The 72,089-nt window shown below is 41.7% G+C and overlaps 1 protein-coding gene across 1 annotated transcript; it reads right to left on the bottom strand.

Moving 5' to 3' along the window:
- Window positions 1–41,680: 41,680 nt before the first annotated feature.
- On the bottom strand, window positions 41,681–69,487 carry LOC126184663 (adrenodoxin-like protein 2, mitochondrial). Its single transcript, XM_049927145.1, has 4 exons — window positions 69,132–69,487; window positions 68,940–69,052; window positions 68,472–68,604; window positions 41,681–41,928 (listed from the first exon to the last, which is right to left on the bottom strand). The coding sequence occupies exons 1-4, from the start codon at window positions 69,272–69,274 to the stop codon at window positions 41,838–41,840; spliced, it is 480 nt and encodes a 159-aa protein (XP_049783102.1). The 5' UTR covers window positions 69,275–69,487; the 3' UTR covers window positions 41,681–41,837.
- Window positions 69,488–72,089: the final 2,602 nt, after the last annotated feature.

Genomic DNA, 72,089 nt, shown 5'->3' with positions numbered 1-72,089 from the left:
TGGAAAGCTGTTGCCAGATCATCCATAATGCATCAAACTCATCCAGTTTCCATATGTTGTGATGTATTCCACATTTTTGTCAATAAGGAATACCACATCTGTCTTTTATATCAAGCATCCTCTGTGTTGTTCAAATGGTTCAAATGGCTCTGAGCACTATGGGACATAACATCTTAGGTCATCAGTCCCCTAGAACTTAGACCTACTTAAACCTAACTAACCTAAGGACATCACACACATTCGTGCCCGAAGCAGGATTCGAATCTGCGACTGTAGTGGTCTCGCGGTTCCAGACTGAAGCGCCTAGAACCGCTCGGCCACTCCAGCCGGATCTCTGTGTTGTGAGAGCAGCTCAACTTACACCATGCAACGTCCAGCTTTCTGTAACAGCCAATGGCAGTTTAGCACTTGACACAGACTTCAAAGTCATGGTGGAAAATCAGAATGTATGGCGGTGTACAAGGCTGCTTGAATGTGTTACAGCAGAAAAACACTGTATCAAACTGCTTGTGAAAGAAGAATACAGGAACCCTCTCTTGTGATTGATAGTCTGTGGGATATAGTCCTCCCACAGTACAAGTGACAAAACTTTACATAGGTCTGTGCAAGTGACTTTGATCCTTAGCCACCTACTCCAGCAGACCACTATGTGTGTATTTAATAGGAACACCACATATGGTCCAAGTCAACACACAGACAGTATTTGAATCATGAATTTGCAAAATGACTTAAGTCCACACTTCATGGTTTTGAGTTATGGGCACAGCAGTGTTCTAATACCCAGCTCACATCCCTTAATGCCAAAATGACTTTAGTCTGTAACTTCTGTACATTATTTCCAGTCACTCAACAACTGTATTTACTGGCAAAACAGCTTTAGTGCAGGACTTAAGTTGGTTTGCTTGTCAGGTAGCAATAATTATTAACAGATTCATGTATGGCTTTAAGTTGGTAAAATGTCTATATTACTTTTGTTTGTGTGGTAGACCTGTGATACATAAGTTGTAAACGAAAATGGTGTCTAATAGCAGTGCTTTATGTCTTGGCGTTGTTGAAAATGAAGAAAATAATGAGCAAATAAGAGTAGTAGGACAAAGAGAGCACAGCCCCCCCTCTGCACTGTTGCTAAATTTATTCAAGATGGCGGATCCAAGATGGCGGCCATAGATGTGATGTCCTCTCCCCCTCCCCACCCCTCCCCCAATTGGAAATTGGCTGGAAAAGAACTTAGTCTGTGCTGGACTGCCAGATAAGATGGACATATGTCTTTCTTTTGTATGCACTGTTTATTTAAAACAATTTGAGTTGTCATAGGCAGTAGCTCCATGCATTGTGTTCACCATGAGGTCCAGAATCCAGCTGACCTAATTCACAACACAAATACCAGAGCGTGTGGTCATCCCTCCCCCTCTTCCCTCCCATGACAAAATCCAAGACAGCAGTCTGGGACATAATTGCTTACTGTGTTCAGTGGATGAGAAGGAGCAATATATTAGCTGTAACCATACATCTGAGGACTGTGTTGATAGCAATGAAATTAGAAGATGAATACGTTTCACGAAATAAAGCAGCTGCAGCAGGACGGGGCTAAGTTACACTTTGCTATTCTATTCATAATGATAAATGCGTGTGTTGTAGCCTTAGATCATCTGATAAAAGTTCAGGCAGTCAGTCTTCCAAAGTGCAAGAGTCAAGGCGTTCATCCACTACAGCGCAAGCATCCATGTGTACAACTGAAGAAACGCTGGTGATGGGCATGGATGAATTTAATACATATACTACATGCAAGCACACAGATGAGGACTGTATCCATACCCTCCTACACAATGGGTGGAAAGAAAAGATAATGGACAAGCGTGTGGTGGAAACTTTTTGGCAAATAACGACAATGCAGTGGGATGGGGTGAACATTCATTTCAGTACTCACACAGATAGTTGCCTGTGCTGGAACTGCCTACCTGTTTTGAAATTGCCTAAAACCCCACATCAACTTTACTCTATTTCACAATGAACCATAGCTATTCAGCTCTGCAGTTTGGACCAACTAGCCTAGTTCACAACACCACCACCATAGTGCGGTGTCGGCCCTCCACCATTCCCCTCCTGTGATGTAGTCCAAAATGGCAGTCCAGAAAGAAAGGGCAGGTACCAATAGGAATCCAGAATCAGGTCACTTGATAGGCTTCAGTCAATATGATGGCAGTATCTGGTGACATTATTGGAGGGGATATAGGGCAGGCTCAGTAGCTCGGCGGCCTCAGTCTCACTCAGTCAGCTAGCAGCAGCAGCACCACCACCAGCAGCAGTGGCAGCAGCAGCAGAAAAAGAAGAAGAAGAAGAAGAAGAAGTGGAACAATGAAGTGTCAACAGCAGTCACGATCCAGCACAGCTCTGCAGAACAGGAAGAAAAGAAAAAATAACTATCCCGTAACACATCTTTGTCTGTAGGTGAGCACCAACATGTCGACCTCTGCCACTTCTGGACCTGCAGCAACCTCAGCTGCTGTCTTGTCGAGACCTGCACTGACCTCTGGACCTGTGGCACCAGTAACCTCCAGCATGTCTGAACATGTAGCGACCACGTGGGATCCTGTAATGAACATAGCCCACTTGCTGGAGCAGGACCCAGAGCTCTTATGTTCTCTCCCACTCCTCAGTTTGTGTGATGAGGACGTGCAGTCTGCTCCCAGCACACCGAGTACTGCTGGCAGTCCTAAAAACAGGAAGTTGGAGGACAGTATTAGACACGGACATATGATCCATCCCAGTAGAACAGCCCTGTGCTAATGTAGGCAAGAGTGCAGATGCTGTGGATAAGAAGTTATCAAGTGTACCCATGCTTTTCAGTTCTATGTACAGTTTAACTCCTAGTGGAACAAAATGTGTAAATGTGGGCATAGAGCATATCGTGAATGGGGCTTGCAAGTTAGAATAGAAATTGAAAATGCATCAAAGGGTGTTAAAGTGACTAGTACTGAGTTCGACTGGGACGAAATATGTCATGCAGAGCGCTACATCAATCAGCAATGACCACAGAGTATTAGCCAACTCGTACCCCCCCCCCCCCCTGGACATTCGCCTTACTGGTGTTACACTACATAGTACAACATACAACAGTGTATGACAACTCTGCACTATGTGTGACATTAGGTGACAAGAGTGTTTGCTGGCCGTGGTGGTCTAGCGGTTCTAGGCGCTCAGTCCGGAACCGCGCAACTGCTATGGTCGCAGGTTCAAATCCTGCCTCGGGCATGGATGTGTGTGATGTCCTTAGGTTAGTTAGGTTTAAGTAGTTCTAAGTTCTAGGGGACTGATGACCACAGATGTTAAGTCCCATAGTGCTCAGAGCCATTTGAACCATTTTTTTTTGACAAGAGTGTTTATCTACGGCACACCTCAGTTATGAGCTTATATGATGAGGATGCTGCTCAACACCTTGAATCGCCAAGGCTGAGTTTTTGGTTGCTGAGCATGGAGTCCACATACAATGATATTGTAAACTTCCCACATGTGCGTAGTGTACATTTTGACGATTTGGAGCAGTACCTTTGTTTGCACATGAATGCAGAACCAAAAGAGAAACAGGTTAAATACACATGTGAAAAACGTGAGTATTGTGATGCACCCATCAGTTGAAGGAAATACATGCAGAATTTATTGCATATCAAGAAGCTTTTTTTGAGGAAATATCGTACAGACACAAAGAAGAAGATAAAGAAACAGTCTGATGATTTTTTTTAAATACTGCATCGTGTGTGTGTATATAATCTTAAACTGTGTATGTCTTCTATTTCATAATTTTCTCATGACAGTGGAAGTATTACACTTATTAATATCATTATTTTCAGTGCTGCACCTATAATCATCCAGCAGCAGGCAGTTGCCTCAAACACCTCCTCACGAGTCACTGGCAAAATTAATGATGAAAATACTCTTCATGGGCAAAATATGGCCTGAATTCTCTGTATGTTCAATATAGGTCAGTTGGTTAAGTGATGGACCTACAGTGGCTACACACACTATTACCATCCTTACAAGTGTATCTTTCTATATACGCCAACTACTTGTCAGTACCTGACAATGTTGGTATCATGGTAGGGTGAGTGAAACATCCTCATCACAATGACTTTGTTCTCAGTGACTGGTGCTGTGAAGGTGCAAAAGAAGACCTGAAGAAGAAGAAGAATGGAATATTCCATCCTGATAATATACAAGCAATTATTATAGGTCCATCCAATTGTGGCAAGACTAATGTTCTCATGACGCTGCTAACACATGTGGATGGAATGCGATTTGAACATTTTGTGTATTCCCAAAAACACTGTTTCAGCCCAAGTATCAGGTGTTACAGGAGATATTGCGTGGTGTAAAATGTGTTGTATACATGACATTCAGTGAACGTGGTGACATCCCCCAGCTGAAAAAGCAAAGACAAACACTGTCTTCAAACTTGACAATGTTTCTGTGGGAAACCAAGATCAAATTCGAAAATATTTCTGTTTCGGTCGTCATATGGGTGCTGATGTATTTTATCTAAGCTAAATGTATTGCAGAATCCCAAATTATTTCGTTAGGGATAATACAAGGGTCCATATAGCCTTCAAAGAAGACAATCTGAATTTACGAGGGTTTCCCAGAAAGTAATGCACTGCATTTATTTCTTCAAGAACCCTTTATTGAATATAATGAGAACTGCACACACAAAAGAATGGTGTTTTGTCTACACACCCTATTTTTCCACTTAATTCCATCGCGGTCTATGGCTTTCCTCCAGTCTGAAACAAGGGCATGTATTCCCTGTTAGTACCAACTCGTGTCCTGGTGGTGGAGCCAGTGCTTCACTGTGTGAATCACCTACTCGTCGCCCTCAAAATGCCTTTCAAAAATGGCATCCTATTAATACACTCCTGGAAATTGAAATAAGAACACCGTGAATTCATTGTCCCAGGAAGGGGAAACTTTATTGACACATTCCTGGGGTCAGACACATCACATGATCACACTGACAGAACCACAGGCACATAGACACAGGAAACAGAGCATGCACAATGTCGGCACTAGTACAGTGTATATCCACCTTTCGCAGCAATGCAGGCTGCTATTCTCCCATGGAGACGATCGTAGAGATGCTGGATGTAGTCCTGTGGAACGGCTTGCCATGCCATTTCCACCTGGCACCTCAGTTGGACCAGCGTTCGTGCTGGACGTGCAGACCGCGTGAGACGACGCTTCATCCAGTCCCAAACATGCTCAATGGGGGACAGATCCGGAGATCTTGCTGGCCAGGGTAGTTGACTTACACCTTCTAGAGCACGTTGGGTGGCACGGGATACATGCGGACGTGCATTGTCCTGTTGGAACAGCAAGTTCCCTTGCCGGTCTAGGAATGGTAGAACGATGGGTTCGATGACGGTTTGGATGTACCGTGCACTATTCAGTGTCCCCTCGACGATCACCAGTGGTGTACGGCCAGTGTAGGAGATCGCTCCCCACACCATGATGCCGGGTGTTGGCCCTGTGTGCCTCGGTCGTATGCAGTCCTGATTGTGGCGCTCACCTGCACGGCGCCAAACACGCATACGACCATCATTGGCACCAAGGCAGAAGCGACTCTCATCGCTGAAGACGACACGTCTCCATTCGTCCCTCCATTCACGCCTGTCGCGACACCACTGGAGGCGGGCTGCACGATGTTGGGGCGTGAGTGGGAGACGGCCTAACGGTGTGCGGGACCGTAGCCCAGCTTCATGGAGACGGTTGCGAATGGTCCTCGCCGATACCCCAGGAGCAACAGTGTCCCTAATTTGCTGGGAAGTGGCGGTGCGGTCCCCTACGGCACTGCGTAGGATCCTACGGTCTTGGCGTGCATCCGTGCGTCGCTGCGGTCCGGTCCCAGGTCGACGGGCACGTGCACCTTCCGCCGACCACTGGCGACAACATCGATGTACTGTGGAGACCTCACGCCCCACGTGTTGAGCAATTCGGCGGTACGTCCACCCGGCCTCCCGCATGCCCACTATACGCCCTCGCTCAAAGTCCGTCAACTGCACATACGGTTCACGTCCACGCTGTCGCGGCATGCTACCAGTGTTAAAGACTGCGATGGAGCTCCGTATGCCACGGCAAACTGGTTGACACTGACAGCGGCGGTGTACAAATGCTGCGCAGCTAGCGCCATTCGACGGCCAACACCGCGGTTCCTGGTGTGTCCGCTGTGCCGTGCGTGTGATCATTGCTTGTACAGCCCTCTCGCAGTGTCCGGAGCAAGTATGGTGGGTCTGACACACTGGTGTCAATGTGTTCTTTTTTCCATTTCCAGGAGTGTAGTTCAAACAAGTGGAAGTCCGAGGGGGCTACGTCAGGGCTTTAGAGTGGATGGTGCAACACTGTCCAAGTCTGTTTTGCGATATGTTCAGCACTCGTCAGACTTGTGTGGGGTCGAGCTTTATCATGTTGCAGCAAAACATCTCCCGGGTTGCTGTGGCGCCAAAGTTACCAGAAGTGTGTCTTGCATTTTGTTAATGTGTTGACATATGCTTCTGAATTAATGATACCACCTCTTGGCATCACATCAATGAGAATCGCACCTTCACAGTCCCAGAACACAGTGATCATGATCTTACCAGTGGAAGCAGTTGCTCTGAATTTTTTCTTTTGTGTGGATTGGGAATGATGCCATTCCATCGACTGTCGTTTTATTTCAGGCTCAAAGTGGTGAACTCAGAATTCATCACCTGTCACAATCCAGGATAAGAAAGCCTTCCACTCAGCTTCAAAATGTTGCAACAAATCAAGACAAATGTTTTTCTGTGCGATTTGTGACCCACTGTTTGATGCTGTGAGACCCATCTAGCACACACTTTTGAATATCCAAGATGCGGATAATTGCGTGCACAGAATGAGATTTTCACTCTGCAGCGGAGTGTGCGCTGATATGAAACTTCCTGGCAGATTAAAACTGTGTGCCCGACCGAGACTCGAACTCGGGACCTTTGCCTTTCGCGGGCAAGTGCTCTACCATCTGAGCTACCGAAGCACGACTCACGCCCGGTCATCACAGCTTTACTTCTGCCAGTATCTCGTCTCCTACCTTCCAAACTTTACAGAAACTCTCCTGCGAACCTTGCAGAACTAGCACTCCTGAAAGAAAGGATATTGCGGAGACATGGCTTAGCCACAGCCTGGGGGATGTTTCCAGAATGAGATTTTCACTCTGCAGCGGAGTGTGCGCTGATATGAAACTTCCTGGCAGATTAAAACTGTGTGCCTGACCGAGAATCGAACACGGGACCTTTGCCTTTCGCGGGCAAGTGCTCTACCATCTGAGCTACCGAAGCACGACTCACGACCGGTTATCACAGCTTTACTTCTGCCAGTATCTCGTCTCCTACCTTCCAAACTTTACAGAAGCTCTCCTGCGAACCTTGCAGAACTAGCACTCCTGAAAGAAAGAATATTGCGGAGACATGGCTTAGCCACAGCCTGGGGGATGTTTCCAGAATGAGATTTTCACTCTGCAGCGGAGTGTGCGCTGATATGAAACTTCCTGGCAGATTAAAACTGTGTGCCCGACCGAGACTCGAACTCGCGACCTTTGCCTTTCGCGGGCAAGTGCTCTACCATCTGAGCTACCGAAGCACGACTCACGCCCGGTCATCACAGCTTTACTTCTGCCAGTATCTCGTCTCCTACCTTCCAAACTTTACAGAAGCTCTCCTGCGAACCTGGTTCGTTTCTCGTTATTGATAAAACAAGAACGAAACTTCCAAGAGTTTCTGTATATATAGCCCAGTAAGAGAGAGAGAGTGAAGCGGGGACATGTTGTATCTCCGCTTCCAGTCTCTCATGTGCAGTGAACCGGCTTTATCGCCGCGCCCACGCACTATGCTCAAGGTAGAGGCTTTCTAGCAGTAAACGACTAAAGCGGTTTCTGGACAGGACACATTTATCTTTCCTACCGTTACAAAATGACAAATAATATACTTCACTAATGTCCGTCTATACAGGCGCGTTGCACTGGCGGCACGGCTCGGTCACCGATCCCGGAGGGTGTACACTCCAGTGACGAACCGTGGCGCGACCGCGTGGACCGAGCGAGACAAAAGGCCGCGTCACAGAATGTTCTGCTCTTGGCGCGACCGGAGGCGCCGTAACGTCCGCGAAGAAGCGAAAGACAATTTAACGGCGACTGCGTTTACGACCGCGCATACGCATTTACGGCGGAGTCGCGTTGACTCGACGCACGTGGTCCGCGGCGGAAGAACTGGGGAGACGTGTGTCGCGTCGCGTCGACTAGCTCGCTCTGGCCGCCTGCTTTGTTCCCGTGCGGTCCGGTGTGCGACGCACCATTGCCGAAATTCTGCGTAACGGTACAGCTGCCCCTACTTGTGTCGGCAGTGCCGTAGTTCAGCCCTTCGTGCGTTGGACGGTGCTGCCGCCACAAGAGTACATCTGCATACGCTGCACCATGGACAAATTCTCTCGCATGTCTATCTCTCAACCCAAGAGAATCGGTGTACATAGACATGACATTCGGTTGCGAAAATTCAGGGAAAGTCAAAGGTATGCTTAGGGAGCTAGAGATGTATTACCAGACGCTTCTGAGAATGAACAACGCATTAAATGAGTTAGTTAATGAAATCGGTGAGGGAGTAACCGACTTAACTGAAAAGGTTGAGGCTATTGAGGGGAAAATAGATGAAGAGGCCCCTCTTGTCGAGAAGGGGGAGCAGGCACATAATAAGAGGAAGAAGAGTGGATATATAAGGCCTCAAGACGTCTGATTAGTATACACCGAGATGTCAACGGAGGAGAAAGTTATTTAGGCGCGCAAAGACGTTCGAGAGAAATTATGGTTGCTAAGATTACGGCATATGGATCAACAGCAAACACAAAGAGAGACCTATAAGCCGGTTACTAAATCTCTCAGGCAGCTCTCAACAAAACCAAAACCCCACGTTAACGACTGTGTTGCCATTGACGAATTCATAACCTGTTATGCCCCTGGTAGGATATACAGGACATTCGACGTTATCAGGGGAAGACCGTACATGTTGGGTATGCAGCCTATAAATGTAACTGATGACACAATATATATTGGTGAGAGGCGGTTTGAGAGAACACCTGGCTTAATGAATCTTATTTTCCTAAGACCCACGAAAAAATCCGTAAGTATTCAGTTAATGATAGGGGAAGTACCGCAAAATACTGCGTTTGACTGATGTACGTAAGATCGCAACAAGCAATATAAAACCAATACTTTATGGTGAAAACAGCAGTGGCAATGGTACTGACATTGAGCATGAAGCAGTGAACAATCGAATCCAGCAGTGTATTTATTATGACGACCCCAACGAGCTAATAGATCGACTATGGCTGCTCATGGTATTAGCTGTTGCATGTAACAGCTCATTCGAATGAGGCTGTTTCAATAATCTCTTAGTTTAGAGATAGGTATTACCGAATAAGTATGGAGACGGTAGTTGGAGAACTGCACAAACGCGAAACATACCCTCGTAGGGATGTTATGATTCATGGTTTAGATAACTTACGGCAGGCTGATCTTCTAGATATGAGGGAATATTCACATGAGAATAATGGATTCAAATATAATTTGATGGTTGCTGATACATAGTCCAATTTAGGCTGGTCATTAACTGTTAAAACAAAAACCGGTAGAAATGTTGCAGATGTGTTTGAGCGTTTGCTACAGACAGGTGCGAATCGATGGCCAGGCAACCTTCAAACCCATCATGATGGGGAGTTTTACAATAGATATTTCAAGACCGTAATCAACGGTATGGAATAAATCACTACTCAACATTCATTCACCTGAAGGTAAGCATCGTGGAGTGTCTGAACAGAACAATAAGAGGTCAAAAGTGGATGCATTTTAATCTTCATGGCTCATACAGATAGACAGATATCTTTGCAGATATCATGATGTGGTGCGTGGTTGAAATGATCTCAGCGACAAATCTAAAGTGTACAGTGAGAACTATTTACGTGTGCAACAACGAGGATGCAGTGGGAATGCATTTACATCGGTTGGACGAATGTTATGAAAACAAACACTCGAAACCGACGTTTCACGACAATTAATCTATAAAAACACACCAAATATCATAAAGAAAGCGTGTAAACCGTCTGATGATGAATCACAATGATTCGAAAACGGTAACGGTTTCCTTTGAATAAAGGAACTCAAAGTAAATTTGTGAATGGTTGCTGTCCTAACACCATCAACATTTGGCTTCAGAAACGTTTTGCATGATCTGATAAGGGGGTTGGTTAATCTACTCGACGAAACGTGTATGGAACACGGCATTGCATATGCCGCAAATAAAGATCTCTCAAGTCGTCACATTGCAGACAGGATTTTAGCTGATAAGGCTAAGACGATACGAAGAAGAAAGGATATTAGTATACGTCAACGCATTGCACCATTTGCAGTTGATGAAGCCACGCGTGGAAAAATTAAGTTGGGTTTAGGAGTTATGAATTTAAAGCGAGTTATGAGTGCTGCACGTTGTGCACTAAACAAGAAGAAGAAGAAGGGTGGTAAGCAGAGCTGTTTGAAGAACTGTATCCTGACAGCCAGCTAAAAACGCTCTGAAGCAGAAGGTACAGGAAGAAAAATAAGAGGATTAGTAAACCTCAAGTTCTACCAATACCCAAGACGTCTGATGGTTTTCTTCCATTCCTCATCCCAGCCCTCTCCTCTCTCTCGGCGGTAGGGTTCTTCACTGGTGGTGCTGCAACTATAGTTCAAACAGTCAAGGATGCCCAAAACTCCAAAGCGCAGTGAAAAGAAACAAGAAGACAGCCGCATGATGGAAGCCGCAGCCATCGGAAAGGACTATACTTGAAACCATACAGGAAAGTGATTGGTCTATTCATAAATAATAAAAGCCCATTAGCAGTAAGTTCGTTAGACAAAAATTCAAGATTCCATGGTGTGTTTATGTGGGATACATTACCGAAGACTGTGTGGATAACTAGTGAATGTGGTATTGCGAATTTAGATGTTTCTGAAGGTCCCGGCAAACCACTGGGTGTAATGTGTTATGAAAAAAGCAGATACCGTCTACTATTTCCACTCATTTGGTGACCTGAAACGGCCAGAAGAATTACAACGGTACATTATTCGCAGAAGACCTGTGCTATACAGTTGTTGGCGCTATCAGATCTTTAATCACACCTCTGCCAACATCTATGCATCGTGTTTCTCTTGAGATTTACAAAGAAGAAAAAGCAGAATACATAAGGAAGAGCTTTAAACATTCCTTCAGCAGTTGAGGTTGAGATGCAATGTCGTACACTTTGACCTTAAAAGAACAATCTGTATTACATGCAATTACTTTCCGCAAATTTATTTGAGCATTGGTGAATGGAGTATTGCCTTGATTGGACTGGAGACGTACAATAGCATCCCAATTATCACTGAAACTAACAACAAACTGCATCTGAATATTAATGGTGAAAAAGACATTGTGGAAATAGAACATGGTGTGTACGATATTGATGATTTAAACGAAGTCTTACAACAGTCTGGAAAAGGTACTGACAATGAGCTACGTGCGAATGTCAATTCACTTAAATCTGAAATAAAGACTGTGAATGCAACAATTGACTTTAACCACAAAGATTCAATAGGGCGCCAACTGGGTTTCACGAAATGACAGGTTTTGAAGAAGGTTCCTAGTAAATTTTCCAAGTCAGATCAGACACAATCCGAGTCGAGTGTAACACTGCAGCGAACTTCTATGTCAACGACAGTCTGATTCATTTTACAGATTCTTCCCCTCAGTTGCAACAGGATACAAGAATCTATAATTTTCAATGCGGCAGGGTCCGCAGCTGGAATGAAATTTTTGAATTAGTTACTGCAAGTACCGTGCTCCTAAACTAGCGTGAATACCTCGAACTAATTTATGAGCATATCATGATGTCATAGGAGCCACGACGTATATGACATGATCTGTTACCAAAAAATCATCCATAAAATACTTGAAAATGGCCTAAGGCCGAAATTGTATAATCGTACAGGAAATAAAGAAAATGGCAGCTGAAGGCTTCAAGAAACCATTTAAAAAAAGGATATAAGACTGTTGAGACTCCCACCAATGCTATATACCTTCTGATGACTGTTCAGACATTGGATTCTTTCGAGTTGCGTATTGTGGACCAGAATAATCAACTTGTTGGCTTTTGTGGCGAGGAAATCATTGTACAATTACATCCAAGGCAAACCACAGCACGTCACTTTGCTGCCGAATTGCAAAGTGATAACACGTGCGAGCTAAGAGTTTCTTAAATCAGTTAGCTTGTAAGCTCACAATGACGCCCTCACTCAGTATAACCAGTCCAGTAGAGTATGGTGAGCGAATTATACGTCAGGAATACTTCTCGCATAAACCAAACCTTACGCTTCAACCACATTTAACAAGAATGGTAAAATTAGGATTTTCATCCACCACCAAGACGCATTGACGCTTCCATCCATGAGTTTCATATATTTAGGGTGATCATTCAAGAAAATCGATGGTAGCGCTACAGTGGGATCCAAGCTTACACGTAACGCTTTAGCATTCCTGTTTCAAGACATACGTTATGAGCTCCATGGGCCTGAGATCGACTGTACACGCAGTTTTGGCATACCATCAACCCTTGAAACATACATCTCTGCATCATCCATGAATATGAACGGTTTAGAAAATGTGAGGTGGTTCGTAGACGATCTGGCGGATAGAGCAGTTGCAGAGTACAAGCGATTTACTGCATGCATACCTCTAAAAATACTTATGGGCTACTTTGAGGACATGTGGCAGATTATTATGAATGTTAAACAGAACTCATTCTGGTATGGAGTGCGACAGATAATTACTCATACATTCAAGGGGCTCAAGAGAAAATATGGTCATAATCAGCAAGATGATATGGAAAATGCCTCACATCAGTGTATCAGACAAGAAGCGTTTGAAGCTTTTAAAGGTCCTGAATTCGATACATTTCTGTCAGTAACATTTCGCTCTTGGGAGGTTTTTGAGTACCCAGTGCTACCGACTGCAATCAGACAAACATGGGCAATTACAACCTCTTCACAACTAAAGACAGCTAGATTCGTCATACTTGCATTTCAGACTGATAGAAGAGGGAATATAGCAAATGATTCCATTGTATTCGACAGCTGCAAGTTAACTGATGTCAGAATCTACCTCAATTCAGAATTCTACCAATATGACAACTTACACCTGCAGTGCAATGAAGATGTAGACAGTCTAGCATATGACATGTATGTGAGGTTTTGTGCTTCTTACTATGAAGTTCTGAAGAAGATGGAAGAGGTTGTCTACTCAGTCCACGGAGATTCAAAGAGCTATCAGCGATTATCGTAATAGACTACTCGAAACAGAATGAGATAATTAAGCCTGGACCTATAGGCGTACCAATCTGAATTTGAATCTTCAGCAAATTTCCCAGAACTCACTGCTGTGTATGCTCTAGTTCGACATGACAGTGTGATCAACTGCTGTCCGCTTAACTATGTTGTGAAGCGAGTTGTATAAATGAACAGGCACTATGCCATACCTAGAGCGTTCCACAAAGCCGTCTCAATGTGCGAACATCATTACAGACACTCAGGGTTTCTATGGTGGTGAGTGTAGATAGCTGATATTTAAAGATGCATTCCTAGTGTACACAGAAGATTCAGGAATAATAAAGACGTTCTTAGCAAACATTGCATCACCAAGGCCTTTCAAGAATGTGAGGTGCGCTAAAACACAGAAGAGTCCAAAGTGGTTTACACATTTCTATCATGGAAATCACTGTGATGATCGTAGCATACCCTACAAAGATTTAGGGACGTCGCTCCGATTATTCGACCACACGAATCTGCATGAAGGGGAATGAGAAGGTCTCATGGATGCGTCGAATCTTCAAGTTTGCTGCTGTTTGAGACCTGGAATTCTATGGATGTCCTGCTCCCCATCGACTCAATAAGAAGGTGTGTGGAAATGTGTTGGTGTATCTACCTATGAAAATGCAAAATTACTTTTAAGTTCGATGGGAAGTAAATGAACTTTTACGTCATGTTATGTGTATGATTTCTCATCACCCTGTTCCCACTTTGACACAGTACGTTTTTACCCAGATACTATGTCTGTGGCTTTCTTCAAGCACATGAGATATAATTTTAGACATGTTTGCTGTATGTTCTTGGAAGCGGATGTGGTCATGTGCTTCCTGCGCCCATAACGCAATTCATACTGCACATAGACGTAATTGCATGCAAGCACTCTGTATATTTTGTTATTCTCGGTCTTAAACTTCACCTCCTTAATAGCACTCATCTTCAGAAAAACTAACGTATTTTATATAATGTCCTTTATATATACACATACATAATGCATTAGGGGACAGTTTTTTTTGTAAATAACAACAAAGACTCATGGTAACGAATTTGTTTCATTTATTCAGTTCACACAAATACAATTCAGTTGTTGACTTTACAATTCAGTTTTTGAGATTACAATATAGTTCTTGAAGTACAGTTTGACTCTGCTATTCCAATGCAGAGACGCTTTTACTATAACTAAATTCCATAGTTCCAATAGCATAGCTTTTACAATAATTCTGATACAGTGTACACACTTAGAATCTAATTTGAGATATACATATATACCACAAAGCGAAAAAAGTGGTCCAAACAAAACATTCAAATTTCTTTACATACAATATATATATATATATATATATATATATATATATATATATATATATATATATATATATATATATATATAGGGTTATTACAAATGATTGAAGCGATTTCACAGCTCTACAATAACTTTATTATTTGAGATATTTTCACAATGCTTTGCACACATATACAAAAACTCGAAAAGTTCTTTTAGGCATTCACAAATGTTCGATATGTGCACCTTTAGTGATTCGGCAGACATCAAGCCGATAATCAAGTTCTTCCCACACTCGGCGCAGCATGTCCCCATCAATGAGTTCGAAAGCATCGTTGATGCGAGCTCGCAGTTCTGGCACGTTTCTTGGTAGAGTAGGTTTAAACACTGAATATTTCACATAACCCCACAGAAAGAAATCGCATGGGGTTAAGTCGGGAGAGTGTGGAGGCCATGACATGAATTGCTGATCATGATCTCCACCACGACCGATCCATCGGTTTTCCAATCTCCTGTTTAAGAAATGCCGAACATCATGATGGAAGTGCGGTGGAGCACCATCCTGTTGAAAGATGAAGTCGGTGCTGTCGGTCTCCAGTTGTGGCATGAGCCAATTTTCCAGCATGTCCAGATACACGTGTCCTGTAACGATTTTTTTTGCAGAAGAAAAAGGGGCCGTAAACTTTAAACTGTGAGATTGCACAAAACACGTTAACTTTTGGTGAATTGCGAATTTGCTGCACGAATGCGTGAGGATTCTCTACCGCCCAGATTCGCACATTGTGTCTGTTCACTTCACCATTAAGAAAAAATGTTGCTTCATCACTGAAAACAAGTTTCGCACTGAACGCATCCTCTTCCATGAGCTGTTGCAACCGCGCCGAAAATTCAAAGCGTTTGACTTTGTCATGGGGTGTCAGGGCTTGTAGCAATTATAAACGGTAAGGCTTCTGCTTTAGCCTTTTCCGCAAGATTTTGCAAACCGTCGGCTGTGGTACGTTTAGCTCCCTGCTTGCTTTATTCGTCGACTTCCGCGGGCTACACGTGAAACTTGCCCGCACGCGTTCAACCGTTTCTTCGCTCACTGCAGGCCGACCCGTTGATTTCCCCTTACAGAGGCATCCAGAAATTTTAAACTGCGCATACCATCGCCGAATGGAGTTAGCAGTTGGTGGATCTTTGTTGAACTTCGTCCTGAAGTGTCGTTGCACTGTTACGACTGACTGATGTGAGTGCATTTCAAGCACGACATACACTTTCTCGGCTCCTGTCGCCATTTTGTCTCACTGCGCTCTCGAGCGCTCTGGCGGCAGAAACCTGAAGTGCGGCTTCAGAAAAACACAACTTTATGAGTTTTTCTACGTATCTGTAGTGCGTCGTGACCATATGTCAATGAATGGAGCTACAGTGAATTTATGAAATCGCTTCAATCATTTGTAATAGCCCTATATATATATATATATATATGGCTATTATATATATATATATATATATATATATATATATATATATATATATATATATATATATATATATGGTGGTCCATTGATCGTGACTGGGCCAAATATCTCACGAAATAAGCGTCAAACGAAAAAACTACAAAGAACGAAACTTGTCTAGCTTGAAGGGGGAAACCAGAAGGCGCTATGGTTGGCCTGCTAGATGGCGCTGCCATAGGGCAAACGGATATCAACTACGCTTTTTTTAAAAATACGAACCCCCATTTTTATTACACATTCGTGTAGTACGTAAAGAACTTTGAATGTTGTGGTTGAACCAGTTTTTTCGCTTTGAGATAGATGGCGCTGTAATAATCACAAACACATAAGTACATGGTATCACCGAACATTCCACCATTGTGGACAGTGTTTGCTTCGTGATACATTACCTTTGTTAAAATAGACCATTTACCAATTGCGGGCCAACCATAGCGCTATCTGGTTTTGCTCTTCAAGGTATATGAGTTTCATTCTTTGTAGTTTTTTCGTTTGATGCTTACTTCGTGAGATATTTGGCCCGGTCACTATCAATGGACCACCCTGTATATACTAATCTGACTTGGATGGCTAGTGGTGCTAGTGGCAGGTGCAAAGCATAAAAACTACTCTATTTACAAGAGGCACATGGTGCATAGGTGTATATTTACAGGCTGCACATATGCTACGGATGAATAAGTAAATATACAAATGTCTTCTTTCTGTTCATTCTTTTTTAATATCTTTTCTTTATACTTTTTAACATTTTTAAACTTTTTTCTTTCACATTGTGTGTGTTTGTGTATACTTTTTATCTTTTTTCCAAACACTATATATATATATATATATATATATATATATATATATGCACTATGACAAAAGGGTCATACTACTACTACTGCACTCTCCCTTTCTCTCTCTCTCTCTCTCTCTCTCTCTCTCTCTCTCTCTCTCTGTCACTCAATCAGAGTCCCTTTCCCCTTCTCTTGCTACAAGTGAGTAGTGCAAGTACAGGAGAATTTCAATTCTGTCATCACAAATGACCCTTTTATTGTCGTGATTTCAGACTGCAGCACAGTGTACACCTCGTGTCCTTTCAACCAAATACTGATCTGCTGTACTGTATGCAGCGGCTGCGGTGTAGCACCATGAACACCGTTACACAGGCACCACAAATAGTTTTCAATAGAGAGGGCTGTCAGTGCCATACAACACCCACCCTTTGCCTGCCTCTGGGTGGCACCTTCCAATGTGCAATACACATACATCTTTGATCAGAGACATACACACTCCACATTTGGCAATCCATTTGCCTCGTCCTTCATAAGGTTGATAACCTTCTACTTCTGTGGAACAATACCAAAAGGATAATCGGCCGTGTATGAGCACATGTCGAACTCATTAGTGGCACCTCATTACTTCATACAGATCGCAGTTCTTCACCCAACAGATGAAGCTATCTGCATCCATATGAAGTAATATAGGTTCTGCAAAATGAGTTTTCGCCAAGTCATAATGAAAGTGATACATCAGGAGTTTGGATAGGTCTAGTACCCACACCCCGACATAAATAAGTTCATTAACTCTTCTGCAGTCTTCACCATCTCCATAGCAACAAAGTTCTTATTGACTATGGTAACTTGCTTAAAATTTGGTCTATTAATGCATTTTCTTACGCCATAACGCCGATCCCATTCGGTTCTATTCAAAATTTCACTTCGTTTCCTCAGATTCTCAATTGTTTTACTGAAAATTGAATATTCACTAGTTTTTAAAAATCTTTCAAGTTATGTATGTGACAACATTCCTGAAGCAGTTCATGTTCAATAAGAAAGGGTATCCATGCGCCGGAGATGTGAAGGAGGAGAAGGGCTGTGGGTATTTCCAACACGACAGGAAGTGCCTAGTGCGCAGCCCTGAGATACTGCATGGCTGTGCCGTGAACTGACGCTCTCCCTTCCTTAGTCTCTGAACCCATTGGAAGAGGCCATGTGCCTATCTGGCAGCCCAACACAGACTGAGTCCTTTTCCCGCCAATTTCCTGATGGAGGAGAATGGGGGAGGGGAGCAATGCATGCAACATAAAGACTTACGTCCATCCTATCTGGCAGACCAGCACGGACTGAGTCATTTTCCCTCCAATTTCCAGATGTGGGAGGGGAGGGGAGGGGATGGGGGAACTTCCCACCATGATGTCACTGCAACATTGCCACATATATGGCCGCCATCTTGGGTCTGCCATCTTGAATAAATTTAGCAACATGCAGAATTAGGCCATTCTCTCTTTACCCTACTACCAACAATGAGGAAAGGAATTAAAAGTGGTTCACAATACATGAGAGCTACAATAAAACGTGCTAAGGTTAAAGGAGGCATGTTAATCATGTAGGGAAGTTAGTTTCACCTACACAAACAGGACCTGCTTGTCGGTAAGCAATATCTTATTGACTTTGATTTGAACTTTGTGGCTTGAGATCCTTCCACTCCTGCACAGAGTGAGTCTTTTTCCCGCCAGTTTTTTCTGGGGGAGGCGGGGAGGGAAAGGACGAAGAGTGGGGTGGGTGGGATGTCCTCTGGTGATCGCACTGTGCAATAGCTCAGTCGATCTCTGCACATCAAGGTAAGCACACACACGAAAATTTTTTCCAACAAGATGGCAGCTCTGAGCTTCATCAGTGCAACTACGTAATTAGAACATGTAATTTCTGGATGTGAGCTTTTCTGAGCAAATCAGAGAGAAATGCAATCCTTCTGAACTGAATTTTATAAATAAACACTATATCCACTGCTACGTAATTGACATTGATTTCAATTTCATATCATGAGATGGTTCCTCTCCAGCACAGATTGAGGGGATTACTGCGGGCTTTCCAAGAGGCTGAGGGGATAATTAATTTATCGAGTTAATTAATTATTCCAGGAATACTCGGTAGTCAGTGTGTAACCCCTCTATAAGATTGTTTAAATAAATAAATAAACAGTGTGAAATAGTTCCTAATTGTTTAAATAAATAAACAAAAGGGCTAAAATCGTTTAAATAAATACTGTATTGATCCCCAGCTCAACAGAGACTGCGCGTGTTTCTCACCATTTTTTTTCTGGGTGGTGGAGTGGGGGGAGGAGGAAGAGAGAAGGGATGGGCAAGGGGTTGGTATTTCCTTAAGAGGGGAAGGGACAAAAGTGCCCACTGGGGAAAACCCACGATGTCAGCAAGGGGGTGGGGGTAATTAATTGATCAGTTTAATTAATTTACACAATTAATTTGATGTCAATTTGATATCCAAGGTGCATTTACACTGGCGAGGAAGTATGGTGATTAGGAGTTTCCCAGAGAGGTGGGGCAGGAGGACGGGCAGGGGGAGGGTTCACTCAGGAGGACAGATTATCCCCAGGCGGTCATAAATCAACCCTCAGGGAGTCATAAATTAATTGTCATAACAATAGATTAAGGGGAGCAGTCATAAATCCATCAAGTTTGCCGCTGAATGTATGTAACAGGCACAAACGAAATGTACTTGTACTTTCTTTGCACCAGTACTCTTGCATCATTTATTTTGTGACTCTCTTTAAATTGTTCAAGAAGGAAAGTCCGCAAGTCGAATATTGCAGGTGTTGCTTGTGTGGGTTCATGACAGGCATCAGTCTGTGCTTCTCTTTCATGTCCCGTAATTTTTTAAGTTTTCCATTGCAGGTGAATTTTCATGCTCCTCTAATTTCTACCTCTGATGTTTCGCCACTGCCTTGTCCCAGATCTCCTTCGTTAATCATACTGGTTTCTTCATGAGACGCTTCTTCATACAGTATTCTGTTACCTATTCCATGTATGTTTCACTAAGGCAAATCCATATCTGAATTTCCATTAAACATTTTTAAATTATAAATTGCCCTCTCTATCTCACTCGTTCATGTTAAACTTCTCGCCCTCACTCTCATAAACCTTGGCAATCCTAAAAAACAAATATTAAAATCTGAACGCGCCTGACATCCAAAACAAATCTGCCCAACTTAATATTGAATTTCTCAGTCTTCATGCACACACTAACATTCATTCCCCTCCTAACATATAACACACATACATAAAATAAGTAAACTCCTTTCTGAAGTTTCTACAGTTCTTCAGCTCGGCAATAACAGATAAATACTAACTAACCTCACTGAAAAAAAATTACATAAATAGTTGTGTGCCACTGCTTAAACCTATTTTTTATTTTGCGAATTTAATTATTTTGAAGTTAGTAACGTACATCCTTACGTTAAATAGTGTCATGAGACCACAACTCAGTGAATTCTAGGCAGGCATCACCAAAAATGCAAGACGACCCTGGTGCAAATGAACCGTAAGCCTGGCAGGCGTCGCAAAAATTAGGGCACACTCTGAAATTATGAATGAGGAAACATATGACTACCAAATAAGATACAGTTCACTATTACTTTGATTTCTTCTGATAAAATTATAGAAAAAATGAGAAACAATGGCAATATTAATATAATATGGCCTTGGCAGTTATGATCTAGTGGACAGGGGAGGGGGGAATGCTAATAATCGCTAATCGCACATCTGGGTTAATTGCACTAGCCAAGTCCTCAGTGATTGTAATGATGTTAATTGGAAACAGATGGTACTACACATCTGTGGTTGGAGCTGAAAGAAGACTGTTCATTAATTCGAAATTCAAGTCTTCAAAGTGAAGCATGAAGTGATCGAAATACTACAAAATGTAATTTCCCTGCATCTCGTCTCACGGTTGTGACTCGATCTGATAACAGTACTGTAGGTAGAGATTGAAGTGGTTGCAAAATCAGTCGTTGGCGGCACCAACGACCCTCGTCGACACCAAAGAGTAAATCAATCCGTAATTTTTCTAAGTCCCTCGACACATCAGCTCTGGTGGCAGCAGGCCAGCGGCTCTCAGTGACCCAGCAATGGAGCTGAAGGTGATGAAGTTCAAGATGAAGTTGACAATGAAAGAGAACATGAGGAATTGATTTCTGCTCGAATACAAGGAGATCTTGCGTTGGCATGTTTCGCGTTTCTTTCTGGACCTTTCAAACATTGACCGATCGATAAAAATTCTTCTTTGAACATGCTAGCACCTTTCCCTGAGCTATATTCTACTTCGTTAACCAATAACGTTCGTCCCAGCATTTTGCACAGAAAAAAGTCGCTTCACTTTTTCTCGATGACCTTCTGTGACCAATGAAAGGGTCTTCGTCACCACAACCAAACTTCTGAGTCTAGCCTGTAGTTTTTTTTTAAGGAAGCTAATCCCTGCAATTATTATTTCATGTAAACATTTGTTTTTACTTTAGTCAACAAGTCTAGCATTGCATCACGTTTTCAAACGCCCGACACTGAGGGACCTCATGCCATTTTAGATATTTTTATTTGTGGCGTCCAGTGCCGTCAAGAGAAAAATCAGATTTCTGCATTTGAGCACAATAGTTCCTTCTGCTAAAAAGAGATACGTCTTGCTCCACCCCCACGTTGTAAAATATCTTCACCAGAGGCTTGCGCCACTGGAGATCGTATATGTGTTTGTTCATGAAGCTAGACGTCCTGTGGTGGCACTACAAAGGGATGGCCTTGGGCTATTGACCCTTATCTCTCCCTTGGGAGCCTTCTGCGAATTGGCTCTTAGAATGGCAACTGACTCATACTGTCACCGCATCTTCCAAAATGCTTTAAGTGTTCTGCCACTTCTACAAGGCATGTAAATCTCAATCAAAAATAAATGAAGAGTAAGGTTACATTTCTCAGTTACCTACAATCACTAGTATTGCTGCTGATGATATATCTTGTTGTCAATTAAAAATTCTGATAAAATGGTTCTTTCATTACGAATCTGTATACTTTATACGACTGTTTCCAGAAAAACGGTCGAGAATCAATGGAGTTCCACCACAATGGATCATCAACGCCAGAAAAGTTCAAGACCATGCCATCAGCAGGCAAAGTTGTGCTCACAGTGTTCTAAGATGTTCAAGGTATGGTGCATTGAAATTCTTGGGTAAAGGCACCAGCATAAACTATGCAAGGTACTGTGAGACCCTGAGAAAACTGAAGGCATGAGTCTGAAGAGTTTATCCACACTTGGAGCACCCTCTCCTTCAGCATGACAATGCCGGACCACACATGAGCACCGTGACATCTCTAACAAATCAATGCCTTGAATTCATTGTGTCGATCACCCTCCATACAGTCCCGACTTGGCCCCATCTGATATTCACCTGTTTCCAAAACTTTAAGAACACATTCAACGACTTCACATTGATAGTGACGAAGCTGTGCAAACAGATGTGAGGTTGTGGCTCCATCAACAAAGTCAAACATTCTATGGAGGTGGTATCAATAAACTGATCCTTTGTTGGGAGAAATCAAAAAAGTCAAACGTTCTAAAGTGGTGCTATCAATAAACTGGTTTTTAGTTGGGGGAAATGTGTTTGTTGCTAGGGTGAATATAGTGAGAAATAAATATGTAGACATGAACGTCCTTGTAAATTTATTTCCACTACACGTTTCAAAGGTTTAAACCTCCATCATTAGGAGGATTTATTTGTATTAATATGACGTGTGTGTTGTGTTTTGAACTTAGAGTAACCTATGACACTGTCTCCAGTAGTCAGAGACTCCTTTCTCTGTCGTAAATCGTTACATACAGAGAGTCGACAAAAGTCATGGGATAGCGATATGTACACTTACAGATGGTGTTAGTATCGTGTATACAATGTATAAAAAGGCAGGGCATTGGTGCAGCTGTCATTTGTACTTATGTGATTCATGTGAAAATGTTTCCTCCATGCCTATGGCCGCACAATGGGAATCATCAGAATTTGAATGCAAAATGGTAGTTGGAGCTAGATGCTGGGGGTCGAACCACACAATAACCCTGGATTCAGTGTGGGGCGGCGGAGGGGTGAGTGGACTGCTGTAGCCTGTTGTGCGGTTTGTGTACCAGTGAGGGCTCCGACAGGGACAAAGCCTCTCCGTCGTTTTTAAGTCCCCAGTTCAATACAATACAATAAAAGCCTGAAATTGAGCTATCTAGTCCATAGCATACGACACAGCTGCTAAATTTGACTTCAATTACAGAACCAGTGTAATGAAATGGAAATTAAAATTATAGTAAAGGTGTAATTCTTGAACGGGAAGATGATTCCAACACTCATTTATAGCCCTTTTCCATGTACTTCAAATTAAGAATTTATGCACTAATAATAATTTATGAGGAGCAAATTAGATCTCATTTACTGTACATCACACTGAAATCAGTGTGCGGTTGCTAACTTAAAAAATAAAACTTTCAGTTTTTAAGGATGTTTATACAATGTGTAATTAATACACAGCAGTGATACATTTAAGTACATACGGGCAATATTTTCCATCTGTTGTTGTGGTTTTCAGTCCAAAGTCTGATGTGATGCTGTTCTCAGTGCTAGTCTATGCTGTGCAAAGCCTCTTCATCTCACATGCACTTGATTCCAGTACAAAACTGACGATTCATTGATGTCTCAGGATGTGTCCTACCAACCGACTCCTACTTTTAGTCAAGTTGTGCCTATATTTAATTTGTCCCTATTGATACACTAACTCATTTGGTATTGGATACACCCATCTAATATTTTTCATTGTACTACAGCACCACATTTGAAATGCTTCTTTCTTCTTGTTGTCTGAATTGCCTATCGTGCACGTTTCACTTCCATAAAAGGCAATACTCCAGACAAATACCCCAGGAAAAATTTTCTAACATTCGTGTTTAAATTAGATGTTAATGAATTTAAGTTTTTCAGAAACGTTATTGCTAGTCTGCATTTTGTTTCTTTCGTACTGCGGCCACCATCTGTTACTTTGTCGCTCAAATAACAAAACTCACCTACTTCTATTACTGTCTCGTTCCCTAATCTCATTTCATCAGCAACGTCTGATTTCTTCGATTACATTTCATGTCTACTGTTTTACTTAGAGTATGTTCATCTTACAATCTCTTTTGTGGCCCTATTTAATCGTTCAAATGCACTTCCAAGTTCCTAGCTGTCTCTGACAGTTCCAATGTCATCAGCTAACCACAAAGTTCCTATTAATTTTTACTAAACCTTGATTTTCTTTTCAATTTCTCCTTGGTTATCTTCGCAGCTTGCTCAATGTTCAGACTGAATAACACCGAGGAGAGGATACAACCCTGACTCATTCCTTTCTCAGCTACGCCTCCCTTGTCATTTAGGTTCTTATAACTGCAGGCTGGTTTCTGTACAAGTTGCAAATAACCTTTCGGACCATGTATTTTACCCCTATTACCTTTAAAAATTTAAACGAATGTAGTCCAGTTAAAATTGTCAAAAGCCGGCCGTGTGGCCGGGCGGTTCTAGGCGCTTCAGTCTGAAACCGCGCGACCGCTACGGTCGCAGGTTCGAACCCTGCCTCGGGCATGGATGTGTGTGATGTCCTTAGGTTAGTTAGGTTTAAGTTCTAAGGGACTGATGAGCTCAGATGTTAAGTCCCATAGTGCTCAGAGCCATTCGAACCATTTTTGAACATTGTCAAAACCTTTATCTAAACCTACAAATCTTATAAACGTAGGTTTGCATTTCTTCAGTCTTTCTTCTAGTATAAATCTTAGGGCCAGTATTGCCCTGCGGATGTCTACATTTCTCTGGGACCCAAATTGATCTTCCCGAAGGTCAGTCTCTACCAACTTTTCCATTCTTTTGTAAAAAATTCGTATGAATATTTAGCAACCAACCAAGAGGAACGATTGTTGGTAAGCATCTGTGTGAGCTCGAATCTCTCTAATCTACTTTCATGGTATCCTCGTAAGATGAACACGGGGGAAATCAATATATTGCTTGACCCTTCTAGGAACACACACTCTCGCAAGTTTAACAGTAAGTGACGCCATGAAGCAGAACACCTATGTTGCAGCATCTGCCAGTTGAAATGGTTGATCATCTCTGTGACGCTTTCGTGATTACTAAATAAACCTGTAAGGAAACACGTTGCTCTTTTTTAGATCTTCCCTATTTCTTCTATCAGTAGAACTTTGTAAGGATATCAAACTGGCGAGCAATGTCCAAGTATCGACGGAATGAGCGTTTTGTAAGCTACCTCCTCCGTGAGTGAACTGCACCTCCAGACCACTCTTCTAATGCGTGTCATCTGCCTTATCTGCTATTAGTCTTGTCTCGTCGTTGCCCCTTAAATCGCTCCGTACCAATAATCCTGAATATCTTATGGATGTGATTGCTTCCACTGATTGTTCAACAGCAGTGTAATCATACTGTAATGATCCTTTCTATCCATTTCGTGCAAAACACTACATTTATTTGTGTTGAGGGTCAACTGCCAATCCTAAAACCAACGGTCAATCCTCTGCAGGTCTTCCTGCATTTGGCTACAGTTTTCTAGGGTTCCTTCTTGTCTGTATAGAACAACAGTATTCGCAAAAAACCTTTGGATGTTACCTGGTAGGTCATTTATCTACACCGAAAAAAAATCACAACACCAAAAAATAATCGATGTAGGGTTATGAAATTTCAGGAATACATATATCAAAATTACATATTTAAGTGATTTACATTGCAAGATCACAGGTTAATGTGAGTGCAAGATAAGCCATTGTAAATGTGAGATGCTGGTACATTAATAACCGGTGTAGCCGCCAGAATGTTGAATGCAAGCATGCAAACGTGTATGCATTGTGTTGAATAAGTGTCAGCTGTCAATTTGTGGGATGGAGCTCCATGCCTGTTGTTCTTGGGCGGTAAGTACAGGGAGGGTTAACGCTGTCTTCGGATGACGTAGGAGTTGTCGCCTGATGGCGTCCCATATTCGCTTGATTGGAGATAGATCCGGTTATGGAGCAGACCAAGACAATGTGTCACCATGTTCGGTTACAAAAGCAGTATATGGCGATCTGTTATCCTTTTGGGAAACACCCCTTGGAATGCTGTTCATGAATGGCAGCACGATAGGTCAAATCACCAAATTGATATGCAAGGATGCGTGGGATAACCGCGAGAGTGCTCCTGCTGCCATACAAAATCCCACCCCAGATGACATCTCCAGGTGAAGGTCTAGTGTGTCTAGCATGCACACAGGTTGGTTGTAGGCCCTCAGCTAGTCTCCATCTAACCAACACACAGCCATCACTGGCACCAAGTCAGAACCGACTTTCATCAGAAAACACAACAGATATCCACTCTATCCTGCAATGAGCTCTCGCTTGACACCAGTAAGTCTTAAATGTTGGTGGTTTGGGGTCAATGGAACGCACGCTACAGGGCTTCTAGCACGGAGTTTATTGCGTCACTGGTGCCAACTGCTGCTTAAACTGCTGCTCCAAATGCATTATGATGCGCAATAGCCATATGCCAAACATGATGGTCATCTCGGTAGTACCATGTGACTGTCCAGAGTCCGGTATCCGTGCAACTGTACATTTTCGTGACCACTGCTGCCAGTCTTTGTTGCCTTAAAGGCATTCTTGACTAACATAAACTCATCACGTCCAATCTCAAAGGTAACTAACGTTCACGACCGTTACAGCGTGATTTCGAAGCAAACCTGATTTGCGTTCTCGTCGTGGCGCTACTAGCGCCCCTCGTATGCGAAATTTGAATAGAAGTCATCTTTTAGGTCTAGAAACACACCTGCTAACTTTCATTTATGTCTACAACCCCTTGGTTTGCGATTTTTCGCCGTCGGCATATAATATGAAGTGTAATAATTCTGCAACTCGTATCAAATATAGTGGCCACAGCATGATCTACAGTTTGCAACTTCGAATGTCTTTCACGCTGAGGAATCCCAGCGGATTAGTGTGCTACTTTCCTTGGGCACCTGTGACGGTCCCTGGAACTGGGCCCATGTGGAGTAGCGATTGGAGCTGTGTAAAACTCAGTCCTTCACACATCCCAGAACAACGAGTCTGCTGGTGCCATGTCTGGTGACCCTGTTGTCCGTGCAACAGGACTGCCATGAGCAATTCGTTATTTTCGCAATGAAACGCAATAACTATAACAAGCTGCCAAACACCATGAGTCCTCTAAACCAAAATACTCAGAAAGCATCCCTGAACAGGCTCTGTAATTATGTCGGCGGAGTTCTCATTCATCCTGTACACCTTCTGAAAGTCGAAAAACGTTTGTGCTACAGTTATAGCAAATTTTGGTAATGAAAATATCTAGAAGTTAATTGATTTTCTTTGTTGTCATTCATCAAAGTGTAACATGAACGGTTAGCTACCAGACGAGTTGTAGACAATTACAGGGTGTCATATGACGAATGATCAATATTTGGGGATATGACAGGAGTGACCATTCGAAGCAAAAATGTATTGTAAACGTGGGCTCTAAAATGCTTACCTTAAGAGCTATGAGCACTAGTTCATCCTCACTACCATGAACTCGCCATATGAAAGTATGTCCAGCATAGTCAAACATGACCATTTCGGTGGTTCATGTGCTGTAGTGTATGGTGACATGGGAATACTGACCTCCAAATCTTTGAACACGCTACTCTCACTGGTCAACGTTACTGTGACATTGTACTGCACTCCTTCCCCATGGACGTCTTTTCAGGGATGCATTCAGCTGTGATTTTTTTTTTATGACAATGCATGACTGTATTGAACTGCGGAAGTAGATTATCCATTGGAAGGAGAGGATATGCGGCGAATGGACTGGCCTGCCCATTTCCACCACTTAAAATCTCATTCAGTGCGTAAGCAATGCGTTGGGATAGGGATGGGGGGACGACAAATATAGGAGCATGGAGAAGGAGTTGGTGAGCTTATCTCAGGAGGTCTTGCGTTGTCATGGAGTATATTTAGTTGTAAAAGCTGTATATGTAGTTTCGAAGTTGTTGTCAATGCGTACACAGGATATCCCAGGAGGGATGATCATCATTCAGGGATATGCCAGGATCATTCAAAGAAACAAAAAAGTCTAGTAAACATTGTCTTTGAAATGCTTATCTTAAGACCTATAAGCAGTTCTTCAACCTCAATACTGTGAAACAAATATCTTCTACTGTAGGCTCTTTGCTTTTCATATCTTCAGAGGAAGGACCTGGATAATTAGTCTAAACTAGGTAGCTGAAAATAAAGCTCCTTACTGTGAAGGCCTGTATGTCCGCATTGTACCATTCTACTGGTTGACGTTTGAGCCAATGTCTTGCTACATCAATAACCTCCCCATCATCCATGTAGTGCTTCCCACAGAGTGTCTCCTTCATTGGGCCAAACAGATAGAAGTCGGAAGGTGCGAGATCTGGGTGGTAGGGTGAATAAGGAAGAACTGTCCAGGGAAGTTTTGTGAGCTCTTCTCGGGAGCTTAGACAGAAGAAGAAGTGGCATTTTTATGGCGACGAACGATCAAAAGTCGTTTCTTCAACTTCAGAGTTGATTGTTGCACCATGGGGGAGGACGAGTGTGTCAGCATTGTCAACAGAGACACCTAGTTGAGCAGTGCGGTGTTTTACTGTGGTCCGTCGATCACCTCAAAAGAATGTGTCCGCAAGTTCCAACATTGCAGGGCTCACAGCTGTGTGCATCCAGCTGGCACATGGGAGATCAGATAGGTTTGCGTGACCTTGTTGCGATGTTGGCATATGCCTCTTCCTACGACTCACCATGCTTTTGTTCACTGCCAGGTCTCCATAGACTTTCTAAAAGTGTATATGAATATCTGCAATGCTCTGGTTTTCCGCCAAAACATACTCAATGATTCTCTCTGCTTGGAACGCACCTCCATTGCAGACGCCATTTTGAACGCTACAGATAGCGCCGCCACCTATTGGAACTTCTTGAAACTATAGAGGATGAAGTGGGAGTATTCTATGATATCTCACTACAAATTTCGGATCTTTTCAACCGAAACTGGCTGAGAACAAAAAGGTATTGCCTTGTTTATTGAATGCCCCTTGCACTATACTGATCACATGCTCAGCAAAAAGCGATGGGAGGTGGGTAGGCTCACAGAAAAAAATCATGATGTCTTTATGTTATACATCATTTTAATATGCGTTGTGGCATTTGTTAAATATTTACAGCAATGGAAGGTAGTCATACTGTAGTTTCCTTACAAAGAATGTCTTGCATTAGGTTTTAAGCGTTAGGCACAGTCATTATGCATTCGGTATTAACCGTTACGCGTATTTGATGCCTCAGTGAGACTGCAAGGTGTGCAAAATCTTCCATATAATACAACATAATTTTTGTTGCAAGCACAATAAGGCATCAAGTAATGTGCCAGCTAATGCCGAATGCCTAATAGCTAGCGCCCAACGTCTGACGCTTAACACCTAATGGGTACACATAATGCACAACATCTAATGCAAAACATTCTCTGTAAGCACAGCACTGTATGACCACTTCCCACTGCTATAAAAGTAAACAAATTCCATAACTTGTATTGAAGTCATATATGGCGTAAGGACGTCGTGATTTTTTCTGTGATCTTTATCTGTACATATGAAAACTCACAAAAGACTGTTTCTCTCATATTCACTTAAATGTGGGATCAACGGCATTGTGCTTTGGATCCTTATGGATATCAGCGCCTCATTTATATTCTAATCAAGTGACCACGTTGGTAGACAGTTTAATCATTTCCACAAGCGGCAGCTTGTGTTTGGATTTGGCTGTTTACTGTGCGGAAATCAGCTTTTGTGTGCAATGTAAACACGAGCTATGTTGAATCTATTTTTAAATGCTAACAGAAAAGTAAAGCTGTGAGGACGGTTCTCGAGTAGTGCGCTTGGGTAACTCAGTCGGTAGAGCATTTCTCCGTGAAAGGCAGAGGTCCCGAATTCGAATCTCGGTCCGCACACTCCGCTGCACAGCGAAAATCTCATTCCGGGAACAGAAAAGTAAATTACCAGGAAAAGTTAGCCGCAAAGGACCTAGGGCCTGGAGAACAGATTCTTTGGTTGAGAAAGTGACGAAATCAAACAAACGTGACTACAAGCGAACATTTAACAAGCAAAGTGTACAGTTAGCAGGTGCAGCGTTAGAATATCTGATTTTCAACCCGGAAGTAAATTCGTGAACTTATACGTCTGTTACCGATCTTGTACATTTTCTCGAAAAAAAAAATGGAAAACCACGGAAAGTCCCACTTACACAGAAGTGGGAATTCGAGAGTTGCGAAAGCTTACACATTATTTCGTTATTGCCCTAAACTGTAATTAATTATGTACAAAAGAAGAGAATTCCACAAAAATAATTCTTTCTTCTGTCAGACAAGTTACGCATATTATTATTATTACAGTAGTTGTATAAACTTGTTAATGATTGGTTGGTTGGTTGTTTTGGGGAAGGAGACCAGACAGCGTGGTCATCGGTCTCATCGGATTAGGGAAGGATGGGGAAGGAAGTCGGCCGTGCCCTTTCAGAGGAACCATCCCGGCATTTGCCTGGAGTGATTTAGGGAAATCACGGAAAACCTAAATCAGGATGGCCGGACCCGGGATTGAACCGTCGTCCTCCCGAATGCGAGTCCTTGTTAATGAGCATAACTGTTATACAGTAGATGCTATTAATTTCACACTCTCAAATTTGTCTGAATCTAAAATTTGTGAACACGAGTCGCCACTGCTTACAGTTCAGAATCTGGTTTCTGAATCTCTGTCTTACCGTTACATAATTGATTTGAAAACTTCCAGTGGCCCCACGTCTCTTCCACATACACGACCTTCTTTCTTGATTCTTAAACCACGATAAGCAATGATTAAGTTATGCTTTGAGCAAAATAATTCTGGGCAGCTTCCTCTTTCATTCCTTTGCCCATTCTATGTTCTCCTACTACACTCCTGGAAATTGAAATAAGAACACCGTGAATTCATTGTCCCAGGAAGGGGAAACTTTATTGACACATTCCTGGGGTCAGATACATCACATGATCACACTGACAGAACCACAGGCACATAGACACAGGCAACAGAGCATGCACAATGTCGGCTCTAGTACAGTGTATATCCACCTTTCGCAGCAATGCAGGCTGCTATTCTCCCATGGAGACGATCGTAGAGATGCTGGATGTAGTCCTGTGGAACGGCTTGCCATGCCATTTCCACCTGGCGCCTCAGTTGGACCAGCGTTCGTGCTGGACGTGCAGACCGCGTGAGACGACGCTTCATCCAGTCCCAAACATGCTCAATGGGGGACAGATCCGGAGATCTTGCTGGCCAGGGTAGTTGACTTACACCTTCTAGAGCACGTTGGGTGGCACAGGATACATGCGGACGTGCATTGTCCTGTTGGAACAGCAAGTTCCCTTGCCGGTCTAGGAATGGTAGAACGATGGGTTCGATTACGGTTTGGATGTACCGTGCACTATTCAGTGTCCCCTCGACGATCACCAGTGGTGTACGGCCAGTGTAGGAGATCGCTCCCCACACTATGATGCCGGGTGTTGGCCCTGTGTGCCTCGGTCGTATGCAGTCCTGATTGTGGCGCTCACCTGCACGGCGCCAAACACGCATACGACCATCATTGGCACCAAGGCAGAAGCGACTCTCATCGCTGAAGACGACACGTCTCCATTCGTCCCTCCGTTCACGCCTGTCGCGACACCACTGGAGGCGGGCTGCACGATGTTGGGGCGTGAGCGGAAGACGTTCTAACGGTGTGCGGGACCGTAGCCCAGCTTCATGGAGACGGTTGCGAATGGTCCTCGCCGATACCCCAGGAGCAACAGTGTCCCTAATTTGCTGGGAAGTGGCGGTGCGGTCCCCTACGGCACTGCGTAGGATCCTACGGTCTTGGCGTGCATCCGTGCGTCGCTGCGGTCCGGTCCCAGGTCGACGGGCACGTGCACCTTCCGCCGACCACTGGCGACAACATCGATGTACTGTGGAGACCTCACGCCCCACGTGTTGAGCAATTCGGCGGTACGTCCACCCGGCCTCCCGCATGCCCACTATACGCCCTCGCTCAAAGTCCGTCAACTGCACATACGGTTCACGTCCACGCTGTCGCGGCATGCTACCAGTGTTAAAGACTGCGATGGAGCTCCGTATGCCACGGCAAACTGGCTGACACTGACGGCGGCGGTGCACAAATGCTGCGCAGCTAGCGCCATTCGACGGCCAACACCGCGGTTCCTGGTGTGTCCGCTGTGCCGTGCGTGTGATCATTGCTTGTACAGCCCTCTCGCAGTGTCCGGAGCAAGTATGGTGGGTCTGACACACCGGTGTCAATGTGTTCTTTTTTCCATTTCCAGGAGTGTAGTTTTCTTTTTCTTCAGTTTCCTGTTATCAAATTCCTGTCACTCATCACAATTGAATCTTCATCTCTTTTTAATTATTTGAATAATTTCCGTTATCTCTTCATACACTGCATTAACCTATCCCATTTTGTAGTGATAAAATTGTACTGATCTGGCTTGCTCTGCACTTCACTATTTCCCAATGTATCTATCTTCATACGCTCCATTTCCTCTTTTAAGTTCTCTAATCTAAGTACCGCATTAAGGGATCTTATGTTCCATGCTCCGACCCTCACAATACCAGTTTAGTTTTTCCTGAACACGACGTCATTCATAGGACTGCAGAACGTTTAGAAGAGGCAACTGGTCTACTAAATAGACTGCCCACAGTACTGTTATACATCCTGCTCTGGAATGTTGCTGTGTGTAATGGGATCCTTATCAGATAGATAGATTTGTCGGAGGATATTGGAAAGGTTCAAAGAAGGGCAGCTCGTTTTGTATTATTGTGAAACAGAAGAGATAGTGTCACAGATACGTTACGTGAGTTAGGGTGGTAATAATAATAAAAAAAGGGCGTTTTGCTTTGCCCCGAGATCCTATCATGAAATTTCAATGAGCAACTTTCTCCTCTAAATCCGCAAATATTTTGTTAGCGCCCACCTACACAGGGAGAAATGAAAATCGTAATAAAGTAAAAGAAATCGGAGCTCGCACGGAAAGATTAAGTGTTCGTGTTTCCGGCACACTGTTCGAGAGTAGAATGGTAGCGAAATAGTTTGAAGGTGGTTTGATGGTCCTTCTGCCAGGCACTTAATTGTGAATAGCAGAGTAGTCATGTAGATGAAGTTCTATTTTATATCCGAAATATTTTGCCTGAGAGGAGCCGGCCGCAGTGGCCGAGCGGTTCTAGGCGCAACAGCCTGGAACCGCGCGACCGCTACGGTCGCAGGTTCGAATCCTGCCTCGGGCATGGATGTGTGTGATGTCATTAGGTTAGTTAGGTTTAAGTAGTTCAAAGTTCTATGGGACTGATGACCTCAGAAGTTAAGTCCCATAGTGCTCAGAGCCATTTTTGAACCTGAGAGGATGACGATATTTAACCATACAGCAGTGCAGCATGCCCTTGAAAAACAGTCATGGCTGCATTTCTCCTTGCTTTCAGCTGTTCACATTACCAGCACAAGACCTTGTTGACTAATATTACAAGGCCAGATCAGTCAGTCATCTAGACTGTTGCCCCTCCAACTACTGAATAGGCTGTTGCACCTTTTCAGGAACCATGGGTTAGTCTGGCCTCTTCACAGATACTGCTTACTGGTTGCACCTACGGTATGGTTATCTGTATCGTTTCGTCTATTAGGGTCATTCGAAAAGAAACGAGCCGAAGGGATCATGAAGCCATTGCCTACGGAAGAAAGTTAGGTCTCTATGTAAGAGTGCTGAGGCCCTAAACTCGCCACTGGAGGGACATGGGCGCACAAACATGTGTCGACACCACGAGTTGGTGCACGCAACTACTGTCTATTGCACTCATTATTGCTGAAAATAAAGAAATTGAGGCTTCAAAAGAAGAGCGAAGAGGTTAGTACATTTCCTGACAGTAGGAGGAGTGCGAGGAACAGAAATTCATCGGAGAATGGCTCAAGTATAACTAGCACTGAATGTACATTACAATTCTGATACTCAATTCCACTTCTGGGGCAATGTTGCTACTGTAGCTCACCGGTATTCAATAATGAGGGAATCCACATTCTGGATAATGCTATCGGTAATCAGGTGTAGCGTTCCAGATCGTGCGTCGTCAGTCGACAACATCCGTCCGTCCTTGAATCACTTAAGCCACGCTTTGCACCTTGCGATGGACACCTGTCCCGCTATCCTTCCGCTGTAAAGAAACCCACTAAACCCCTTTTCCATTGTTTTGAAGCCTCCATTTCTCTGTTTTCAGTACAGATAAGTGCAGTGGGCAGTTGAAACGTGTACGTGCCCGCTCTGTCGTTACGTGAGAGTCCCTCCAACTGTGAGTGAGCCTCTCAGTGCACTTGTAGGGGAGGGACCATAACTTCTTCCGTAGGCGATGGCATTATGGTCCCTTCAGCAGTTTTCATTTTACAGCCTCCGGCTTGTTTCTTTCTGCATGGCGCTAGATTTATAGCTCATTTAAACGATATTTTTCAGTAATATTTAATTCTTATTAAACCTATCTTACAAATTACAAAATTGGTTAAATCTATGTAGAAAAAATGGAAAAAGGTGGTATTTCCGATGGGGTGGGGGCCAGCCTTGGCAATTCTATCAAGGGCGGAGGACCACATACGTATAGCTCCTATCATATTAATACAAATAAATCAACCTGTTGATTGGAGTCTAAACCTTTGAAACGAATTGTGGAAATAAATTAAACAGTGATTGGTAATAGTAAACCTGTTTCATTCGACATCAATAAGTCACAATAAAGCCTAAAATGTTCTCATTTGAATGTCCTTCCTATATTTCATTTAGCAGATAGTGTTTCCCCCATGAGCCACATACGCGGCTCTAACGCATTATGCAACATTACTATAAGCCTCTAGTATATTTTTGTGATAAATGTCGCCTGTCTGCCAACTTTCAGAGTTTGTTAGGTTTGATATTACAGCCTATTGACACCACCATAACTACGATTGGTTTGTGGGGCACTTAATTGCGCGGTTATCAGCGCCTGTACAAATTACCAACCTTTCCTCATCACAATATTGTCAATTTGATGAATGATGATGAAATGAGGAGGACAACACAAACACCCAGTCATCTCGAGGCAGATGAAAATCCCTGACCTCACCGGGAATCAAACCCGGGACCCCGCTCTCGGGAAGCGAGAACGCGACCGCGAGACCATGAGCTTCAGACTCATATGGACTGATAGCTGTAGATGGTTACATGACCAAGTCTGTATCCTACAGGTAATTTGAAAGAATTTCATCGTGACTTTAGTAGAGCAGTTTGACAGTTAAGACAGGCAGATCGAATTATACATAAGACCCTTGATCACACTCGCATGAAAAACATTACTACAAGAGAGGTGTTGTGCATCATGGCTATGTTTACTGTTGAAACAATCAGAGAGAGTGCCTTCTGCACAAAACATTACTCCTCCCACAAACACATTGTGAAGTGACTGCAATGAAGAATTAGAGCTGATTTGTAGGTTTACCTGTCATGTGTTAATGTAGCCTCCACCACACACTGTAAGGTCACATGAGGGTGTTATGTTACATCATCATCTGGAAAAGGAAATTTATGGTGCATTTAACTATTATCTATGTGGTAAATTCTCCGAGTCCATCTCTGCAGGACATTGTATCAAGGTGAAACTATTATTTCTCATACATTGGACCAATAATGTGAGTGATAGGTATACAATATTAATTTGCACTTATCTGGGAGAAAGTCCTGGTATCTTCTGTACTAAAGAAATGTGAGAGAATGGACCTGCAAAATTACAGCCATTATCCTTAACATTGACATGCTGTTAATCATGGATGAAGGGTAACAGACAGATTCCATATTCCTAGATTTCCAGGAAGCATTAGACAGTGTCCACCGCAGACTGTTAATGAAGATCCGAGAATAGTGATTAACTTCCAAATTATGTGAGTAGTTCGAAAACTTCTTAAATAATACAGTGAAGTTCCAAAGAAACTGGTATAGGCATGCGTATTCAAATACAGATATATGTAAACAGGCAGAATACGGTGCTGTGGTCAACACCTATGTAAGACAACAGGTGTCTGGCACAGTTGTTAGGCTGGTTACTGTTACTACAGTGGGAGGTTATCAAGATTTAATTGAGTTTAAATATGGTGTTCTAGTTGGCGCACAAACAATGGGACACAGAATCTCCAAGGTAGCGATGAAGTGAGGACTGCCAGTTGCAGTGTCCCAATGAAATGTAAAAAATAAAATGCTGTCCAAAGTAAGAGGATCCTTGCAACCTACAACATATACCATCCAGTGGCACTTCTTTCCATTTGAACTGGTGTGAATTTAGTTTGCTAAATAACACTGCATTGTTGATGGAACAAACATCAACTGGCGGGGGGAGGTGAACTTTGAAAGTTTTGCCTCTTAGATCACACTGTGCAACTGAACGGCACTTAAGTAAATTCTTCAGGAGACAGAAAAATCTTTCCATGCTAAAAACATGGAAGACAAGGAAACATAACCTGTTTCACTTTCACTCCACAGGTTCATATAGACCCTGTTTTCATATTCTAAATGAATACCCAAGTTCATACTGCCTAGTTGTCCGCAGTAACACATTTTCGGATGCTCTAGAGTATGTACATAGATCTGTTGCTGTAAATGAAATGAGAGGACGCTGGTGTCTGAAGTAAAACCTTCTGCATTAGTACTATTACTCAGCATGCAGTGTTGAGCAGCTCCTAACTGGTATTCATGAAGTTATAACGATTTCTCAGTGACATTTCTGCACAGTGGGTCCTCACTGGCTCATAAATCAATGAGTTTGGAGTCACAGAACACGTATCTGACCTTGGATGGACAAAAGAAAGATTGAATTCCCTGCTGAATATCTCATGAAATCACTGATTAGAATTGGAAGGAGTTTCATTGAATTCAGTTCCGTACTTAGTTTTGTATCCACGATACAATTTTGTGACATTTAGGTCATGTGAAAGGTACATTTTACTGAAGTTGTCTTTTCTCTAGTGACTTTGAGGAGGGATGGAAGGGAGATAATTTTTTCCTTCAATTGTCCAGCTCTTTTTAGTCAGCTGCCACCTCATTTGTCACTTAGATTCACACTCCCTGATATGATTTTTTGCTGAAGGATTTGTACTCTTCTCTTAGTGACACTGAAGGTTAAAGAAAAGAAAGGAAAAAAAAGGGAAAGAAAAAAACCATACCTGTACTTCGCAAGTAATAGATGTTGGCAACATACACACATGTTCAGTCTTTGGCTGTCTGCCACTGTTTCATATTTCCCATGTCTCCTGAGTAAAGTAACATGAGTCATGCATCTTAAGTGTGCTTTCTGATCATTGTAGGTATGCAAGTCAAAACTTTTGAAACAATGTAATTATATGTTGCTGTCTAGTAGCTCTGCATGAAGAATTACATTTGCAAGTCACCTAACACAAGCAAACAACCTCTGTAGTATCATTATATCATACCAATAATATTATGTACCAAAGAATACAAATTATGAAACTTCCTGGCAGACTAAAAGGGTGTACTGGACCGAGACTTGAACTCTGGACCTTTGCCTTTCATGGGCAAGTGCTCTACCATCTGAGCTACCCAAGCACAACTCACGACCCATCCTCACAACCTTAAGTCTGCCAGTATCTCCTCTACATTTATTCTGGAAATACAAATTATGTTTTAAAAGCTGAAAATACTAAAATACCTGCTGTAGTAACAGTTAATCCTTGTACATAAATGAACAGGAGAAACACTACACAACAGTGGTAATTAGGTAGCATACCAGTTCTAAGAGGTTAAGAAAACAATGTACTTGTTGGTTCAGATTTCTGGTCCACTTCTGCATTTTTCCAATTTAAATATGACAACTCAGTGTTTCTCTTCCTTTTCCAAACATGCTTCTATGCTCATTCATTTCCAGATCATTTTATACTACTATTTGGTGTGTATAGCTGCTGCTCATGATCCACCATTGGTGCTAATGCTCATCAAAATTAGAGCCAGAGTTTTATGCAGCTTAACTCAGGAAATGCGACATTATGGCAGGCACATTTCATTTTTACCACTGGAGCACTACTAGTTGAGAGTTTTGAACATGATAGCAGGTAAAGAACAGCACATACAACCTACTTTTACTATTAACTCAATTTTGACTAGGGGTGGCTCTTTCAATGTTATGATTTGGCATCCTTCAATTGTTTGGTAAATATAATTTATTACTGCTCTTTACCAAATGCTAATGGAACTTGTTCAACCAGTGGGCATAATGAATAAAGACAAAGTTCAGCCCAGAATTGATGCAGAATTTGTTCTTTGCTTAGACTATTTCATTTTCAAAATCTTTGCATATTTCCCGCTTCATATGTACACAATAAATGTAAAAACTGCCTAAACACAACAGTATGTAAACCAATATGAATTTTAACATATTGTGAAGGGGCTGCCAATTTTGACACTTGGCACATTTATAGACATTCACCAGACAATGGCTTCTTAAGCCAAAACTAGCACTGCTTATTGTTATGGCATAAAGCAAGAGCTGACACGCCAGTTGGGAATGAGAGAGGAAAGGGATATGAAAAAGACTTCAGCCAATTGCAAGTTTACTGATCCCTCGCCAAGACGACAGCAGCCTCTATGCGAAGAGAACATAAGCACCGCACTTGACTGACCGCAGCCCAGTTCTAAAATAGCTTCAAGCTAGTCATTTCGCTTGTAATATGTAGCATCGTCTGTACTGAAGAAACTTGCTTATTTTGTATGTCACCCTTTGCTTGTGACAGTTCTGTGTAACAGTCAAAGTTAAGTATTTGTAAATTTCATTTTGTAATAAAACTCAGCAATACAATTTGTTTGAATTGTTGTCTGGCAATCCGAGAAAGCAGGTTTTCTAGACACACCCAATTTTTATGACTAGGCAGGATTGAAGACTAATGAAGAAAATAAACGAACGGCCTAGTAAGGAAAAAATGCCACATTCATTCAATAAATATTTGACTGTGGTAACCTTCATGAAGAATACTACCAGTATTATGCAATATCTTTTAACACAGTAGGAATTACTCAGACCGGGCACACAGTTCAGATAAAATATTACCACAAAAATGTTTTATTAAGTTCCGAGTTTCCTGATAAGTTTAGGGGAATGGTCTATAGTCATGTGTAACGGAACATATTAAAGGCTTTACTGTACCGAAGTACGCGATACTCTCCCAATTCAACCAGTTTAACGAGTATTTATGATTATAGAAAAGTTATTGTGTATGTTAACAATGATTGCATAACATGTCTTCATAAACAGTCAACCCATTAAATTATACTGAATAACTGACCCAACACAAAAGTTAATATCACTTGATCACTGATACAGCAAATGTCATCATGTAAAAACACTAAGTTCATCTTAAATAATTAATATGAAGTACGAAAAATAGTGGCCAACTTAGGTATTTTGGATCTCCTTAAATAAAAATCACCCAGTGAAACCTATTTGTTCACTAGGAGCGTTTTCACTCAGTATTCACGTAAGCAATCCTATTTTAGACGAAAACCAATGTAATTCTTAATAATTCATGTTATTTACTTATTTATGCAAATTAGAGAAGTCAATTGACAAACTTCTAAAAAACGGCCTTTTTGTAACAAAGAATTATTCTGTCAAGTCAACAAATCTGTCTGTCATTTTAATAACATGTTAAATTATGTCACTCGATGCAAATTAATAACTTTTCTGCACAAATTATGATAACAGATGTACATGTGACTTATAAACTATATCTCTTTTTAGTAGTTCTTTGACAAAGTTATAAATACAAGCAGCGAGAACGGTCGAGAGGCAGTCGGAATGTCACTTTGGTAAAGTGTGTTTGTGTGTTATTGTTTGAGGTGGATAAACAATGCAAAGAACATGTAACGGAAGTACTACTTTGTGTTGTGTCATGGTCTTTGGTGGACAGTGGAATTAAGATGGCCACCAGAGTAATAAATATTTGAAGTTTACATATTTGTTGGTTTCGCTCGTTCTTTATCATCAAAAGCACATAAAAAACACGGGACCTCATGTTTTTAACCCTAGACAACCAGATGTAGAGCCAGCATCAGCATCGAGAGACAGCAGCGATCCAGCAAGTAGCAGCGATTACTACAACACAATGCATTTTAATGGCGCCAACCTAACATCAAGTGCTAACAAGCTCCGTAAATGGGAGTGAAATAGTGCGATTATAGCAATTAGCAATATCTACGACCAGGCGACCATTACACATGTCAGACATGTAACTGGTGTGGGCCTATTTGGGGCAGGAGGGAGGGGTGGGGTGTCCTGCCTGAAGGATAATAACTGGCTGGGGAAGTAAGTTTAATGTGAAACACATGTATAACTATTTTCTCACGCAACATAGTAATACTACAGATGACGTCACATCAAATAATAAGGGGAGAACCATCTCTAAAGACAGGGTCTTTTGACGTGTAGTTCAGCAACCTGCAAGAATATACGCCAACAGCGATGTTATTACCTCGCCACTTGAGGGAGGGAAGAGGGTAGAGAGGAAAGGCGTTACGCAGTCTGAAATGCATCCATAGTCTAACAATCTCAAGTCACTCTGCAACAGATACAAACCAAACATTAACTTACCTGAAGAGGTCACCCACTTTACTGTGTACCAGGTGTTTACTGTAACAATTAGTGTGGTAGGACACATTTCAGTTTTAAGTTTCTTTATTACAAATATATTTTCTTTCATGTAGCAAAATAGTTGATATCCAAAACTAATAATATTTACTGCTCCTCAAGAATTTGTACATCATTCTGTATGATAAGATATTAAAACAGAAGCATACATAACAAATGTGGTGACACCAACAACATTACCACATACAGATAGGTACAGTCTTCGGACACCTATTCTCACACAGGCTTCACAAAATGTACATTTTTATTGATACAGCACACACATTTCTTGAGCTGTTTCTCAAGACAATAGTAAACCAAACTTGGGAATATCTTAACTTTCATCCATTATTTACACATCTGTTTCATCCTACAGTACACGCATCATTCAATACTGTTAACTTTCTTTACATTTGCTGCTGAGCGTCTATCATCATTTTTTTTTTTTTTTAAAGCTAGTTTGAAATGACAAACTTGCAATGTCTGAACCTAACATTACAAAAAGCCAGTTGTTATTCAAGCGGATTTCATGAATATTTTCAGTGCCACTGTTGCTGAAGCTACAGTTTTTTGGTATTTTACATTATTTCCTACTTCACTGGACATTTTATAGGCTAACCGTGGCAGTCAGCTTGTTATCATTACATCTCTAAACAAAGGCATACAGCATTTTTTTTTCTTCAGAAAACAGCAGTATCACATTAGAATGCAAGTATAATTTAGCATAAACTAGAGCCTCAAGACATGGGAATAGAAACTGAATTTGTGATTGGAGAGCAGTAGGACATGTTCTGTGACAACATACAAATTTCAGCAAAGAACAGTAGGTACAAAAATGTTTATTACCCAATAGGAGTGAGTGTTTACCTGCAATGACATCAAGCAGTTGTCTGTCTATTAAACAAAATTAAACAAGAGCACTCCTATTAAGAGTCAGTCACTGAGGTAAAGAGAGAGAGAGAGAGAGAGAGAGAGAGAGAGAGAGAGAGAGAGAGTGTGTGTGTGTGTGTGTGTGTGTGTGTGTGTGTGTGTGTGTGTGTGTGTAAGTGAAAAAGGGGGGGGGGGGGCGCACACGTGTTAGCTGCGTGCATCATTTATGCCTGCAGGAACCTTTACTTCTAAACCATTGAGATCTTTCGTCATAATGATCTGGCATCCCAAACGTGACCTGCAAACAAAGTCAAATTTCAGAAATAAGTACCAAATATATGTAAAGAATAAAGTAACTTTATTTTTTACTAACACAGCATCTAGTTAGAATATAGTGCCAGTTAAGCATTTAAGGAAGATTGACTAAAAAGAGTTTATATGATAAATTATGTTCACACTTGTTTGCAGTAAAAGGCTATTCACAGAACATACTTTGACCAATTTGAAGCATGCAACTAATTAGACACAAAGGCTGTCTCTGTATATATCTAATGCTAACCACGACAGTTAGCATTTGCTTGCACTTGAGCATCAGTTTGCTGCTACACCTATGAAGAACATAATTCAAAAAGACAAATGAAAGGGTGCAGCAGGACATGATACTCAAGCACAGTATAGCAAAGGAGGTCACAAATGTGAGCATGGAGAATTTTTGTTAAAAGCCAGCTTCTAAACACTATGAGCTGCACTTAAAATATTTGTTAGCAAACAGGTATCTGGGACAATAACTCACTGTCAGTGGCATCTGATACAAAGGACCACAAACCATTGTATGTATATCAATACAACATGACAACTGTATACGTAATAGCAGAAACTTAGCTCTACAAAACACATTGTCAGTAGTGAATGCTTTCCAGTGTTTTACTTTAAGTTCATCTAGAAAGAAAACAACCATGTGGATACCTAGAATATAACTAGAACAATGTCTATGTTACTATTCGCATTATGAAATCCATCCTATCTCACAGCACACAGGTTGCTTTGTGTATTACTGCTGTCAGTTATTAGGCAGTGACATTTCTTGTTAACATTTGACAAACTCGCCTTTAATGCAAATACTTAACTCACACATAGGCCAAAAGAGTATAATACACTACATGACCTAAAGCATCGAACACCTGGCTGAAAATGACTGGCACCTGCCATCGGTATTGCTGGAATTCAATATGGTATTGGCCCACCCATAGCCTTGACAGCTTCAACTCTCGCAGGCATATGTTCAATCAGATGCTGAAAGGTTTCTTGGGAAATGGCAACCCATTCTTCACAGACTGCTGCACTGAAGATCGGTATTGACATCAGTTGGAGAGGCATGGCATGAAGTCAGTGTCCCAAAACATCCCAAAGGTGTTTTATAGCATCCAGGTCAGGACTCTGTGCATGCTAGTCCATTACAGGGATGTTATTCTCATGTAACTACTTTGCCACAGGCCGTGCATTATGAACAGGCGCTCAATCTTCTTTAAAGATTGAATCGCCATCCCCGAATTGCTCTTCAACAGTGGGAAGCAAGAAGGTGCTTAAAACATCAATGTACGCCTGTGCTGTGATAGTGTCACACAAAACAATAAAGGGTGCAAGCCCCCTCCATGAAAAACATGACCACACCATAAAACCACTATCTCCAAATTTTACTGTTGGCACTGCACACATACGTAGATGACGTTCACCGGGCATTCACCATACCCACACCCTGCCATCGCATCGCCATATTGTGTACTGTGATTCGTCACTCCACACAATGGTTTTTCCACTGTTCAATCATCCAATGTTTACACTCCTTACACCAAGTGAGGTGTCATTTAGCACGTACCAGCATGATGTGTGGCTTATGAGCAGCCGCTCGGACATGAAATCGAAGTTTTCTCACTTCCCGCCTAACTGTCATAGTACTTGGAGTGGATCCTGATACAGTCGAATTCTTGTGTGATGATCTGGATAGATGACTGTTTATTACACATTACAACCCTCTTCAACTGCTGGCGGTGTGCGTCGGTCAACAGAAGAGGTTGGCCTGTACACTTATGCTGTACGTGCCCCTTCACATGTCCACTTCACTATCACATCGTAAAAAAGTAGACCAAGTGATGTTTAGCAGTGTGGAAATCTTGCGTACAGACGTATGACAAGAGATACCCAATCAGCTGACCACGTTCGAAGTACGCGAGTTCTGTGGAGCGCCCCATTCTGCTCTCACATGATGTCTAATGACTAGTGAGGTTGCAGATATGAAGTACCTGGCAGTAGGTGGCAGCACAATGCACCTAATATGAAGAACTTATGTTTTTCGGAGTGTCTGGATAGTTTTGATCACATAGTGTATATGTCTAAATATCACGTATTTATATTAATCCACAACATGCATTTATAAATGAAAAATATCATGTTTGGACAATTAGTATGCAAGGCAGAATTTACAAGTACAGAAGCGTAAAATATATACAAAATAGATAAAAACTGTCGTTGATTGTCACGAACTACGCACTGAGGAAGTTGGCTTAATGCGAAACCTATGTGTACAATTTTCTGTTCTCCATCAGATGCCACAGACAATGGGTTATACACCTAAATATCAGTTTGGTTACAATCTAAAGTAAAGCTCATGGTGTTTAGAAGATGCCATTCAACAAATATTTACTAGCAGGGCAACATCTAGTATTCAACATTTCTACCTTAAGAAATTAATGTAAAACAGTATTATACTGCACGAGACAAACTAAAATGGGGGGGAGTCTCCAATTGTAATAGTTACTGATGAATATGCTTGCCTTAAGGCTGAGATGTGAAATGATACCTACGACCACTTTAGTTGTAAATAAATAATGGTAATCAAACTGTAAATGCTAACTATGAATGAGAAACTTGATTTGACAGAAAAGCAACGAAGTGTTTTGGAAATCTACAGTTTACACGACTGCTCTGCAATTCACACTTAAGTAAATGGCAGAGGGTTCACAGAACCATTTACACACAAATTCTGAACAGTTCCTCCTATAATAGTGCATGGGAAAAAAGAACTCTTAAATCTTTTGATGAAAACTCCAATTTTTCTTATTTTATTATGATGGTCATTTATCCCTATGTAGATAGGAGTCAACAACATTTTCCGCATCCAGTTGGCGATTGAAACCTTGTGGAAATCTCACTGCAACAAAAAAAAAAAAAAAAAAAAAAAAAAAAAAAAAAAAAAAAAAAAAAAAAAAAAAAAAAAAAACACCTTTGTTCTAATGATTGCCACCCACTACCTTTATTATATTCATGACACTCCCTCCCCTATTTCACAACATTAAAACATGATCTACCCTTCTTCGGAATTTTTCAATGTCCTATGTGGTAAGAAGGCCATACTGGACAGCAGTACTCTCGAAAACGGCAGACAAGCAGAGGGTAGGCATTCTTTTTAGTAGATTTGATGCACATTCGAAATGTTTTGCTAATAAAACAGTCTTTGGTTCACCTTTCCCACAACCTATTCTATGTTATGGTTGCAATTTAAGTTGTTCATAATTATAATCCCTTGGTATTTCATTGAATAAGACAAGCTTTAAATTTGTACGATTTATTGTGTAACTTAAATTCAGTTGAATTTTCAGAGCTCATCTGAAGGGCTTCACACTTATGGGTGTATATTTCAGCTAACTTTTCTTTCTTGTGTATTCGTGTGACCCACACAGCTTCCCAGTCTTTAGGTACAGGTATTTTGTCGAGCAAGTGGTTGTATTGAACTGGTACGCAGTGAGCTACTTTATCAGCTTACAGTATGGGATGGAAGAATTGCCTTTATTGAGTGATTCGAGTTTGTTTGCTACACTGAGGGTAACCACTTTTGAATTTTTCATGCTGGCAGCTGTTCTCGATTTGAACTCTGGAATATTTACTGCACCTTGTTGGGTGAAGGAATTTCGGAAAACCATGTTTAGTGACTACACTTTGGTGGCACTGTCATCAGTATCAATAACACTGCTATAACACAGTGGAGGTATTTACTGTGTCTTGCAGCTAGTGTACGATTGGAATCTCCCTTGATTTTCTGCCAAATTTCAAAACAGGAAAGCATCCAGCATTTAAGTCCACACTGAATTTCAACCTTTTGGACAATGTCGTCAGTCTTTGTCTTTTGCATATTTTTTTTATCTAACAAGCTTTTCTGTTGCTTTTTGCAAGTGTTCTGGCCTGGGCATTTGGTCTGTCTCTTATTAATTTACTATATATTATACTCTCAATTGCTATCAATACCATTTCTTTAAATTTAAGCCACATCTGGTCTACACTTACACAGCTTGGAAGGTGTGGAGGCTCTCTCTTACGAAGAGATACAGTGAATTTTATTTTTGCGTTCATTTTTTGTGGATTTGGATGTTACAATATTTAGTGTTGCTGCAATGGTCTTGTGCTCACATATATATATATATATATATATATATATATGACACACTGTACTCTTAGGATTATTTATGGCTAGAAGGGATATTATTACAACCATTTACAATTCATTTCAACTCCTAAATTAATTACTCAAAATACTTTTTGGAGAAAGCATTTAAAACAATTTAGGATGATTTTTACGCCTACCAGTCACTTTCCACTTGTATTTTCACAAAAGCAGCAAGTTGACTGAAGTTGGAACAAAGGTGTTCTAATTGCGTGAGTGGAGGTACCTATCCAAAATGAGACTCAAATTTTCTTTGAACCCTTCACAAACTGTACCATCTGAGACAAAGTGTCGGTAAGAGGAAACAGTTACTAATCTTAGCCATTTATCAAGTAGAACCTCTATCCATGCTAAATCTCAGTAACTATCTACTCGAGTTTCACTATAACCACTTCTACAGCAACAAACTTTTGATCGCCAACTGAATTTAATTTATCCTTTCCAGCTGGACTTGTCTCTGGCTACAGCCAGCTTTCAGTAACTATAACCATTCCTGGTTCAGCACTTTCTTTGAGGACTTTCAGGTCAGATTCTTTCCCACACTGCTATGAGAGTTTACAGTTATAATACTAATGTTACCTAGGTCTACCCTCGTCCCATGTTTCACCTTCATATATTCAAACTGAACCCCTGTCTGTACTTTTCTGAGACCCATCTAACCTAAAAAAACCACAGAGTCCATTCCATGTTGCCTTATTGAGGTCACTACAGCACAAGTCAAGGGATATGCAGCTTTCATGGTCATAATATCGTCTGATCCTCGAAGTCACATTAAGAGGATGTCATGTGTAACACTGGAGCTCCCAACTACCAATAAACCCACCTTTTGAATGCCTAGACCTTGCATGCTGAGAGCCTTCCTGTTTGCAGCTATTCTAAATGAACAACTTTCAATGTAGACTTGTAAAGCAGAACAAGTTTTACACACCGAAAAATGTAAAGAACAAAGTGAGCAATAACAATATTGCTCTCACTGCAGTAATGTAAAATGTCAATTACAGTTTAGCTCCTAATGCAGTCTATCAGACGAATTCAAGGCGTATATACTGTTTGCATTCTGTTCCCTGACTACAGCAAAGTGACATCTAGACCAAGTCCATTCTATATATTCTGCATGCTACTGAGCAATGACAGCCACTACTGAGAGAGATGGCTACCTCACCATAATCACTAGCTGCAGAGTTCAACACCACAGTCTGCCACTATCACAGATGGATGGACTCTGGGCTCTTCCTTATCATCCAATTCAGGACACCAGTGTTCCTGATACTTTGACAGATGGACCAGGGCCTACCTTAATAGCAGGCTAAGATTGTCATACTGCATGGCTACATGACAACTGTCATTGCATTTCAACAGGTGAAGAATGGCAGTGAGCAGGAGCGGACAGAGCATCTGCCAAAATCGACATGTGCAAGTCAAACACATGTTCCACCTTCACTCACTGCCACAGCATCGGGGGACGCCCACCACCGAAGCCATCGCAGGTGGCAACCACCACTGCAGCAGCAGATGAGGAATGGGTGTGCAGCATCAGCTGACTGAAAGGCCGCTTATGAGATGACTACTCTACAGGCATTGACAGCTGATGTAAACAGCAAGTCAAGACACTGCTTGTAACTCATGGAATTAAATAACTAATTCTGAATTCTCTTTCACTGCACCCATTGTGACAAAATGTCAGCACCATCCTTCCAAAGGTAACTGGCAAGGAGCAAACTGGGAGAGTGACTCCACCCTCCCAACAGTCACCTCTTGCAATATGAAAGTGGTGCACAAAATAGCTTTGATGTTAATTAAAATTTTAACTTATTCTGTAACAGTCAGAAGCCACACCAGGAACTGTTTAAAAAAAAAAAAAAAAATTGCACCGAATCGTGCAAAGCTAAGATAAAATTGTCCTTAGCATCAAGGAACAGATGGCAAGGTTAAATAAAATTATGATCTGTACTGTAACATTTTAAGTAAAGTGATCAGAGCACAAAGCAGTATGTGCTTGGAAGAATTAGTAGGTTTGCAGGGAACAAGGTAAAATCTATTTTGAACATCGTAACAAACTAAAGAGGAAAACTGAGCACAAAAACAAAATTTCTTTTGAGGCAGATAGTTCACTGGTCAAAGATAACCCCAAATTTTCTGAGACATCTAATACTTCACACTACAGCACTGAAAGAAGTTTCTAAAGAAAGTAACAGAAGTATACAAGTAAGTAATATTAGCAGTCACCTTAATGAAAAAAACAGATAATGAGAGATTCAGGAATGTCAGCAGGTTGTTCAAGGCAATTTATCATTTAATTTTGACAAGACTTGGTACACATAGTTAAGTGTTTTTCCTAACACTCCACAACCAATAAAAATAGACTTCTTTAAGACAAACTGTGGGACCTGTTACATTTTTGAAATTACAGATATCCACAATTATGTGCAGAATGACTGCTTAAATGCCTTAGGGGGTACTGTAATTTTCTCTTCAGGATCATTACGAGAGCAATATGTAGGCAGTTTTATTATACTAGTAGTTTCCTCACTTGATGCAGGTTCTACAAACCCTGTGAGTAACCTTTCATGTGACAAGAGTATGCATTTTCAAATATCTGCTAGTTTTTTCAACAATCCTGTTACACACTTACATAGGTCAAAGAAACCTGCAACTATTTTCGGTGCCCTATTCCCTATTTGGTGTGGGTACGTAACACTTTAGTAATATTCAAGCATCAGTTGCAACAATGTTTTGTATGAAATCTCCCAATTTAATTTTCCTAGTACCTTATGAATGAACCAAAATCTGCTACTTGCTTTACCAACGGCCGAGCCTATGAAGTTGTTCCATTTCATACCCCTGTGAATTTCTACACTCAAATGTTTGAGCTTCATTACAATTGTGACTCACTTATGTAGTCATTGGACACATTCTTCCTCCTCCGTTTCGTGTGTATTTTACATGTGGGCTACTCAACAGCATAGTCACCAGTGCCCTGATGAAAACAAGAACGCCATATGCCTTTCTCCTGGAAAAAGAGGAGAAGGGGGGGGGGGGGGGGGGGGGGGGGGGGGGAGTGGAGTACTTTATAATCCATTAGCATCTGCATCTTATTCACAGCACTTTATGGATAAGGCTTAACAGTCCATAAGATTTCAGAACCCACGTAACATTGGCGTCAGGATGAGCAAAGGTGTTGGGCAAAGATCTCCAGCCAAACTGAGGGCAGCTCTGATGTCAGTATGTAACACACATGTAACTGAAATACATTCAACCGAAACTGGCCCACCACAAACTTCAGAGTTGTGAATCATCCTACCAGAAGAGGAAACCATGTGTTAAAGAGCTATGTCCTATGATCAGTCAGATGAGTGGCACTTCCTTCCATTGGTAAGGTCTGCATGAAGTCCACCATATGTGTGGTCGATTCGAGTGACCATAGTTTCTCACTGCCACCTCAAACCATTCAGTTTCCCACTGATGCGCGATTTCTCTGTCAGGTAATTAGATGACAGCAGGCAAGAGGAAGGTACATCAACTCAACACCATCCTACCATGCTTTTTTGCCTGCTTTGTCATTATCCCATATTCCAATGTGCCTAGGTACCCAGGAAAAAATCACCTTTGTTCAACAGTGTTTGAGAAACTGTAAATGGTCATGGAGGAGCTGAATCAGCTGGTCAATCAGATACATTTGGGGAAACGCTTGTAGCACACTGTGCAAATCAGAACAGATGAGAAACCTTGTACTGTGATGCCTGTGAATCTAATCCAATGCCACCATAATGCCATATAACACCGTATCATAATTTGTAAATTGTTCTGGAAGATGCGCTTTGAAAACCCTATCATGGAAGACAGCTGAACAACCGAGGGGATTCTCTTGCTGACATCCATCTGTACAAACAATGGTAAAACTGTAGTACATACTTGAAATTGAAGAAAACAGTTGTAAATACATAATCTGGAGTACAAGTTTTCTTGTACTGTGTCAAGCTTAAAAATCACATTGGGCCTCTGAAGAGATCACGGCAGCAATTTATTAAATCCCTGGCTGTGTTTTCAGAGGCCTGATGTATCAAGATCCTTCAGTCAGCAGCACGTATTGCACCTTGTCTTGGGGTGCCAATTCCTGAATTGCTATTCAAAGTCGCTGTGGACTGTCACACTAAATGCAAATGACTAAGGGGGGGAAATTTAAGGGGGGGGGAGGCACTGCCATGAATGGTAAAATACCAGTGGTTACAGGTGTTGGAGCAGCACCTTTTTTAGGATAGGTAAGACAGAAAGATGTCAAGTTCTACGAGAGGTCAGGATTGAAACAAATCTTCAGTTTAGGAAAGAAATTAAACAGTACAATTCTAGCACATTAGATCACCAATCACAGCTACCAATTATAAATTTTCACCAATCACCAGAAATTTTATCTCCACCAAGTTGTATCTCAGTCCTAGGTAATTGCATTGATGAATTAAAGTCACCCAACCCAGTTGACATAATCTGCCTCTCTGAACACCATGTGACCACTGGTATAGGAACTAGGCCTAAGCACAATGAGAAACTCAGACAGGAGAGTACTGCAAATGTTACAATAAGGAAAGGGTCTCATAAAAGTATAATTAAAAATAATGTAAGTATATTTCATCAAAATATTGGGAGTTTAAAGAATAAAGTAGATGAGCTTCTGGTTTGTTTAGAAGATTTAGAAGCTGAGAATGAAATAGATATACTATGCCTGTCTGAGCATCACATTGTTACTGATATAGATAAGGTAAATGTAAGTGGTTATAAGCTCTCTGCACATGTAATGAGAGAAAATATGGAGAAAGGAGGAGTTGCCATATATGTCAAAAGTTATCATTGTGCGAAAAGTATAGAAACAAAAAAGTTTTGTGTAGAGAAACATATAGAAGCATGTGCCTGTGAGCTTAAATTAAATAAAGGCACATTTATAATTGTAACTGTATATAGGTCCCCATCAGGAAATTTTCATCTATTTCTGAAAAATTTGGACTCCTTGTTGTGCTATCTGTCAGACAGGGGGAAGCAAATTATTATTTGTGGGGACTTCAATGTAGATTCTCTGAAAGAGGGTAATAGGAAAAATGACCTTGAAGTATTACTCGGTTCTTTCAATTTGACACCCGTTATTGATTTTCCTACTCGGGTGGTAAAGGATAGCAGCTCACTGATAGATAACTTCTTTGTAGACCAAGATAAGTTTAACCAGATAAATGCTCAGCCTGTTGAGAATGGTCTTTCTGATCATGGTGCACAGCTAGTTACAATATATGACATAGCTCCATTCAGCAATACTAAACAGTCCTCCAAAGTAGTACGTTCAGTCAACGATTTAACAATTGCAAATTTCAGGGAAAGCCTACAGCAGTTAGACTGGGATGAGGTGTACCATGAACCTGATGCCAATTTAAAATATAATTTATTTCATGACATTTTTGTAAATGCATTTGAAAACTGCTTCCCCAAGAAAATAGTTAAATTTACCCGTAAGAAACCTTGTAACAAACCATGGCTTACTAAGGGTATAAAAATATCTTGTAACCGGAAAAGGGAAATGTATCTTACAGCAAGAAAGAGTACTGACCCAGAAACTATCAAAAATTATAAAAACTACTGTGTTATATTAAGTAAAGTTATAAAAAAATCCAGAAGTATGTGTATCATGTCTGAAATCAGCAACTCTGATAATAAAATTAAAACAATTTGGAATATTATTAAAAGATAAACAGGTCAACCAAGAGCACAGGAAGACAGTATTACCATCAAATTGAATGAAAACTTTACGAACAAAAAGTCAGAAGTTGAAAATATTTTTAATAATCATTTTCTAAATGTTGTGGATATAGTAGGATCCAGGTGTTCATTAGAAGATGCTAGGCTGTTAATGGAAGAGGCCATACCTATGCAATTTGATACAATTGAAATCTCACCCACTTCTCCCTCTGAAATTAAGAAAATAATAAACTTGCTTAAAAGCAAAAACTCACATGGAATTGATGGCATTTCCAGCAAAATACTAAAAGCTTGTTCTCAACAGATAAGTAAGATTCTCAGCCACCTGTGTAATAGCTCTCTGGAACAGGGCATTTTCCCTGATAGACTGAAATATGCTATTGTTATACCTTTGCATAAAAAGGGGGATAGATCTGATGTCAACAATTACCGTCCAATCTCCCTTCTAACAGCTTTATCCAAAATTTTTGAGAAAGTAATGTATTCAAGAGTAGCTTCACATATCTGTAAAAATGAAGTACTAACAAAATGTCAGTTTGGTTTCCAGAAAGGTTTTTCCAACAGAAAATGCCATATATGCTTTCACCAGTCAAATTTTGAATGATCTGAATAACCGAAAACCACCCATTGGGATTTTTTGTGATCTCTCAAAGGCTTTTGATTGTGTAAATCATGAAATTCTGCTAGACAAGCTCAAGTATTGTGGCATGAGTGGGACAGTGCACAAATGGTTTAATTCGTACCTAACTGGAAGAGTGCAGAAAGTTGAAATAAGTAGTTCTCGTAACATGCAAAGATCAGCACATTCCTCAAACTGGGGAACTATCAAGAATGGGGTTCCACAAGGGTCAGTCTTGGGTCCTTTATTGTTCTTATTATATATTAATGACTTGCCATTCTATATTCATGAAGAGGCAAAGTTAGTTCTCTTTGCTGATGATACAAGTATAGTAATCACACCTGAGAAACAAGAATTATCTGATGAAATTGTCAATACTGTCTTTCAGAAAATTACTAAGTGGTTCCTTGTAAACGGACTCTCACTGAATTTTGATAAGACACAGTACATACAATTCCGTACAGTGAATGGTATGACGCCATTAATAAATATAGACCTTAATCAGAAGCATATAGCTAAGGTAGAATATTCCAAATTTTTAGGTATGTCCATTGATGAGAGATTAAACTGGAAGAAACACATTGATGATCTGCTGAAACGTTTGAGTTCAGCTACTTATGCAATAAGGGTCATTGCAAATTTTGGTGATAAACATCTTAGTAAATTAGCTTACTACGCCTATTTTCACTCATTGCTTTCATATGGCATCATATTTTGGGGTAATTCATCACTGAGGAATAAAGTATTTATTGCACAAAAGCGTGTAATCAGAATAATAGCTGGAGTCCACCCAAGATCATCCTGCAGACATTTATTTAAGGATCTAGGGATATTCACAGTAGCTTCTCAGTATATATACTCTCTTATGAAATTTGTGATTAACAACCAAACCCAATTCAAAAGTAATAGCAGTGTGCATAACTACAATACTAGGAGAAAGGACGATCTTCACTATTCAAGATTAAATCTAACTTTGGCACAGAAAGGGGTGAATTATACTGGCACTAAAGTCTTCGGTCACTTACCAAATAGTATCAAAAGTCTGACAGATAACCAACAAGTATTTAAGAAGAAATTAAAAGAATTTCTGAATGACAACTCCTTCTACTCCATAGAGGAATTTTTAGATATAAATTAAGAAAAAAAATATTAAAAAATAAAAAAAATAAAAAAATAAAAATAAAAATAAAAAATAAAGAAAAATAAAAAAAACACACAAAAGAATAAAGTTGTCATATTAACTTAAGTATGTTGTTAAATTAACCTAATTATGTCATGTATTGGAAAATTCGACTCGTTCCACATCATTACGAAATATCGTATTCATGATCCAAGGAACTAGGATTAATCTAATCTAATCTAATCTAAACAAATTTTCAGAGCCTGTCAAGCCAGGAGAAGGCACTGCCAAATCCAGAAAGGTGGTTCACCAAGCTCTGCACACAGACTCTGAACTGGGCTGGTTCAGTAGGCTCTAGTCGATATCTGAACGCCATCATGGTAGACAGCGTCTAACATATACTAAATGATGTGAAGCCCTTTGTTCCTATGTCCTTCAGGTGTGGAAGCCAGGTTAATTTTGAGACAGACAGTAGACCCAGGAAGTACACAGTGTCCTTAAAATATAAAATATTGTCCCTCATGGTGAGTTCTGGCTGGTTAAAACTTCAATGAGCATGGTTAAAATTGACAGTTTACTCTGATGGGAACCTACAGCCAGTTTTTCTGGCCCAAGCTTACTGTCTCCTGATGATCAGCTATAACTGCCTCATTGTCATAAGATTAGGGGAAGAGTAGATGTCTGTAAAATCATCCACAAACCAAAAGCATTTAACAGGGCTCCCGAGTGTGGAGGAGACTGCGTCGATAGAGACTGATCGATGTGACACAGTATACTGCCTTGGGGACCCCATTATCCTCAAAACAGCACCCAGACAAGGCATCAGTAACACAATATCGAAATAAATGGTCCTCGAGAAACAATTGTATAATTGAAACTTCCTGGCAGATTAAAACTGTGTGCCCGACCGAGACTCGAACTCTGGACCTTTGCCTTTCGCGGGCAAGTGCTCTACCATCTGAGCTACCAAAGCACGACTCACGCCCTGTACTCACAGCTTTACTTCTGCCAGTATCTCGTCTCCTACCTTCCAAACTTTACAGAAGCTCTCCTGCGAACCTTGCAGAACTAGCATTCCTGAAAGAAAGGATACAGCGGAGACATGGCTTAGCCACAGCCTGGGGGATGTTTCCAGAATGAGATTTTCACTCCGCTGCAGAGTGAAAATCTCATTCTGGAATTGGATAATTAGCTGCAGACATCCACAGAGCCCCCATTCATGAAGTTGGAGAAGAGTTGTACCTGCAAGCGGTGCCGCACACATTTTCAAGGTAAAAAAAGTAATCTTTTATTACTTTCTCCAGTAGAATTAAGTTGTCAAGGACAATAGTAGCACTTTAAACTACACTGGGTGTAGGACAAGTGACCTTTGGATTCTAGGAACTAGACAAGACAGTGGTTGACCACGCATTCAAGAATCTTACCCATAGAACTGATAATGGCTACATGTCAAGAACTGTTAGGAGTGGTACGATCCTTGCCTGGTACCCATAATGGAATTAATATTGCCTCCTTCCAAGTTGTCGGCTACTGTCCATCAAAACACCGAGTTGAGCAGGCTGCTGCCAAATGAAATGAAATCTTGCAATTGCAGTGTCTGCTGCTAGTTGGGAGATGGGAATATACTAAGACACATCCTACATCTGGATAGGAGAGAAAAAGATACGTTGGCTGAGCCTCTTACAGAAAATTTACTGGTACGGTAGTTTGGTTGGTTGGTTGAGCTTTAAGGGACCAAACAGCAAGGTCATCAGTCCCTTGTTTCAAATATGCTCCATTCCGCTAATGGGACATCTCAGTAAAGTCAGAACAATAAAATGGAAAAAGGTAACAACGGAAAAGGGCAGTCATGTTGTCATTGGTAAAAAACAAAATGAGGGAAGTCGGCAAGAAAACGAACCCAAAACTATGCTGAAGCAGCATAGGCAAGACCACCTGTGACGTAAAAGGTACAACTGCTAGAATGTAGAAAGTACATATGGGAATAGAAAGACTAACCAAGCCTAAAAACAGAGTAAAAGGGGGAGAAAAGAGGATTTCGGTCAGGGAGGTGAATCAGGAATCTCTGAACACGGCTTACAGTGGGAGACACCCAAACACTCATCGCCCTGCCCCAACACCAGAGAGAGATTAAAAACCTTAAAACTGAAAATAAAAACCACTTTCCCGGAGGAAATCAAGAACCAGAGAGACCATCCGGGAATCGTCAGCCAACGTCAAAGGTAAAGTGTGGGGGAGTCTGTACTTAGCACGCAGAGCCAAAAGAAGGGGGCATTCAACCAAAATGTGGGCTACTGACTGGAAGGCTCCACAACCACATAGTGGGGGTGGCTCATCACGCAAAAGAAAACCATGGGTCAGCCTGGTATGGCCAATGCGGAGACGACACAGTGTGGTCGAGTCCTTTCGGGAGAGGCGAAAGGAAGAACGCCACGGGCCTGGTGTCACCTTAATTGCACAAAGTTTATTAGACAGGGGAGTAGCCTCCCAAGAAGTGGCCCACGACTGTGCGAAGTGGGATTTGATGTGAAGCCATAAATCCGCTGCAGGAGGTGTTACAGAAAACAGGGGGTAAGTAACTGCTCCCCCAGCCAAACGATCAGCGAGCTCATTACCCGGGATACCCACATGGCCAGGGACCCAAAGTAAGTCAATGGAACAAGCAGCACGGTGAATATCAGTGAGATGGCCATGGATGGCAGAGACCAAGGGATGGCGCGAAAAACACTGGTCAATAGCAAGAAGGCCACTCATCTAGTCCGTACATAACAAAACGTGGTTGTGTTGGGACTGTTTAATAAAGGTAAGGGCCTGGGAAATTGCCATCAATTCCGCAGTAAACACCCCACATGTCGGTGGCAGCAGATGACTTTCCGTTCCAACAGAGGACGTGAAGGCATACCCAACATGATCAGCAGATTTAGAGCCGTCAGTGTAAAAAACAACAGCATCCCGAAACTCCCATAAAATTTGGCAGAAAAAGGAATGGAACACCACCGGGGAGATGGAATCTTTCGGACCTCGGCGGAGGTCCATCCGAATTCAAGGCCGAGGAACTAACCACGGAGGGGTGGTGGGGAGGGAGCGAGGAAGACAGGACAAAGAAGAAAGCTGAAAATCACGGCAAACAGACGCAAGGCACAGCCCAACTGGTAAACCTGCCCGAGGGCGGGAGTCGGGTGGGCGACGTCCATGGTCTGGGAACAGGATAGAATAGGAAGGATGAGTGGGAGATGAACGGATACTGAGTGCATAAGACACCAGAAGCTGGGACCGCCGAAAAAGGGGGGGATCCCAGCTTAAACCACGAAACTATCAACAGGGCTAGTAGGGAAGGCCCCAGTGGCCAAACGGATACCACGATGGTGGACTGGATCCAGCACATGCAGTGTGGAAGGAGCAGCTGAACCATAAACTTGACAACAATAGTCCACGCGAGACAGAACTAGAGCACGATAAAGACGGAGGAGGAGGGAACGGTCCGCACCCCAAGAGGAGTGGGCAAGGAAGCGAAGGACATTGAGATTACGGAAGCATCCTACCTGCAGGAGTCTGATATGGGGCAGCCAAGTAAGCTTGTTGTTGAAAAGAAGACCCAGGAAACGAAACTGTGGGACCACAGGCAATCGTTGTGCAGCGAGATAGAGCTCTGGATCAGGGTGGATCGTAGTACGGCGACAGAAGTGGACCACTCGCGATTTTAAAGGAGAGAATTGAAACCCGTGTGAGAGGGTCCATGCAGAGGCACGCCATATAGCTACCTGGAGCTGCCGTTCTGCAGATGCCATCGAGGAGGAACTAACCCAAAAGCAGAAATCATCCACATACAGGGCAGGGACGACCAAGGGACCGACAGAGGCCACAAGTCCATCGATAGCAATGAGGAAAAGGAGGACACTCAAGACAGAACCCTGTGGGATGCCCGTCTCCTGGGTCCGTGGAGAACTAAAAGCAGTACCAACTCTAACTGAATGATCGATGGATCAGGAACTGGCGGATAAAAATCGGGAGTGGGCCCCGAAGACCCCACTGATGAAGGGTAAGTAAGATGCGACGGCGCCAGGCCGTGTCATACGCCTTGCGAAGGTCAAAAAACACTGCAACCAAATGGCGGCGCTGGGAAAAAGCCTGCCGAACTGCGGATTCCAAGCGAAGTAAACGATCGATTGGAGACCGTCCCTCTTGAAAACCACACTGGTAAGGGGACAATAGATCCCGAGATTCGAGGACCCAATTGAGCCGATGGGCTACCATCCGTTCAAGTAACTTACAAACAACATTGGTCAAACTAATTGGCCGATAGCTGTCAACAGATAGCGGGTTCTTACCAGGCTTAAGGACAGGAACCACAATGCTATCCCTCCACTGAGAAGGGAAGTCACCCTGGAGCCAGATACGGTTAAACACCAGAAGAAGATGTTGCCGTTGTGGAGCACAGAGATGTTGAAGCAGTTGGTTATGAATGGAATCTGGGCCAGGCGCTGTATCTACATCTACATTTATACTCCGCAAGCCACCCAACGGTGTGTGGCGGAGGGCACTTTACGTGCCACTGTCATTACCTCCCTTTCCTGTTCCAGTCGCGTATGGTTCGCGGGAAGAACGACTGTCTGAAAGCCTCTGTGCGCGCTCTAATCTCTCTAATTTTACATTCGTGATCTCCTCGGGAGGTATAAGTAGGGGGAAGCAATATATTTGATACCTCATCCAGAAACGCACCCTCTCGAAACCTGGCGAGCAAGCTACACCGCGATGCAGAGTGCCTCTCTTGCAGAGTCTGCCACTTGAGTTTGCTAAACATCTCCGTAACGCTATCACGGTTACCAAATAACCCTGTGACGAAACGCGCCGCTCTTCCTTGGATCTTCTCTATCTCCTCCGTCAACCCGACCTGGTACGGATCCCACACTGATGAGCAATACTCAAGTATAGGTCGAACGAGTGTTTTGTAAGCCACCTCCTTTGTTGATGGACTACATTTTCTAAGGACTCTCCCAATGAATCTCAACCTGGTACCCGCCTTACCAACAATTAATTTTATATGATCATTCCACTTCAAATCGTTCCGCACGCATACTCCCAGATATTTTACAGAAGTAACTGCTACCAGTGTTTGTTCTGCTATCATATAATCATACAGTAAAGGATCCTTCTTTCTATGTATTCGCAATACATTACATTTGTCTATGTTAAGGGTCAGTTGCCACTCCCTGCACCAAGTGCAGTGCCAAGTGCCAAGTATCATGAGAAGAAGATAGAGCAGAAAGAAATTCCCATTCAGTAAAAGGTTCGTTGTAAGATTCTGACTAACAAGGGGTGAAACATAAGGTGGAAGCTTCAGCCCGCTGTTTTTGATGAAGGAAAGCAGCTAGATAGGTGGCTGACTCTGATGCCACTGCAAAATGAGTCGCAAGATGTTCTGCAAGAACTAATGGGTCCGTACAAATGCCATGTGGGAGGTGAAGGCCTGGGAGGGTGGACTGCCGATGGCAACCTTTGAGAGAGCGAAGTGTAGCCCATACCCGTGACAGAGGGACAGTAGAACCAAGGGAAGAAACGAATCGTTCCCAACATATCCGCTTGCTCTGTTTGATTAAATAACGGGCTTTAGTGCGGAGGCGTTTAAAGGTGGTAAGGCTGGCTACAGATGGGTGCCTCTTAAAGTGTTGCAAAGCTTGACGGCGATCACGGATGGCAATGGCCGTACTCCACCACAGGACTTTCTGGTGACGAAATGGTCCAGATGAGCGTGGGACAGCAAGGCTAGCAGCGTGAACAATCACGTCAGACACGTCACATAGGACGTCATCAATACAACCTGACAAAGAGGGAGAAAACACAACCTGTGCAGTGTATAGAGACCAATCGGCGCGTTGGAAAGGCCAAATTAGGTAACCTGTCCATTGGGGAGCGGGAAGGGAGCGTGATAATCAACGGGAAATGGTCACTATCACAAAGTTTGTCGTGTGGCGACCAGTGTAATGAAGGGAGGAGAGAGGGAGAAGAAAGAGAAAGATCAATGGCAGAAAGGGTACCATGACTGGCACTGAAATGAGTAGGGGAGCCATCATTAAGAAGGCACAGGTCGTGGTCTGCAATAAATTGGTCTATAAGAAGACCTCGTCTAGATGGAAAGGCACTGCCCCACAAGGGATGATGAGCATTGAAATGCCCAAGGAGGAGGAAGTTGCTGAAGAAGGGCAGTTAAAGGCAGCAGGTGTAAGAGTCCTGTCAGGAGGGAGATAAAGATTGCAAACTGTGACCGCAGAGTCTAAGTGGACCCTAACAGCAACCGCTTCCAATGTAGTTTGAAGAGGAATCCACGTGCTAGCAATGTCTGTACAGACCAACGTACAAACGCCACCAGAAGCCCGCAGGGGTCCGACCCGATTTCGACAGAAAACACGGAACCCACGGAGGTTCGGTGAGTGAGCATCAGTAAAATGAGATTCCTGGAGAACCACACAAACTGCAGAGTAGGACGAAAGAAGGGATTTCAATTCCGGAAGGTGACGATAGTACCCATTACAATACCATTGGAGCACCACAGAATGATGGTTTAAATAGGGGCTGAACACGCTAAATCCAGTCATACCGCTGGGTCCCCACCAGTCACCGACAAGGAGGGTGCGACATCCATGAACGACAGGTCAGAATCCAGTTGTGAAGTCGGAGAAGGGACCTCCAGTGACACCAGAGGCTCTTTGTCCCGGGACTTATGTTTCTTCTTCTTTTCAGGCTGAGATCAAGGAGGGCTGTGTGGCATGAAGGAGCCAGCTGCAGCAAGATCAGGAACAGAAAGAGACCGGGCGACCTGGGGGCCAACAGACCGTGGCTCTCGCGCGGCAGCAGACCTTTGGCCTGGAAGGTGCCGGGAAGGGGCATCTCAGGAGAGGCACCCTTGACCGGCAGACGCTGAAGGAGTGGGACACTTCTCCGGCTGGGGAGGGGGAGCAGCGCCCATAGGAGAAGGTGTGGGAGCCGCAGGGGAGGGGGGGGGGAGGAGAGGGGTCCGGGATGGGGGTAAGGAAGGTGGAGGAAGGGGTGAAGATGTAACCAAGGCGTAACTAGATGACATGGACACAGGGAGAAGTCGTACATATTTCTTACAGGCCTCTGTGTAGGTTAAACGATTGAGGGACTTATACTCCTGTATCTTTTTTCCTTCTTATATACTGGGCAATGACTACCATGACAATTTACACATACAGGAGGAGGAACACGGACTCCCCTCATGGAGTGGACATCCACAGTCACCACAGAGAGGGGCCTGGGAACAGCGGGAAGACATGTGGCCAAAACGCAAGCACTTAAAACACCTCATAGGAGGTGGGATGTACGGCTTCACATCACAGCGATAGACCATAATCTTAACTTTCTCAGGGAGGGTATCCCCTTCAAAGGCGAGGATAGAAGCACCAGTATCAATACGATTGTCTTTAGGACCCTTCTGAACACGCCGAAAAAAATGAACACCCCGCCGTCCGAGATTTTCCCGAAGTTCCTCATCAGTTTGAAGGATGAGGTCCCTGTGAAAAATCACACCTTGTACCATATTTAGAGACTGGTGGGGGGTAATGGACACAGGAATTGTGCCAAGATGGGTACAGGCACGAAGGACCGCAGATTGGGCAGGTGGAACAGTTTTTATCAGCAATGAACCCAACCGCATCTTGCTCAGGGAGTCCACTTCACCAAACTTGTCTTCAATGTGTTCCACAAAGAATAAGGGTTTGGTATTGTTGAAAGTATCTCCATCAGTACTGGTGCAAACTAGGTAACGGGGGAAAGGTTTTGCCCCCATCCGACGGGCCTGACCCTCTTCCCAGGGGGTAGCCATGGAAGGGAAGGCCGAAGGGGCAAGAGAAGCAGCACTTGAGGAATCAGTTCCACGCAGAGAGAGACGGCCGCAGAAGAACGCCCAGAGTTCTGGACCCATATGCGTTTCATTTCCATAGCGTCCGCCCTGATACCACCCACTCCGATCAGGGGCTCTCCTCACGGGCGCCACCCAGCCACAGCAAGGGCCGTCTGGCACGGCGGCCATTGCCGGGAGTTCCGATGCTCCAGGATGACGAGCAACCACTCCAAGGCATGCATGAGGTGGTCACAGCTCAGATATCTGAAGTGTGATCCCTGTGTGTTCAGGGGGCTCAACCAAAAGGGTACATAGCGACCCCACCACACGGGCTGGCTATGCACCCTAGTATCAGACAACGATGTGAAAGGAAAGGCGGAATGTACTAGGAGGGCGCACGTCGGAGACACTAGGTAAGGTGTTCTTCCCCAAATGGCTCACACTACGGAGGAGAAATTTTGTAATGGAGGTCAAACCCCAGAGGGGGACCAAGGGATGCCAAAAGGAGGAGATGATTACGCAACAAAGCCGAATTGGAAAACCAACAGAACCAGGAGGATAGCGGGGGCCAACATAAGCAAGGACACCAAGAGAGGGAGAGGGCGAGGGGAAAGGAGCAAGGAGGGGAAAGGAGAGGAAGGGAAAGGAAATGCAGCCCTGGAGAGAAAGAAGGCTGCAATGGCTCGGGGCCCGTGCTCGCCACGCACATTGTGGACCCCCCTGGGGGGAGGGGGGGGGGGTACGGTAGGGGCGGCATCACCACAAAAACCAAGATAACTGTGGTTATAGGTGTTAAAGAGATGCCTTTTTGTTTTGTTAGTCAGTATTCAGGCATCTCATTATGAAAGAATTTAAAATAACAGATGAGCCCCACAAAATACTTAAGAATGTGCAGAGAAGTAAAGTTAGTTCATTTCATTAAAATATTAGAGGATTAATTGTCCAATTGGAAAATTAGACAGTTCTGAGAGGATGGACATCCTGTGCTTACCCAAGCACAGCATAACCACAGGTTTACAGTAGTTAAAAGGTATTACACTCTAGAATCTTACTCATATAGAGAGAACACCGAAAAAGGACTCATTACTTATATTAACATAGGAAAAATGTTCAAAGACATTGAGACGGAAAAAAAAAAAATAAAATAAGAGTAGTGATCAGCACAGAAGTGTGCCCTTGTGAACTGATACTAAAGTAGTTCACTTAATTGTCATTACATGGAGATCCCTACTGGAAAATTGTGAACTGGAATGTGGATTCCTTACTATGGTAAGTGTCAGACCACAGAAAGCAGTTAATAGTCTGGAAATTTAATGTAAGTTTTCTGAAAGATTCTGATAGGCAAGGTGATTTGAAAACCTTAACTGGGTACACAATTTGATCTCAGTAATCAACTTTCAACACAGGTGGATGAGGACAGTAGGATCATCACTGATTATGGTTTCTTAGATGAAGCTCAAAGCATGAAAATAAAAAATGTATACCCAGTAACAAATATTCACTCTGATGAGGATGCACGGTCAGGACAAGTAAGGTAGTGCTTTACTGTATTATATTCCTCTATTATAATCAAAATAATTAATGATTCCAGGACAAATGCTTTTAGGAATAGTTTACAGAGACAATCTAGGATGAAATGTATAATAAACCAAATGCTGACCCCAAATTTAATCTATTCCAAGATAAATTCAGATCATTATTTGAAAATAGCTTTTCACATAAGCTGATCAGAAAGGACACTGAACAGGCATGTAAAAAATGTGGCTCACTAGAGGGATTAAACTATAATTTGAAAGCAAAAGGAGAACTTATCTGTTGGCCTAGAGCAAGTAGAGATCCTGCAGTAGTTGCAAATATGAAAACTACTCAAAATTACTAAGAAAGGTTATTAAAAGCCATAGGAAAATGCACATAATGTAAATCAGTAATTCTGACAAAAGGCTTAAGGCTATACAGAATGTCAACAAAGTAGAGACAGTACAACTGGCCAAAGAGCAGGATAATAATTTACCACTATTTAATTACCCAGAAGGACTGTAAATAATGGGTCACAGCCAGCGAATTGTCTAATAATTGTTTCTCAAATATAACTAAAAATATAGGGACAAACAGTTGAACAGAAGAATCACAGTTCTGTGTTGAACGAGCATCTCTTGTGAAAGTCAATCATATGAATTTAACACCAACTTCTCTCTCTGAAATTAAGAATTTTATACAGTCTCTCAAAAATAAAAGCTCATCTGGTTTTGATGGGAAATCCAAAGATGTATCACAGATTTATTCCCATATAACAAAACTCGCTCAGATTTGAAATATGTACTGCATCACTAATGCTATGCATTTTTTCAGACACACAAATACACCACTGTGAAACCCTGATTACAGAAAGTGATAGGAGAAATGTCCAGTATCAACCCATTTCACTGCTGTCATCTTTCAAAATTTTTGTGACAGTGATGCACTATAGATTAGCATTTCACCTGATCAACAATTAATACCCTCAGCAGCTTGCAGTTTGTGTTTCAGAAGATTTGCTCTACTGAGAATGCCACTTATGTGTTCCTCCACCAAATTTCACTAGCATTGAACAACAAAATAGCACCGGTTGATATTTTCTGTGATGGATCTAAGGCATGTGCCTGCGCAAATCAAAATTTTCTCCTAGGTAAACTGAAGTTTTACCAGATCATTGGTATAGCTAACCAATAGAATGATGACAGTTTTACTTTGTAATTCAACTAATGTAGTCAGGGGGATATTATTCTTACTGGGGAGAAAACATACCATATGGGGGTTCTGAAGGCTCCCTCTTAGGTCTGCTATTGTTTCCCATATATGTACACAATTTTTGTCCAATATACAACAAGTCAAAGAAGTTGTTTTTGCCAGTGACACTAATATTGTGATGAATCCAAGCACACATATAGCACCAGAAGAAATGGTGAAGAAATTTCTTGACATTATTGAATTGTCTCACCCTCTAATTTCAAAAAGACGGCTTATACCTATATCTAGAAGTAACACAAATCATGAGTGGTGAGGAAATTACAAATATGGCCAAAACTTTAAAAGTGTCCCATACTGATGGGAGTTTAAACTGGGAAAGTACGTTTTGGATCTCTTGAAACAACTTAGTCCAGCCACATTTACACATAGAATCATGAAAAATCTTTGAGAGAAAGCAGTAAGTTGACATCTTGCACATTTTCATTCAGTAATGTCTTGTGAAATAATATCCTGTGGTAACTTAACTTCAAAATAGAAATTCTTCACTGCTCAAAAACTTGCTGTAAGAATAATATGTGGTGCTGACCCAGGACCATCTTGCAGACTTCTATTTAAGGAGTTCGGCATTTTGACTCCTGTTTCCCAAGTTATCTATTCCCTCATGAACCTTACTGTTAATAACTCACTGCAGTTCAAAATGAATAACTGTGTAGATGTTTACAACACCAGAAGAAGAAATGATATTTGACATTCAACACTGAGGTTGTCTTTAGCACAAAAAGGAGAGCACAATGCTGCAACCAAAATTTTTGATCACTTACCAAAGATATAAAATGTCTGAGAGAAGAGCAAACTCTGGAAATTAACTGAAGGAGTTCCTCCTTGACAATTCCTGTTCTACAGTATATTTTCTATTATTGTGATATATAAAAGGGGGTGGGTGTGTGTTACTTTATTGCTTCATTTTCAGTGACTTTTTTATTTTCTTTATGTGTGTGGTGCTTTTATTAGGCATGATTAGTTTGGTTTTTGTGTGCGTGCCAGCCAACCTAGGTTATTTTGTTCGAGGCTTTTGTTGGCAAGTAATTTTTGTTTTGGTTTTATTCTCTAGTATTTCTGATGTTTGGCCTGTTTTATATTTATGGTATTTTGCTTGTGTTTAAAGTGATCTAGTTAAGATGGGAGTTGATGGGCTTTCTAGTTGTTAGGGTTTTGTTTTCAGTTGGTGGTTCGTGAGTTATGTAGGTGTGTGAAGTTTGTAATCGTGGGTTTTCAATTTGTGGTTTGCCGGTAGATATCGAAAGCTGTCGTTGAGCTATACAGGGCAAAGAAAATGTCTGACTCCACTTTTCAGAACTGCAAAAGTTGGTTTTTTAGGTGTCAGGGAATAGGTTTGAGCTATAGAGGTACAGAGAAGTGTACAAATCCTGTTGGTTTTTGGGGCTGACGTGTTATGTCTTAAGCTGAGATTTTTTTGGGATGGTGTGGTGTTTTGTATTGTTAAATATGTACCTTGTACCCGCCTAAACCCTCTATTTCCCACAGTTGTCCCATTAGTTTCATTTTATTGTTGGGGTGAGACATTCTTACATTTTTATTTTTGTTCACAATTGTTGGCATGTGCATGTAACTACAATATTCTCGCCATTTTGTATATGCTTGCCAGTAGGCATTTTCTCCATACTGATGACATCGTTCAAAGCAGATGGGTGGAATCAGATGCTTCCCTAATGCCCCTAACAATTTACACCACATATCAGCTTTAAGGCAGGGTGGAATGCTAGCAGGCATTGAATGCTATAGCCAGCTGAGTATCAAAGGAATGCAGGAGCAATGCCACCTTTTTTTGTGTACATGTAAAACCACATTCACTATGAACTGACACCATGCTGACAATTTTCATCATAACAAGGGATTTGTATAAAACAGCCGACGAGCAAACTGTGAAATTTTCAGCAACTGAAGTGACTGCCATCACAACCACCCCAGGAAATATCTAGAATAAAAGTTTATTATGCGAGGATAGAAAGTTAAGAGGGTTGAGACGACATTAGAATCTAGACACTACACAACTTACTGTTTTGCAAGGTATGCATTTGTCCCATCACTTAATCTGATGTCAAAAATCACTCTCAGAAATGAAGTGAAATTTGGGTTAACGTCATCAAACAATACGTCTCAGCAACATACTGTATAACAAAATCCCGACAGATGAGAAATATGCACCTAACTAGAAATTAACTATGTATGTAAGAACCAAACCAATATTTTAAAGCAGGTCTCCTGTTGCAAAAATTTCGAAACTTCAAGAAGTAAACTGCCTGAATAATTAATCCAGTAAGTTTGAAAGTCAATGCCGCAATGTCAGTTTGCCTGCAAATAACAGTTCAGTGTATTTTATGTTATCAATACCATGCGTGATTGTAGCCATATAATCTTATTGACCACCTTATCAAATTAACTAGAGATTTGATAATGCTTTACCAACTCAACCACAGTGTCGCCTTTCGACCTAACCTACACCTCAGACTACACTACAAATCAGTCAGTCACCACAACTTACATTCCAAAAACTAATAAGGACATAGATGGGTTGCAGAAAGTGTTCTTTTCTTTCTGCTTCTGTATACGTGACATTATGTACTTCATAATTACGATAAAGGACAAAGACACCGGGTATAGCAGACTTATTTGACCCATTTTATCAGTGTCCTTGTTGAAATGTGACTCTGCATTGGTCTACAGACATGTGTTCTCATCAACAAAGTTGAGAGCAGTCATGGGTAATATAGCAGGTTCCATACAAGGCAAGAGGTTTGGGATGCATAGCAATACAAGCTCATTGTTATTTTAACGAAGTGGGTAAAAGCAAGAAGAATCTTCTACACCATGCATTGTCTTAATGGCATGTGCAGATGATGCTTGTGGCTCTTACCACAACTGTATTCACTTTTTTCAAATATGCTTTTACAACAGAAAGTTAACCTTGGAGTGAAAAGACAACTGGGAGCACAGGAGTGTATGTAGTATGAAACAACAATAGTCAGCACCACAGGCATACTGCACTTCTTGAACAATTACACTCTGCTACTTTTGCTGTTTATATAATTGCTAGTTTTGGAAACAAACAAATCAACCTTCTGACATTTTGCATATTTCCATTCAGTAATGTCTTGTGAAATAGTTTTCTATGTCATTTCATTAGTTGAAGATAAATTATTGACTGCACAAAATCTGTAGTATTGTAAGTGTGGACATCAACATTGTTTTCAAATTGTGACTGATTATTTATGACCAATTTCATTGGAGAGTATATGTATTGTTGGTGCAGATTTTGCCTCCATAATAACTATGGGTTATCATTGCATTTGGGGAATTAATACTTTCTAAGCGGTTAATTACTCCAGAAAATTCTTCCTTAGCACATTACCACATGGAAATATGAAAAATATGTCAGGAGGTTGACTTGTTTGTTTCCAGGACCAGTAATTATGCGAAGAGCAAACGTAGTTGAACTTAATTGTTGGAGACACTCACTATGCCTGGGGCAGTTGTGTTGCTTCATATTACATACATTCATAAGCTCCCATTTGGGAAGAAGTGACGTCTATTTCCGTGAATTGTATTTTAAAGGAATACAAAGTGATTAAAATAACAATGGTTCATTACACACCTGTTGAGTTCCTATCCCTGCTACTTTCCGGAGTAATGACAAAGATGTAAATATACAACACTTGCAAAGAATTTTTGTTGAACACACAGTTCATAAACTTTAAACAAGGCACTACTCTCAAAAATAAACATACCCAAATGAAACACAAAGTGAAATATGATCACATAATATTTTAACTCTTATTGTAACCGAAACAGTACTTTGTTTAGACATATTTGTTGATACCTAAAGAGGCATGATGCAAATTTTTTCCACCTGGTGGAACTCAAGCATGTAGAAGTTTTTGAATAACTGCTCCACACCACCCACAAAAAAACTGTTACAAAGGTTAATTCGTGTATCCTTCATACTGCCTCACCATAGAGAAATGAGATGTTAAAAGACATTTAACAATAGGAGGTTAAAGCATTGTAATTAGAACAGTGCACCTACTGCATACATCCTTCTTTATCCTGTCAAAGGACACAGATTTTTACACATACAACAACTAGCAACATAAACTTAGTATCACAAATAAGCACGACAGTATTTTCCCCACACCCACATAAAATTTTGTCGAACAAAAAACTGTATCTTTGTGTCATTAACTACACTCTTGGGGGACAATACTCACGTGTCTGTAGGATCATACGCTAAATCAAGCATGTCTAGCTCTTCATCTGTAGGTTTCTCTGGCAAACGATCATAGTCCTCTTTTTTCAGGATTAAGTGGCATGTGGAACAGGTTAAGGTTCCCTCACATGCACCTAGAGGGAAAAAGAGAGAACATTTTAGCATTTTTAATTATAAGCACATTTCAGATGAACTGCCAATTAACTTGATAGGTATTGTATTACAGGAAAGCTGACAGAAGGGACAAGTAAGAACTGAAAGGAAGGTAAGACTTCAATAGCATTAGCAAAATGAAAACACCTACATCAAAACACGAAAAATCCTGCAAAACAGTTTAAGACAATTATCAGCGTTCATGCAAGTGCCTAGGTTGCTACACACACTATGTCAGTAACTGTGTCCGTACACCAACATCGTTATTTTATTCGTTTATTACTGTTACGTATTAGTTATACATTTCAGTACTTACCAAACCCATCCAAATCTATGCTATTGCTCACAACTATATCCAGGAGACTGTCACCGACTTTACCAACCGCTTTAATCTTCTCGCCGTTAGTTTTCACAAATATCACCTCTACCCTGAAAAAAAATACCCGCTTGACAAGAATTCGTAAATAATTCACCAACATATGTCAGCGCAATTTGATTTATATCTCACTTGTCAGCTTTAATGTCATGTTGGACTGCTGTGCTCTGAATACTTCTCTCCAATGAAGCAGACGCCGGACGAATAGCAGACGACTTTATATTGGAAACCGCGCGCCAATTTCGGGAAAAGCTTTTCACTAGTAAAGATGCCATAACAGCAGGCAACTGAGTTTGCAGCTAACGAGCACAATTAAAGTACAACACAGTAGCTGCAACAAAGTGTTTTATCCCTTCATAGCAGACTGGCAGAGATAAACAAGTATCTTGTCTGATAACAGTCGACAGCAGCTACACAGCAGCCACGAATTTCTGTTCATTCTGCCAATCAGCTGACGACCTTTATGAAGACGTTCATTCAAAGAGCTCTCAAAGATATAACACATAGTGACTTATGAAACAATGTCATTGCCAATAAGAAAACAGAAATAGAAATTCATTACGACAGATAACAGTGAACCGCAGTACCTCCACTGAGTGACACAACTTGTTAGTATGCACTGTACAACTGATTCAAAAGAAGCTCTAACGTTCTCCGTAAAATCTGTATAACACGACATTGACGTTTTACTACTCATGATTATTGGGCAATGTCATCCATTCAGGTAAATAAAGTAAGAAGATTGGAAAGTGCACCAAATTTTACTTCAGCTACACTTTCTAAAGACAGCGTCAACGCCACCAGAAAACAAAGTCGTGTTACATTATTCTCGAGTTACTTCAACGAGCACTTGGCGGTTTAAATTTGGACGTAAGGGAAAAGATATTCAGGAATGTTAATTTGCTTAACATGATAATATTCCATAATCTCTTCTATTACAGATACAATCCTGCAAGGAATCTTTCCTCTCCTGATAAGTTTCATTACAAATGTATGGTATATAGAAAGGACTTCGAACTAAACTTCCATACTTAACGTTGACTATCTGTCAGACTATAAAGTTATGTAGCTAAAACTAACAAGTAAATATCCAGAGAAAGATTGTGAACGAATTCAGTTTGTTAGGATGTCGTACTAAATGATATGAACACTTAACAACTTTAGGGATAAACTGATGGTGGTGAACTGTAATAATGTTATACATGCAGAACATATTCTAAACTCGAACGTAATGAGGTACCTCGAAGAGAAACATCGATCATGTGAAAACCAACTCGCACTTCTCTCACATGACACCTTGAAAGCAGTGAATCAAGGCAGCCAGGTAGAAGAAATATTCCTCGAGTTCTGGAAAGCTTTTGACTCAGTATCACATATATACTTATTACCAAAAGCACGAGCATATTGGGTACTGTATCAAGTGAGCAAGTAATCGTGGATGGAGAGTTACTGACAGATGTAGAATGATCTTCGGGTGTACTCCAGGGGCCGGCCTGTGTGGTCGAGCGGTTCTAGGCGCTTCAGTCAGGAACCGCGTGGCCGCTACGGTCGCAGGTTCGAATCCTGCCTCGGGCATGGCTGTGTGTGATGTCCTTAGGTTAGTTAGGTTTAATTAGTTCTAAGTTCTAGGTGACTGATGCCCTCAGAAGTTAAGTCGCATAGTGCTCAGAGCCATTTTTTTGTGCTCCAGGGAAGCTATACTTTTTATTTGTTAATGACCTTGCAGACAATATTTTTTAAGTAGCTTCAGACTTTCCGAAGATGATGCAGTTAGTTATCTGCAACACTGCCTGAAACTAAGTTGTTCAAATTTTTAGTCATGTCAAAGTGGTGCAAAGATTGGCAACTTGCTTTAAATGTTTAGAAATGTAAAATTTTACACTTCACAAAACGAAAAAACGTAGTATCCCATTACTATATCAATGTGTCCAGGGCACCCATATAATAATTTGCAGGGGGGCTAAATCTGGGGGTGTGGAGTATTGTTAGTACTTTGGAAGACGACTGGCGACTTGTAAGTAGCCATAAGAAATTCCATTTCTGACCCTGTTACAAATCTGCATGTTACCGACATTTCAATCATTTTCTTGAAAGAAAAATACCTGCCTACACTATATTTTTCTCCTTTCCCTTAGAGGTATGAGTGCCCTTGCAATGAGTCAATTGGGACCACTCAACTCATACAAGTACCTAGTGTAACATGTTGTAGGGCTATGAGATGGAACAATGACCTATTCTCAGTCGTGGCTGAAACTAGTGCAAGACTGCAGTTCATTGGTAGAATACTATGGAAATGTAACCGGTCTACGAAGGAGTCTGCATACAAAACACTCATGTGACCCATCCTAGAAATTGCTCAAGTGTGTGGAATCTGTACCAAATAGGATTAACCGAGAATACCGGACAGATGGTCACACCTATGTTTGACCCATGGGAGAGTGCCATGAGGATGATGAAGGAACTGGACTGGTGGACCCTTGAAGTGTTGAATCCAGGAACATATTACAGTTCCGTACATATCATTCCCACAGGGACTGTAAAGACAAGATTAGACTAATTACAGAGTGCACAGGGACATTTACACAATCATTGTTTCTGCTTTCCATAAGTGAATGGAACAAGAAAAAGCCCTAACAACTGGTACAATGGGACATACTCTCTGCTATGCACTTCACTATGGTTTGCAAAGTAAGATGCATCAAAAATGTTGAGAATAACTTTGACAAATTTATCACCAACTTTTCGAAATTTTTAATGCCACCTGCCTAATGATTATAGAACTAAAGAGACATGGACATAAAATCTTACATAAGTGGTTCCCACCTCATTTTCAGAAAATAAGATTCAGTTGTGATTTGCCATGATAAAGTTAAAACTGTTAATGGCAGCTTAATTAGCCCCAAAACACAATACACATAAGAAATTTAGCTAACCGGATGTAGGGCAAGTGTTGACTATATTGAAGACTCATAACAAACTTAAGGCTGTTTAGACTACTATTAACACAGAATTAGGTACATGCAGAAACTGTGGAAAACTACAAACTATATTGAATGCATGTGAATTCAATATCTTTTTTGTTAGTGCCAG

Source organism: Schistocerca cancellata, chromosome 4 (assembly GCF_023864275.1).
Source record: "Schistocerca cancellata isolate TAMUIC-IGC-003103 chromosome 4, iqSchCanc2.1, whole genome shotgun sequence".
NCBI classification, from domain to species: domain Eukaryota; kingdom Metazoa; phylum Arthropoda; class Insecta; order Orthoptera; family Acrididae; genus Schistocerca; species Schistocerca cancellata.
Note: the sequence above shows the minus strand (reverse complement) of the source record. Positions and strands in the feature narration are given on the sequence as shown.

What these genes read in the sequence shown, in the direction of transcription:
- LOC126184663 (XM_049927145.1), bottom strand. Translation starts at nt 69,274, where the DNA reads ATGGCATCTTTACTAGTGAAAAGCTTTTCCCGAAATTGGCGCGCGGTT. An exon ending in CATAGATTTGGATGGGTTTG is followed by an intron (nt 68,605 to 68,939) that starts GTAAGTACTGAA and finishes TTTTCCCTCTAG; the next exon opens with GTGCATGTGAGGGAACCTTA. An exon ending in GCGTATGATCCTACAGACAC is followed by an intron (nt 41,929 to 68,471) that starts GTGAGTATTGTC and finishes CTTTGTTTGCAG; the next exon opens with GTCACGTTTGGGATGCCAGA.